A 72,089-nucleotide genomic window follows, 5' to 3' on the forward strand; every position below is an offset into this window, starting at 1 on the left:
TGTGGACTCTGCCTGATGGCTTTATTTATAAAGTCGGGTGTATGCTTTTTCTCTAGAAGAACACTCATTGCGCTCATGATGCCATGCCCAAGAATCATCAACATTCCGAGGGTTGAGTGGGATATTGAGAACAACATGTGCGTCCGGTGCCTGCAGAAGTGCAGATGTCCCCAAACTAGATCAGCGTTCTGGTCTTTTTGACGCCCCATCCATGAATTCTTCAACTAACTTCAGAGGGATGGCCGACCGTGGGTGCAGCGTTCTTAGCATCTCTATTATCCCTTTGGCAGCCAATTGTCCTCCCAGACAGTGGGGTAGCCAGGCCCCAGGCAAGAGGGGCCATGGCCTAGGCGTATGGCTGAAATCCTTCTCTGACTGTAGCAGTATAACTACTATAGCATAGGTTGTTAGAGCAACTCCAGTAGATATTGTAAAAGTTCATACTGTAAAAGGTTTTTTGAGTAAGGGGCGGGTTCCGACAGAATAGATACTGTAAAACCTGTACGCAAAAAATATTTCTCCTTCCATTTCTCATACAAATTTGCATGTCAACTCGATATGATCTACTCTCTCTCTCTGTTCCTCTTTATAGTGTGCCTTTGTGTGTAGCGCTTATACGAAAACATGAGCTGGCGCTCTCATTTGGACAAAAATTGCCCCTCCCCATGCTCGGTCTGTCACGCATGTGGGTGCCTGTTACTGTGCTCCCGTGAACCAGCCGAGGGCTATTTTCGCCCAAAGCAGCCTCGCGGCGCTTATGCGCAGTACATTTCGGAATCTAAGCCAAAAAACTCTACACACTAGCATATGGAATGGAGGGAGTATACTTTAACACCAATATGGATCAAACTTATTAAATTTTAACATCACATCATACAAAACTAATCCAAATTATAATAACAAATCAAATTCAAAGAAACAAGAGGGGAAAATATGGTCTCAAATTCAAATAATTGTACAAATCAAGCATGAATAAAATGAGGAACCATGATCAAATCAAAGGAGACTATCTCCCAAATAATTCCCACTGATCCCAATGAGATCTTCATGAAGTTGGGTATGCGAAGCCCGGTCTTCACTCTTCTGATATGTCTCAAGAAAAGCTTGAATCCGGTCCTGGTTCCTGCAAGATTTCACACGGCTACCAACATTGTCATACTCAAATGACAAGTTCACGTCCTCTCATTATGGGCGATCATGTTTTGGAGAATCACACAAGCAATCATGATGTTAGTGAGAGATTCTTACCTGAAAAATGAGCAGGACCTCGAACAATAGAAAACCAAGCTTCCAACACACCAAAAGCTCTCTCAATGTCCTTCTGGCAAGCTTCTTGACAAGCAGCAAATCAACATTGCTTCTTACCTTGAGGTTTTGTGATTATCTTAACAAATGGTAACCATGAAGGATAGATACTGGCAGCTATGATAATACCCCATGTCATATGCATGGCCATCGCTCCGGACCATGGAGTGTTGCTCCTGCTAGGAAACAGCAAGAACAAAGAATGGTGACCATGGGGACACGTCTAAAAGATAGGAGAACATTGAAACCACCCCTCGACAAAGTTGAGGACGCAACAAGCTCGACGATGCATGCCATTTGCAATCAAGAGAGACCGAGGCCGCACAACGACACCCTCAATAGGGCTAAGGTGCCAGATGGACTAGGGTTTTCGCCCAGAGCCCTGGCACCATTAAGGGACCCACTACAACGTCCCCAAGAGGGAAGCAACACCCACATGTGCCGCACTTGTCGACGCTAGAGCACAGAGCCTTCTCTCAGACTCACACAAGTACCACTAACTACTCAAAGTTGCCGACCCACCCTTGAAGGTGGTGTTGCGACCACCTGTGCAAGATCTTCAGACCTTGACCAGGGGCCTCCACTGCTGAAGCCATGATGATACTAGAGTCACCCACCTCCCCTCCACTTGCTACCCACATAGCCAAGAGGAGACACCACCACCACTGCCATGTTGCCCGTCGCAGAGCCAACCGTGCAGACACACCCCCTCAAGACCGCTGCCCCGACATCCAAGACAGACCCTCCACCACCACCGGAGTTACAAGATGTCTGAGAACTAGGCACCATTAAACGAACAACGATAGAGTGGAACCGTCGTTGGTCAGGCCGGTCATCCTCGATGTCGGCTTAGTCGAGAAGTCCACCTAGGTTGGGTGCAGATCATTGGGGCCAGTTGGCATCATCGTTGGGGCAGCCCTCGAAGATGGGTCGCCGTAGGGGTCGACCTCCACGAGCCAAAATCGGTCCAGCCCACAAGGTCCGTGACAGCCTAACCCTAGATTTGCCACACCACCGGCCCCGAGAACTCTGCACGCCCCCACGCCGTCGCTAGCCATAGCCTTGCCCGAGCACCCATGATTCGAGTCGTCGAGGAGAGTCGCTGCGCGTTGCCCGTCTCCCGCGAATGCCAACACACTAGATCAAAGCCATATAGTCGCTAAAGGGAACGTCGTATATCCGGTGTCGACCCTAGCACGAGCACGCCATAGCTCGACTTTGAAGCGCCACCGTGAGGAACCTCGCAGTCCGCTGCCGCCATCGAGCCCAACCACACCGCCGCATGCCACCCCGTATACTCGTCCGATCACCGCCAACCATCGCCATGAACCGCCTGCACCAAATCCGTCAAGCAAGACCACTCAACCATCGCGCCGCCACCAGTCTGCCCCACCGCCGTTCCGTTGCCAGCATGCACACCGTCGGGCCGACATGTCGCATCGCGCCGCCAAGCCCCACGCTAGCTCGGCGCTCCCGCCCTGACGCGGGGTTCACTTCAAGGAAAATACCTTGGAGCTCTCCTAGGCTTCTATTCCTATGAAGCACTAGTTGTATATATGCCCGTGCGTTGCCACGGCTTAAAAAAACATTGTAATCCACAACATTGCACATGCGGCTTATGAGTGTGTTGCCAGAAATATCATCTTCTACTCCCTCCGTTCCAAATTATTCGTCACAGAAGTGGATGTATCTAGAACTAAAATACATCTAGATACATCCATTTCTATGACGAGTAATTCGGAACGGAGGGAGTACTTAATAATATAACACAATCCATGTGACTCATATTCAAATCACCATGATTCAACTTGATAAGTCTACCTTCATACTATTGCTTTGTGCTCCACAATGAAGACAAACAAAGGGCCTTTTTTCCACCCAACTTTGACATATATCTTCTCCATCCAGCTTGGATAAAAAATATTACTCTATCCTAATTTACATGGCATGCGTGCATTTCAAAATTCAACTTTTCCCATCAAATTCATCAGCTGAACATGGATTATGTTACAAAAAGTCACCAAATTCGTATTCAAGAAAAGTTTCCAATGGTATAATTGTATGCCAGATAGCTCATATATTACTGAATAAATTAGTAGCCAGAGCATCACACTAAATGTTTTTTTTTCAAAATTCAAATTTGTGAAAACATGTTCTCTTCCTTCTTGCATCCCGTCTCAGCTTTGCTAAGAGTTTCGGTGTTGTAATTGCCATGCGATAAAAGCCTCGCTTCAATATGAGGAACCTTAAACTTTTGGTTTTCTCTCTATGTATAAGAAGGCAACAATTAATCTATATATGATTAGTACTTAAGCATGAATCCCCATCTTATGAAGGAAAAAATCATAGTACATTCACATATCTGATCCGGAATACAAGGATGCTTACGATCAACTCCCATGGCTAAATGTAATATGGATTAATAAAAACTTGGAAAAGGACTAAAAAAACATGTTATATGCTCCTCCACTAAGAGCGATAGAGTGCATGGAGGACAAAATTGCAAAGACATGATAATATCATTCGTTGACACAAAAACACATACAAGGAAGCAACAACAAAAAGGATAATTTATGACTTTCACCCAGGCACAGATTCTTCATAATATTTGCAGCACCTCAATAATGAAAATTTAGGGGGTAGAATAGAAGTTGAAGGCATGATCACAACCTGAAATAGATGACACAATAATCGATAAAAATATTCAATTTGAGGTTCAACACTTCAATGATGCACTAACTAAATAAATGTTGCTAGAAGCAGACCATACCTCCAGGTAAAGATGAATGTTCTGGTACTTGGATTCAAGAAGATGCATACTTAAACTGGAAGCACTTCCAAAACTTCCTTCGGTGTCTTCTTTCTATCATTATGTAGCATGAGTCTCTACTATATTAGCCCAACAGAACTGCTGAAGTTGGCTACATAACATGCACATAAATCAGAAAACGAATAAGTATTATTAGGAGATGAGCAATATGTCCTAAAAAGAAAAGATATATAGCTCCTTTGTAGACGTCTCTTTTTCCTTCACTCTAAAATAGCTGCACACCATATTTGAAGAATGTAATACTCCCTCTGATTCAAGGTAATTGATGCAGCTGCTATACAATGTCATATATACATTGTATATATGTTGAGTCAATTAATTCAGATCAGATGGAGCATGAGTTTATATCTAAACAAATAAGGAAACTTCATGTCAGATTGCTTCATTCTAAATTAAAGGTAGAAGCATATTTCCCTAAGATGAACACACAACTCTCAAGCAAGTACATAGTTTTCTCTATTAAATTGTATTTATTTGCTAATGTATTTTGGTTTCTGTAATATTGTTGCTTTGTGGTCTCTTCCTCTACAAATTTTCTCTCCTAATTGTTGGTCCCGTTGTGCTGATGTCAACATTTTATCTTGTTCAGACCTAGCTAATATTGAAAGGTAATGAAGGTATAGTACATGAGAAGCCAAACGTGTTCCCCGGAGAAGTAACGTGCATGAGTTTGGATTAACACAACGGACAACAAGGAGAAGCAGCTACAACAAACAAAACACAAATTGAAAGCATGCAGGATGCTTTATACAAAACAAGTCACATAACCTGAACTCGACTCCAATCTCTGACCACGGCTGAAGGTGTGCGCTTAAATTTTTAGAAGTGATGAAACCTGAGCTCACTGAAGGAGGTACGGCAAGGCCGGATGGGCCATGGCCCGCCCAGGACTGAAGCAAAAAACATTTTATATGAAGCTCGGCTCACAACAATGCATTGATTTTCAGTTTGATAACACAGTATGTAGTATCTGGCCCGTCCAACTTTTTTATGGTAGCTCCGCCACTGCCTGAGCTCTTGAAGGGCCAAACCATTGGGCTCGATACTGGCCTGAACCTTTTGCGTGTTAGACATGACTATGTGAAGATTATGCACATTACCTATCCACTTAATCCACAACACAGTCCGACAGCAATCAAACTATTCTCTTTTTATCTACTAATGTATACAACAATCTTTTTCAGGTTCAGGCATCAACCTAGTGGAAGCTTTTCCAGGTTCAGACAAATTCGCAAGATAATATTGAAGAAGAAAATACGACAAGTGGTTGCACGATAAGGATTTGTAACATGGCCCCCAATGCTGGTTTAAACATGTGGTCCACCGACCTCTGGACTGAACAAAGGAACATAGTGCTTCCAACACTATGGAGCTAGTTTGTACTAAAATAATACGGCGTTGATGAAACATTGGTGAGGGTACAAAAGCATGTAGGACGAAAAACTATTTTGGAAAAGGCATGACCAGAAAAGTAGGAACCACAAGACTGTGTGGGAAAGATTCTTCTGAATTTACATGTTTTTATCACGCGCTGACCTGCAACTCTATGTCGTAAGCTTGTGCCAATTTTATTTTCCAGCTGATGATCCAAAAATTGTGTCCTGGTTTGGAGAAATCCTGGAAAATATTTGTGTTAGATCCAAAAAAGAGGATTACTCTGTGACAAGCACTACATCAATTTATCACTCAGAAGGTAAAATCACTGGAATATGTGCTCTTTCAACTTTAAAATATCGATCATTTAAAATAAGGATAGGATGATAATTAAGTTAATTAACAATCAGACAATGCATAGAACACGTTAAGAAAACATAAGTTTCAGATAATAATAAAGATTGAAGAAATAATGGGCTTTAGATTAGAGTATCAGTGAGAAATTTACCGCAGACTTGTGTATGTCAATGTTGCATTCAACTTCCTTCTATTAACTTGCACTGGAGCTTGAACCAGAGTTCCTGGGAGTAAGAGATGTGAAAAGAAATATTTTTTAGAGGTTAATAACTGGACCAATAATAATTTGGAAAAGAAAAATTAATCAAACTTCAATAGCAGGACTATTAATCCATACGTGGACTGCAGCTACCAATGTGCTACCTGTGTAGTTATATGACGACATGAAAAAGTGCTCTTGTAAGACGACATGAAAACTCAAGGATCCAAATGAAACCAATGTGCTACCTGTGTAGCTATATGAGCAGGTGGGTATTTCGCTGCAGCAGCATTGTTCTTGAAAGCCAATGGTCGGCACCTTGTTATATGAACTAAAAGTTGCAAATGTATGAAATCAAGGACTGGGAGTTCCAAGGAGAAGAAACATTTGTAAAATCGTATCATCCTAAATGCAGTCAATTTTCGGATGTATTTTCCTTTTCTTAAATGGCTTACTAAACAGAGATAACAACCATCTTAAATGTGACAAATCTTAGTATGAAGCTTGACACTATTAATGCAGATAGGATTTCTATGCTTACCCTGACGCAGAACTCATAGGGATTGGAACAGTGCAGCGACGTGCTCACGATGTTGGATGGGTCGTCGGCCTGCGACTCCTGGGCATCGGGGCCGCCTAGCCCAACCTCCACCGCCTCGTCGTGCAGCGGGTAAGCAACGGATCCATCGGCCACTACGCTGCACTACTGAAACCCGTACGTGAACAAGGGAGTGTGGGAGCACAACCTACTGGGAGAAGATGGGTAGAGCGATGGTAGGGAGATAAGGTTACCTATGCTGTCGTCCGTTGCCACTGCCACCGCGCCATCCTGCTGGTTGCCCTCCCCCGCGTCCAGCACCTCCTGGAGTGGGTGAAGAATAAATGAGATGGCAAGCGGCTCCAAGCTAGATCGAGGTTGTCATATGCGGGGAAGGTCGCTGGAGGTCACCGTAGACGGGAAGGTCGATTGGATGATGATGACGACGTCGGAATGACATGGTCAAGGAGGAGCTGCCGCTGATGGCCCTGATGAGAGGGCAATTGGATTCAGGCCATGTACCTCTAGATGGAGGGTGGAGGCGGGGCAGGGGTTGACGGCTAGAAAGCTAGAGCCCGTGGGTCTGAGGAGAGAAGGAGACGCCAGTCGTCTCTCGCCTTGCCGAGTCCAACGGCGACGGAGGAGGTCGACGGTGGCGATTCCCGTACGAGAGGAAGGGGATCGGGAGCGAGGGATTCGGGGAGGGGTGGGACGTGCGTACGTGGGCTTTCTTTTCCTTTATTTCTATCGTGCGGTGAGGGGTGGGTATCAATTCCGATTTTTTTCCTGTCATGCGGGGATGCTGCGGGCGTGGTGCATCGCGAGATGGTTGTGGTAGAAAAGGGGTGGGGATGAGGTCGAACCATCACGACGTTCGATTCTGCTTTAATCTACTAAAATATATACCATTATAAAAGAAAGAGAGGAGCAGATCCAAACAATGAGATCCATCCATCTACAAGATCTAATGGCTCTTAATGCTTTAATGTTTAACACTACAAGCCATGGAATTATGCCCCCACTAATCGTACCTGCCCCTTCGTACAGAAAACTGCTCCGCACGCTGCACCATAACCTCCACCCGCTCCTCCTGTAAACGAAACAATGCCACGACCGCGGCCCGCTCCTCCATTCCACCCCGCTCCAATCGCCCACCATTGCCCACTCCACTCGGCCTCTGCAGTCGCTGCCGCACAACTGGGCCTCCATTGCCGCTGAAAGAACATGCGGTGCCCCCATGTTTAGTTTTGATAATTGATGACAATCTCTATGGACTAATGGTTGCCTTGAGTTATATTTGAAGGTTTTGTCCATAGGCTTTTCTTGGAGTACATGTGTTGGTTTCAAGGAGAGTTTTGTGTCAACCAAGGTGCTATTCAAGGAATTACCTAAAGAGTGGTCTTGTGAGAGGTTGATCAAGACTAAGTCAAAGAGTGAATCAAGTTGATCAACCCACAAAGCGTAGAAGATGTACCGAGAGGGATCAAGTGATCCCATGGTATGATAAGCATTGTCAATTACGCTTTGTGTACTAACACATGGTCTTCATGAGGGTTCTTTGTGGGGTTAGGTTGCGGTGTGCAAGTTCAAGTGGAGCATCACGAAGAGATCAAATGCTTGAAGCTTGCCATCCTTTGTGGTGACAATGGACTTGTGAAGATGTGCGGAAGAGTGGCTCACCCATAGTGGAGTATGGGGGAGCAATCAACTAGTCTTCATCGAGTTAACACAATCAAGAAAGGTTGTGGTGTGCAAGTTCAAGTGGAGCATCACGAAGAGATCAAATGCTTGAAGCTTGCTGTCCTTTGTGGTGACAATGGACTTGTGAAGATGTGCGGAAGAGTGGCTCACCCATAGTGGAGTATGGGGAGCAATCAATTAGTCTTCATCGAGTCAACACAATCAAGAAAGGTGGTCCAACTTGAGGGAGTCAAGATCGTCATCATCTAGCTCAAGTAGACCATGTGCAAGGCAAAGGTTTGCCCTTGATAGGTTTTCTATTTTACCGGTCTCATGATGGTAGTTGGGAGACCGGGTTATAGGATCGATTGCCGTACTATCAAGAGGGGGCTCTCGATGAGTAGCTTGATCGTATCGTTCGTTGAGAGCTCAAACCATTGCATCCTTGCATCATCTTTCTTGGTTCTTGTTTGGTTCTCTTTGTGAGTCTTAGAGCCTATGGTCATCTTGATGACAAGCTCGAGTTCATCGAAAACGAAGTTCACATGCATCTTCTATGATGTTTTCGACGTTGGAGGTTATGCTCGTTCTTCTCTATTGGAGGTCTCACTCCTCCATTTGTTAGGCATACCTCCCCTGCCTCTTCTTACTATAACCAGTCGCTGTTTTGATACTACTCGTCGTCTTGTTTCCAACAAGCTTGAGTTTTCTCAATTCGGAGCTCATATGCGGAAGTTATGGCAGTTTTTGTTTTCTTGAGTATGGTTTTTGTGTGGTCCTAGCGGTAGTACCGCGAGCCCAAGCGGTAGTACCGCTTGGAGCTCTCAGCCGTAGTACCGCTGCAGCGCCGCTCTTCTACTGCCTCGATTTTGGGTCCTGCTCTTTTCGTGTCGGGTTTAGCAGTAGTTGCGCGGCAGTAAGGCACGGTAGTACCGCCTAAGCGGTAGTACCGCTCCGGTCGGGCGGTAGTACCGTTTCTGCTTCACTGCTGCCATACTCTGCTCTGCCTGACTCTTTTGGTACCGTGTTCTGCTCCTCCAGCGGTAGTACCGCTGGGGTGAGTGGTAGTACTGCTTATATGCGGTACTACTGCCCCAAGGTTCATGTTTTGTTGCTCCTTTTCCCTGTTTCTTCCGCCTGAGCGGTAGTACTGCTCGTGTGCAGGCTGAGCACATAACGGTTGGATTTTCCCCCTGAAGGAAATATGCCCTAGAGGCAATAATAAAGTTATTATTTATTTCCTTATATCATGATAAATGTTTATTATTCATGCTAGAATTGTATTAACCGGAAATATAATACATGTGTGAATACATAGACAAACAGAGTGTCACTAGTATGCCTCTACTTGACTAGCTCGTTAATCGAAGATGGTTATGTTTCCTAACCATGAACAAAAGAGTTGTTATTTGATTAACGGGATCACATCATTAGAAGAATAATGTGATTGACATGACCCATTTCATTAGCTTAGCACCCGATCGTTTAGTATGTTGCTATTGCTTTCTTCATGACTTATACATGTTCCTATGACTATGAGATTATGCAACTCCTGTTTGCCGGAGGAACACTTTGTGTGCTACCAAACGTCACAACGTAACTGGGTGATTATAAAGGAGCTCTACAGGTGTCTCCAAAGGTACATGTTGGGTTGGCGTATTTCGAGATTAGGATTTGTCACTCAGTTTGTCGGAGAGGTATCTCTGGGCCCTCTCGGTAATGCACATCACATAAGCCTTGCAAGCATTGCAACTAATGAGTTAGTTGCGAGATGATGTATTACGAAACGAGTAAAGAGACTTGCCGGTAACGAGATTGAACTAGGTATTGAGATACCAACGATCGAATCTCGGGCAAGTAACATACCGATGACAAAGGGAACAACGTATGTTGTTATGCGGTTTGACCGATAAAAATCTTCGTAGAATATGTAGGAGCCAATATGAGCATCCAGGTTCCGCTATTGGTTATTGACCAGAGACGTGTCTCGGTCATGTCTACATTGTTCTCGAACCCGTAGGGTCCGCACGCTTAAGGTTTCGATGACAGTTATATTATGAGTTTATGAGTTTTGATGTACCGAAGGAGTTCGGAGTCCCGGATGAGATCGGGGACATGACAAGGAGTCTCAAAATGGTCGAGACGTAAAGATCGATATATTGGACGACTATATTCGGACATCGAAAAGGTTCCGAGTGGTTCGGATATTTTTTCGGAGTACCAGGGAGTTACGGGAATACGGGAGAAGAAGTATATGGGCCTTATTGGGCTTTAGGGGAGAGGGAGAGGCAGGCCGCGCGCCCCCCCAAGGCCTAGTCCGAATTGGACTAGGGGGAGGGGCTGCGCCCCCTCCTTCCTTCTCTTCCCTCTTCCCCTTCCTTGTCTCCTACTCCTACTACATGGAAGGACTCCTAGTTGGACTAGGAAAGGGGGAATCCTACTCCCGGTGGGAGTTGGACTCCCCTAGGGCGCGCCATAGAGAGGGCCGGCCCTCCCCTCCTCCATTCCTTTATATACGGGGGCAGGGGCATCCCATAGACACACAAGTTGATCTTCGTGATCGTTCTCTTAGCCGTGTGCGGTGCCCCCCTCCACCATAATCCTCGATAATATTGTAGCGGTGCTTAGGCGAATCCCTGCGACGGTAGTACATTAAGATCGTCACCACGCCGTGAAGACGTACGACTACATCAACCGCGTTGTGCTAACGCTTCTGCTGTCGGTCTACAAGGGTACGTAGATCACACTCTCCCCTCTCGTTGCTATGCATCACCATGATCTTGCGTATGCATAGGAATTTTTTTGAAATTACTACGTTCCCCAACAGTGGTATCAGAGCCAGGTTTTATGTGTTGATGTTATGCACGAGTAGAACACAAGTGAGTTGTGGGCGATATAAGTCATACTGCTTACCAGCATGTCATACTTTGGTTCGGCGGTATTGTTGGATGAAGCGGCCCGGACCGACATTACGCGTACGCTTACGCGAGACTGGTTCTACCGACGTGCTTTGCACACAGGTGGCTGGCGGGTGTCAGTTTCTTCAACTTTAGTTGAACCGAGTGTGGCTACGACCGGTCCTTGCGAAGGTTAAAACAACACCAACTTGACAAACTATCGTTGTGGTTTTTGATGCGTAGGTAAGATTGGTTCTTACTTAAGCCCGTAGCAGCCACGTAAAACTTGCAACAACAAAGTAGAGGACGTCTAACTTGTTTTTGCAGGGCATGTTGTGATGTGATATGGTCAAGACGTGATGAGATATAAGTTGTTGTATGAGATGATCATGTTTTGTTGAAGTTATCGGCAACTGGCAAAAGCCTTATGGTTATCTCTCTATTGCATAAGATGCAAGCGTCAAATAATTGCTTTACTTTATCGCTATGCGATAGCAATAGTTGTAAGAGCAATTGTTGGTGAGACAACCATGTGACGACACATTGATATAGATCAAGATGATGGAGATCATGGTGTCATGCTGGTGACGATAGAGATCATGATAGTACTTTGGAGATGAAGATCAAAGGCGCAAGATGATGATGGCCATATCATGTCACATATTTTGATTGCATATGATATTTATCTTTTTATACATCTTATTTTGCTTAGTTTGACGGTAGCATTTTAAGATGATCTCTCACTAATTATCAAGAAGTGTTCTCCCTGAGTATGCACCGTTGCGAAAGTTCTTCGTGCTGAGACACGACGTGATGATCGGGTGTGATAGGCTCTACGTTCAAATACAACGGGTGCAAAACAGTTGCACACGCGAAATACTCAGGTTATACTTGACGAGCCAAGCATATACAGATATGGCCTCGGAACACGGAGACCGAAAGGTCGAGCGTGAATCATATAGTAGATATGATCAACATAATGATGTTCACCATTGAAACTACTCCATCTCACGTGATGATCGGACATGGTTTAGTTGATTTGGATCACGTGATCACTTAGAAGATTAGAGGGATGTCTTTCTAAGTGGGAGTTCTTAAAGTAATATAATTAATTGAACTTTAAATTTATCATGAACTTAGTCCTGGTAGTATTTTGCAAATTATGTTGTAGATCAATAGCTCGCGTTGTTGCTTCCCTGTGTTTATTTTGATATGTTCCTAGAGAAAAATGTTAGTAGCAATGATGCGGATTGGATCCGTGATCTGAGGTTTATCCTCATTGCTGCACAGAAGAATTATTTTCTTGATGCACCGCTAGGTGATAGACCTATTGCAGGAGCAGATGCAGACGTTATGAACGTTTGGCTAGCTCAATATGATGACTACTTGATAGTTTAGTGTACCATGCTTAACGGCTTAGAATCGGGACTTCAAAGACGTTTTGAATGTCATGGACCATATGAGATGTTTCAGGAGTTGAAGTTAAAATTTCAAGCAAATACCCGAGTTGAGAGATATGAAGTCTCCAACAAGTTCTATAGCTAAAAGATGGAGGAGAATCGCTCAACTAGTGAGCATGTGCTCAGATTGTCTGGGTACTACAATCGCTTGAATCAAGTGGGAGTTAATCTTCCAGATAAGATAGTGATTGACAGAATTCTCTAGTCACCATCACCAAGTTAGTAGAACTTCATGATGAACTATAATATGCAAGGGATAACGGAAACAACTCCCAAGATCTTCGTGATGTTGAAATTGACGAAGGTAGAAAGCAAGAAGGAGCATCAAGTGTTGATGGTTAACAAGACCACTAATTTCAAGAAAAAGGGCAAAGGGAAGAAGAAGGGGAACTTCAAAAAGAACAGCAAGCAAGTTGCTACTCAAGAGAAGAAACCCAAACCTGGACCTAAGCCTGAAACTGAGTGCTTCTACTACAAGCAGACTGGTCACTGGAAGCGGAACTGCCCCAAGTATTTGGCGGATAAGAAGGATGGCAAGGTGAACAAAGGTATATGTGATATACATGTTATTGACGTGTACCTTACTAATGCTCGCAATAGCACCTGGGTATTTGATACTGGTTCTGTTGCTAATATTTGCAACTCGAAACAGGGACTACGGATTAAGCGAAGATTGGCTAAGGACGAGGTGACGATGCGCGTGGGAAATGGTTCCAAAGTCGATGTGATCGCAGTCGGCACGCTACCTCTACATCTACCTTCGGGATTAGTATTAGACCTAAATAATTGTTATTTGGTGCCAGCGTTAAGCATGAACATTATATCTGGATCTTGTTTGATGCGAGACAGTTATTCATTTAAATCAGAGAATAATGGTTGTTCTATTTATATGAGTAATATCTTTTATGGTCATGCACCCTTAAAGAATGGTCTATTCTTATTAAATCTCGATAGTAGTGACACACATATTCATAATGTGGAAGCCAAAAGATGCAGAGTTGATAATGATAGTGCAATTTATTTGTGGCACTACCGTTTGGGTCATATCGGTGTAAAGCGCATGAAGAAACTCCATACTGATGGGCTTTTGAAACCACTTGATTATGAATCACTTGGTACTTGCGAACCGTGCCTTATGGGTAAGATGACAAAAACACCGTTCTCCGGTACTATGGAGAGAGCAACAGATTTGTTGGAAATCATACATATAGATGTATGTTGTCCGATGAATGTGGAAGCTCATGGCGGATATCGTTATTTTCTCACCTTCACAGATGACTTAAGCAGATATGGGTATATCTACTTAATGAAACATAAGTCTGAAACGCTTGAAAAGTTCAAAGAATTTCAGAGTGAAGTTGAAAATCATCGTAACAAGAAAATAAAATTCCTACAATCTGATCATGGAGGAGAATATTGGAGTTACGAGTTTGGTGTACATTTGAAACAATGTGGAATAGTTCTGCAACTCACGCCACCCGGAACACCACAGCGTAATGGTGTGTCCGAACATCGTAATCGTACTTTACTAGATATGGTGCGATCTATGATGTCTCTTACTGATTTACCGCTATCGTTTTAGGGATATGCTCTAGAGACGGGCGCATTCACGTTAAATAGGGCACCATCAAAATCCGTTGAGACGACGTCTTATGAACTGTGGTTTGGTAAGAAACCAAAGTTGTCGTTTCTTAAAGTTTGAGGTTACAATGCTTATGTGAAAAAGTTTCAACCTGATAAGCTCAAACCCAAATCGGAGAAGTGCGTCTTTATAGGATACCCAAAAGAAAATGTTGGGTACACCTTCTATCACAGATCCAAAGGCAAGATATTCGTTGCTTTGAATGGATCATTTCTAAAGAAGGAATTTCTCTCGAAAGAAGTGAGTGGGAGGAAAGTAGAACTTGATGAGGTAACTATACCTGCTCCCTTATCGGAAAGTAATTCATCACAGAAATCTGTTCCTGTGACTACTAGACCGATTAGTGAGGAAGCTAATGATGATGATCATGTAACTTCAGATCAAGTTACTACCGAACCTCGTAGGTAAAATCAGAGTGAGATCCGCACCAGAGTGGTACGGTAATTCAGTTCTGGAGGTCATGTTACTTGACCATGACGAGCCTACGAACTATGAGGAAGCGATGATGAGCCCAGATTCCGGGAAATGGCTTGAGGCCATGAAATCTGAGATGAGATCCATGTATGAGAACAAAGTATGAACTTTGATTGACTTGCCCAATGATCGGCGAACCATTGAGATTAAATGGATCTTCAAGAGGAAGACGGACGCTGATAGTAGTGTTACTATCTACAAAGCTAGAATTGTCGCAAAAAGGTTTTCGACAAGTTCAAGGTGTTGACTACGATGAGAGTTTTCTCACTTGTATCTATGCTTAAGTCTGTCTGAATCATGTTAGTAATTGCCGCATTTTATGAAATCCGGCAAATGGATAAACAAAACTGCATTCCTTAATGGATTTATTAAAGAAGAGTTATATATGATACAATCAGAAGGTTTTGTCAATCCTAAAGGTGCTAACAAAATGTGCAAGCTCTAACGATCCATCTATGGACTGGTGCAAGCATCTCGGAGTTGGAATATGCGCTTTGATGAGATGATCAAAGCATATAGTTTTATACAGACTTGCGATGAAGCCTGTATTTACAAGAAAGTGAGTGGGAGCACTACAACATTTCTGATAAGTATATGTGAATGACATATTGTTGATCGGAAATAATGTAGAATTATTCTGCAAAGCATAAAGGAGTATTTTGAAAGAAGTTTTTCAAAGAAAGACCTCGGTGAAGCTGCTTACATATTAAGCATCAAGATCTATAGAGATAGATCAAGACGCTTGATAAGTTTTTTTCCAATGAGTACATACCTTGACAATATTTTGAAGTAGTTCAAAAATTGGAACGGTCAAAGAAAGAGTTCTTGGCTGTGTTGCAAGGTGTGAAATTGAGTAAGACTCAAAGCCCGACCACGGCAGAAGATAGAAAGAGAATGAGAGTCATTCCCTATGCCTCAGCCATAGGTTCTATAAAGTATACCATGCTGTGTACCAGATCTATTATGGGGGAGGGGCAGAATTGAGGCATCGGCGGTAGAGAAAACCAGGGATGGCCGGACCAGAGGGCCTAGCCGCCGACATGGAACACACAAGGAAGAAGCGATACGAAGATTGCGTGCGCATTAGGTTTCGGGTGAGGGCAGATACGGGAACAACAACGGCGAGGCCGGAGACGATGAACGCCCATGCGATCTGGAGAGACGGCTGCAGCCATCCCGACGGCGACGGCGGCAATCCGGACGGCGGCGATCTGAGGCGACAAGACGTTGGCGGCGATTCCAACGGCGACGGCAGCGATCCGAATGACGGCGAAGGCAGCGATCCGGGGCGGTGACGGCGGCGATCCGGAGGACGCTGGGCTGGTCGACAAGCTTCCGTGTGGCGGCAGCGCAGGAACCCTAGCGCGTGCGAGGGTACCGAGGAGAGGATGCTTGCGCAAGGAAAGGGAGGGGAGTGGTTTGTGTGTGCGGTGGTTTTTTTTGGCTGCATGAGTGGGCAGGGGCAGCAGAGACGAAAAAACCGACGAAAAAAAATTGTGGAGCAGGGGGGAAGCGCTGGGACGTGGGAGGTGGTCGGAGGGGCGTGTGCGGGACTCAATCGCGGGGTTTTCCTTATTTTTTCGCGACTGAGGGGATGGTGGGAGGAAGTACCAAAGAAGTATCAAAAAAGATCAGATGAGGTGGGACGAAAATAAAACTCAGAACGCGACCTACCAACTGAGGCATTAGGAACAGAGATAAGACATTAGGAATAGAGATGTGCTAGATTTTTTTTTCCAAACAAAATGCGCTACGGCATCGGTGCACTAGATACATCGCCGACCAAGTCCGTCTCCGGTAGGTGGTGGAAATCCACTGGTTAGCAAATTCACATCATCACCCATTCACCCGCCAAAAAAAAGAACCATGTTATGGTCTCGTGGACCATGACCGGTCTCGCTGGCCCAGGAACGGCCCAGCCACCCGCGCGCCGTGCTTCGGCGGCCGCCGCGACCGTGGCACGTGGGGGCGACCACAGCCCAACAACCAGAGGCTGACCGACTCGAGAGACGACGTGTTTCTTTCGCCGGTGACTTGAGAAAAGCATGTGTTATCCTCTTCCCCATGAAAGAAGCCACGTGTTATTAATTACAGAGTAGGTAACTTCAACTTTCTTTTATGGAACTTCTCTTTAACTGTAGGAGGAGTATATATCAAAGGTTTGCCAACGCCAACCTGAATGCCAACGCCAAAGGTGGACCGTTGTCGCCGGGCCGTGAAAATGTGACTTTGACGAATGGAACACACACGCACACAAGTTCTAGAACGTCAAGCAGCCTACTACTCTCCATCCGCAAAAACAACTCCACAATGAGCGAAATAAAGCGGAGTAAATGTAAATGTAGATGTCAAAAAGAAAAGGAAAAACGCAAAGTAGATGTAAATTGCACTTCAAACCATAGATAGATAGATAGATCTAAAAGTACATATTGTACAACAAAATACAGACGCTCAACCGCAAAAAGGAAAAAAAAACAAATACGCATGCTGTTGTTTCTTCATGTAGCTGCACGACACGGACAAAGCGCTGGCGCCGGTCCCGCCGTTCCTAAATATAAGTTGTTTTAGAGATTGCAATATGCACTACATACAAAGTAAGATGAGTAAATCTACACTCTTAAACATGTCTATATACATTCAAATACACTTCGTATTGAAATATCTAAAAAGACTTATATTTAAAAACGAAGGAAGTATATGCTTTTCTGAGTTTTCGTAGGGTTTGTGTCCTGCTCAGGAAGATGAGGCGGTGACGGCTCTCTGAAGATGGAACAAGGTTCTTCGTTCTCCCCGCCTAGTCCTCGTCCCGGTTTGTATGGCGGACGTGTGGAGATTTGTATGGCGGATCTCACAGGATTCGGTCGGCGTTTGTCTTTGATGAATCCACGTGGATCCGGTCTTTGTTCGTATGTGTTTGTGTAGTCGTCGTTAGGTGACCTACGGATTTGGACATATTTTATTATTTCTGGTACTCGTTGTACTATCATGATTGTTGAAGAATAGATTGAAAGCTTTCCCACACACAAAAAAATACGCATGATACATCTAAAAATACGTATTGTAAAGTGAAATAATTCATCCAAAAATGTATTCACAAAAAGAAAATGCATTTAGAAATTAGATTCAGAAGTATGTCGATAGGTGAACAGCACAGAAAAAACAAACAAAGAATGGTGTGCATGATTTTTAATTTTTGATCAAAATGATCATGTTCTTTTTTGGCGAGAAGACTTCTCATCTATTCATCGATTATCAAGATAGTACAAGGAACATTAGAAATAAGATTTACATCCAGATTCATAGACAACCTAATGACGACTACAAACACTAAAACAAGCCGAAGACGCTAAAACATCTCTTAAAAATGAACAAGAGCTTTATTACTCAATTGTGTAAGAACAAACACAGATAAATTCCACGCGACACATTCTAACTTTCCCATAAGAAAGTCCCTTGAAGACAGGGGCGGAGCCAAGGGGGACGAGCAGGGGCCTGCCCCCCCCCCCCCCCCCCCCCCCCCCCCCAATGATCGACAATTTTAATAGCAGCGATGAGTAATTACCAACGAGATTAGATCAATATATGTACTCGGCCTCCCCTATACTCGAATCCTACCTCCGCCACTGCTTGAAGATCCAATGGTAAACATGCATGCGTCTTTTGGGTCACATATGTATGGGTTCACACTTCATAAACAGGTACAAAAACTTTGAAAATTTTCAAAGTTTTGGAAGTCAGGTCCAACCAAGTTCAACGAAATTTCCTTTCCAAACAGGTCCAAAAAGAAGGATAAAAGAACGGCGAGACCCGCTGACCGGTTGGTCCCACCGTCCAGGCCCAGCCGAAGTATATAGCTCGCGAGACAGTGGTGGAGGGGGTGGAGTCCGAAACACCAAATAAATCCCCACCTGTCGCCGCGGCCGGCCACCGCGATTCACCGCCGCCGTCCGCCGGAGATCGGACGGCTGCCCCTGCCCCGACGCCGTCCCTCGCGAGCCAGTGCCGCCGCCTCGTCCTCATCGCCGTCGCCGCCTTCCTCTTCTTCCACCCCTAGCTTCTCCAGAGGCGGCCGAGTCGCCGAGTCGCCATGGAGGCCTACAAGGTCTGGGTGCGGAAGAACCGGGACCTCGTCCGCTCCCTCGAGTCCCTCGCCAACGTAACCTCGCACCCCCCCCCCCCCCCCCCCCCCCCCGGCCCCCCCCCCCCCCCCCCCCTACCCCCGAGGAGCTCCTTCTCCTCCTTGTTCCGTTACGCGCGTCGCCTCCCGCGGTCTACGGGAGCTCCCGATCCCTAATCCGCGCGGGCCCCGTCGATTTGGGGTTTCAATCGTGTGATTTGGTGGATTCCTCGGGGCTCCTCGCCTGGGGTTTTGCGCGAATTCTTCTTCGGTAGACCACAGAAGGGGGTTAATTTCCCATTACTATTTTACGAATTTCCATGTTGGTTCTGCTCTGCTGCCATGTACTCCCTTCGTCCCAAAATAAGTGTCTTGACCTTAGTACAACTTATTTTGGGATGGAGGGAGTAATTTGGTTAGGATCATGAATTGCGGTAGCGATTTCTTAGCAGGATAGGTTGTCAATGGAACGAGTAGCTAGAAAGGCGATTTCTGCTTATGTTTGCTTCATTCTAGGAAACAAAAATGCTTATTTTTGCTTGAACGACTTGCAGGGGGTGACATGGATACTTCCTGAGCGCTTCGCTAACTCCGAGATTGCCCCGGAAGCAGGTACTGCTTCAATAGGAGTAACATTTAGTCACGTTTTTTTTTGTCTGAATCTTCTGTCATCGGTTGATATGTTTACTGTCTCTTGGTGTTTGTCCTTCGAGAAGTACCTAGTTGAAGTCTCATGGTGTTATATTTGCAAATGCGAGTGTTGAAATGTCTACTTTGTGTTAATCAGATAAAAAGATTAGGGTGTGCAGATAACAGTTAACGTAGTTAAGTCTGACCGGTGTCCCTTTATTCTTGTTGCATTAAACACGTATGCTGAATTCATGTGTGGATAGATGAAACCATGAGCCGTTTATAGTTCAGGAAAAGAATGTCATCATTATTTGTTTGGGGGGTTGAAATAATCTGTTTGCTGCACTTTGTACACTTTCTAGTTGAAAACTGTTAAATGTAGATACTAGATTAGCTTTTTGAGGTATCCCATTAAATATTATTCATCACTGCCCGCTCTTAATTTTTTTTGCACAATTAATATGCAACTGCCATAGGTGGCAATAGAGCCAAGTGATTAGGCCCAACTTAGAATTCTCCTTCCCTTTTCTGTCAGCACTTGCATGTCACTGTTGGCTATTTTTTTTTAAACTATTGTGCCATACTTGATAGGGTATATTATTAGAAGATACCCATATATATCCAATATTGTTGAATGTAATACACCTATGTTTTTGCTCATAACTCGAGATGACTGTCCTTGGCCGTATAAATCTTCCTATCAGTCAACCTTCTAAGTCGCGTTTGGCATTCAGTGGATTATCATAATCCCGTTTGCCCCACCAGCCTTTTCCTATTTTAGTGTTTGCTTGACCCGCTTTTTCCTACTTGTGTGGCTAATTTTCTGCAGCAGATTATAATATAAGCACAGCACAGCACAGTTCAACAACCACAAACTGAACCTAAAATGGTCTCATTATTTGTCGCTCATATTATGTAGTGAAACATGTATTTGCATCTGTGTAATGCCGAAGCACATTTTCTTGCCATTACCGAGTCTGGGATACTTACCTTTCAATTTTGTTTCTAATTTGGAAAAAAGGAAATAAATAAGCTTAGTTTGTTAGGTTGATAAAATCATTGCAAAGAAATTTATCCTACGAAGCAAATCATTTTGCTCTTTATATAAACATCTACTCCCTCTGTAAACTAATATAAGATCGTTTAGATCACTAAAGTAGTTATCTAAACGATCTTATATTAGTTTACAGAGGGAGTATATGCTAAGGTAGTAAGATGTATATTCTTGTTGTTCAAGAAGCTGTTTTGCGTGGTAAGAACTTGATTATCTGACATTAAGGTGGCATTGCTTCTTCTGAACAGTATATGCACTTCTGGGCATTGTAAGTTCTGTCAACCAGCATATAATTGAGACACCAACTGATGGTCACTCACTGGCCTCCAAGGAACAATCTATCCCATGGGCTCTTGTTGTATCCATACTCAAGGATGTGGAAGCAGTTGTTGAAGTTGCCGCCCAGCACTTTGTTGGAGATGATCGCAAATGGGGCTTCCTTGCTGTTACAGAAGCAGTGAAGTAAGATGATCGATTATGCATTGTTTTTCCTTGCTTGCATATCTGATATTGCCATGCATTTCTGGCTTTGTCTGGATGACTGATAACTGCTGTGCAACATTTCAGAGCATGTGTCAGGTTAGCCGCTTTCAGGGAGAATGGCTACAGGATGCTCCTACAAGGAGGGGAGGTGGAAAACGAAGAGGAGGATGTTCTTGAAGACAATCAGGGAGTCAAGACTAATGGAGTGCCAGTAATCTATCCGGTCAATGGACATTCCCAAAATGGCCATTGGATCACGTCTGATGGTCCGGATGGAAAACCTGGAATTATATCTAAGAGTCTGGAGGGAAGAGCAGTAGCTGCTTTAAACAGGTTTGGTCAGAATGCAAAGATGTTGTCAGATCCCACTTGGATGAGCAGGCTCCAACCTTCTCCTGTTCCTCCTGGTAACTTGTTTTTACTAAAACACTATTATGGTTCTCCATTGAGACATTTACCTATCATTTTTCTCAAGTGTTGTTAGTTTACTTATCAGATTGTATGTCCTTGTGCTCAGCAGTGATGGAGATTGAGAAGCCAACTTTCGCAACCATTTGGTCTTCTAAAGGTGTTTCTGGGCGCTTATTCATGTTAGGGGAGGCCGTCCACATATTCAGACCACTTGTATACGTCCTCTTGATTAGAAAGTTTGGCATCAAATCTTGGACCCCGTGGTTGGTCTCACTAGCTGTGGAGCTCGCAAGCCTTGGCATTCATTCGCATGCAACAGATCTGAATCATAGAACTGGGAAAGTTCATCAGCTCTCGTCTGCTGAGAGGGATGAGGTGCGATGATTTCAGTTCTTTATTGTGTTATAGTTTGTTGGTTATGTTCTCTGGGTTGCTGACTTGGCTATTCTTCCGTGGTTCAATTCCATCAGTTGAAAAGGCGAAAAATGATGTGGGCACTTTATGTCATGAGAGATCCATTCTTTGCCAGCTACACCAGGTAATGAGCATTACACACTAACACGGTACTGTCTCAGCTCTTGATTTTACCCTTCCTATATGCCCTTGCTTACCCTCGAGTCCTAACAGGCGTCATCTTGAGAAGGCTGAGAAAGCACTTAGTCCGGTGCCGCTTATCGGTTTCATCACAGGTGTGTGAACTTTCCCCATATCTACGATGCATCTCGTTCCCACAAAAACTTGCAGGGGAAGCATTTTGCAATATTCTTGACACGCTCGATTTATTGCAGGTAAACTCGTGGAACTATTGGAGGGAGCTCAGTCGCGGTATACATATACATCAGGGTCGTAGAGGAGGATTGGGATAGATTTGCCTGCTTCTGCTGGAGAGCTTCCTTGCTGATCTGCCATACTGGACTTTTGCTGGTTCCTGGATTTTGCTTTCAGTAGATGAGGATTTGAGCGAAACCCTGTCTTTGCTTTGCCATTTCGTAGCCAGATCTGGCATCGCTGTCTCGAGACCTTGGCTGATACGTTGCAGCCACATAACCTCACCCCTGGTGGCAGCTGGGAATGTAATTATACAGTACATCGGTCTAATGTCATGAATAGGCACGCAGCAATACCATCGTATTTACCAGAAATGAAAATCATAATAAGTTCGTTCCTTGAACTGTGAAGTTTCCGAATGCGACGTGATCTGGCATTTCTCTATCTATGCTATGCTACTATATTGTCAGTCTTTGATCATTGATTTTTATCCCCTCTAGAATACTCATATATTGAGAGAAGTAAAAGGGAAAGACCCCTCGTTTGCTCATTGATCACTACTGGAGATAACTGAATCTTCCTTCTGTTGGTGATGCATCTTGATAATGTGCTGTGTATCTCAACTTGATTTGTGTTCGGATTTAGCATGGATCATCCTTTGGCTGGAGATGTCCATGAAGCATTTCAGAGTCAAGCAACATGAATCATTAAATCTCTCATATTGTCATTGTAACACTTGTCTCAAACTGTTGAATCAGATAAGCAAATATGTACAGACATAATGACAAGATGAAAATGCAGTACTATACTTGCAACATGCATCTATCTCATTCTATTCTATGCACTGTTAATGTACAACATGATCAAGCTTGACAAGCATGAGCAAGATAGTGTTACAAGCGTGCAATAGTTCTGTTCAGGCTCAGCTCAACCCCACCCGCAGAACGAGCATTTTTCGCGTTATTGCGAGATTCACGAACATCAGCTTGTGAGCTTATGTAGGATAGGGACTGCAACCACGATACGAGCACAGGCTTCCGTACAACATCATCGGATTCCGCAACATGGGCGTGCATGTCATCGAGGAGCACATCCTGGCCTTCCTTTGGCAACGAGGTGACAAATTCCGCCAGCTCCTTGAGCAGATAAGAGAATGACTGCAGAAACAGGAGAAAAGAGTGTTGAGGGAATAAAATCTGCAGAGTCTCTACAGGTAGCAGTGCTGCATGCGTAGTAGGAAAATCATGGAATAATGTGATTTGGGCTATAAAACATCAATCTCCAATGGTCCAAGACTCATCTTTATAGCAACCAAGTCAGTGCATGAAAATACTCGACAGGGTTTCAAAGCTAATGATGATTGCAATGTCTCTGCTATTGGGAAAAAAGTTCCTTGTGTCCTCGCGGATTGATCAGCCATATTCTGAATGTCATAAAGGAGATAAGCACCACCAACCCGTATTTCAGAGGAGTTACTGCTCTACACACCATCAGAAAGTAATACCATTGTGATCTTAGCTTACCTGAATATCGGCAAGGAAGATGAGCCGCAGCAACAAGTCCAATATTTTCTTACAGGGCTCTGTGCTTTCTTCCCATGACCTCCATAATGATCTGTCCTGTATCATTGCAGTACTGCAAAGATCTTTAGCTTTCACAACAAGGCTATGGATACAAAAAAGAATGGCAGGGCTCTTTGCAGGAAGGTGCCGAACAAGTGCAGCAACTCCTGACGCTAATCCATCAAATGGAGTTACCCCAGGATAAGCCTATTATATGAGATAAGTAGAGAAATTAGTCAGTCGCCTAGTTAGGAACAAAATATATATGAAAAGGGTTTTGAATGAACTACCTCCAAAGATCTCCTAATATAATCAAAGGCAAGTTGCTCTTTCAAAGCCACTCGATCATCCTGATCAGTATCATTGCCAGATGACAGGAATGATACCATCACCGAGTGTACTGCACGTGTTATTTTTTCATTCGAGTGTTGTATGTATCTAACAAATTGCATTAAGGATGGCAATTTTGTATATCAAAATCAAGATAATCCAATGAGAAAAACAAAGAGAGAATTCCTTATTTGACACTAGATAAAAATGTACCTCCCTATTTGGCCCTGAAAAAAATATCCCTATTTGACGCTCGGACTACCCCCCCTCTCTCAATCCTAACCCCTAGCCTGTATGGCGGCAGCGGCAGATGTCTATTTATTTTTTCCTAATGTGATACTACCGTCAATTATTATGGTTACTAAAGATATTAAGGGCCCGTTTGGGACTGCTCCGCTCTAAAAAACAAGCCAAACGGGGTAACTCCATGATGTCCTGCTCTGAAAAAAACTAGAATCTGGGGATCAACTCCCTATTTTTTGTGAAGCTCATCAGGGGGTGCTTCAAAAACTCTAATTCAAAAGGTCCTCGTGGAGTTGGGGAAAATTAACCACCACTGTCACCAGTAAGTGGATACGCCTTTGTTTTATTTCCCCACGTCACCCAGCCAAATAGACCTTACCCACCAAATTTTCTCATTCTTGAAGCTGGAAGCCAAACAGGATAAACTGCTCTTTGGTGAAGCTGCCACTCCTAGGTGAATTTGCTCCAAAGTGGATTTGTGGAGTGGAGCAGTCCCAAAGAGGCCCTTAAGTGAGAATTGAAAAGAAAGTTTTACCCCAGGAAGAAATTTAGACCGAATGCCAAATAAGGATGATTTTTTTCAGGGCCAAATAGGGAAGCACATTTTTATGATTTTATCTAGTGTTAAATAAGGAATTCTATCAAAAATAAATAGTAAGACAAATAGTAGTGGTGTCTATAAAGGATACAAAAATATGACCGGAGATAATTTATCCCGAATTAGATGAGTTGGAATGAGGTTAATACAAGTAGGCATAACCCGCAGATAAAACAATATGCGTGACGTCTGGACCTCATCCGTGTAACAGATATATCTTGTTCCGGTTAGTAAATCTACAATATACCAAAGTTCCATTTTAATCAACAGTTGCAAGCACATCCAAGCAAACACATGAGAAGTTTTAATCATAATGGCACAAGGAGATTAGGAGAGTGGCATTAAAATAACCTGGTTTGGTTGTCAATTCAGCACATGAAGGCATTGACTCAACGAATAAAGCACTGGCTGCCGCATTATCCTGATTGACAACAACAGCACGCCGGATTGCTTCAGTGTACTCAGGAAGACGCAAACGTCTCAGATGTTCCACACAAGAGAATTCCACCAAGATCCTAACAGCAACCTCTGGCTGGAACCCCCCTGAGGAGTTTGCATCCAACCTGTGTTTCGCAACCTCTGCCGCAAAGCTTACAATCATAAAAAATGCCGCCTCAGCGATCTTATCAATCTCAGCAAGCAAACCATTCCGTTTCGCCTGGTGCAGCAACACTGCTGCACGAAGATGATGATACAACTCTTGCGCATATTCACATACACGAGTTTCCACATAATCTTTAGTCTTCTCATCAGCAAATGAATACTGATTGCACAGAACCCCAGTCACTGGCCCTGCTTCTTTGAAAAGGACACTATCCTGGTGCTGCATGACCTGATTCTTTGCAAGCTCAGCTGAATTTTCATCTGGACTCTTAACTGAGATCCTAAGCAGGCGCGGAAGAGGAAGGAGCTCCTCCAGCAGTGCCATAAGAACACACCGTAACACTGAATCATTAGATGCTACCGGCCCACACTGTGTCAAACCTAATGCAACACACTGAAGAAGGACATGGCGCTGATCATCGTCAGGCCTCCCTTCTACAGCTGCCCTCCGAGCTGCAAAACGAATGGTCCGTTCAGGAGCCTCCTTCAACCTTGGAGCAAAGTCCAACCGATGTCTCACCGAAGCAACCCTCAATGCCCGTAGTCCACCGCAAGCCGCCATCACCGCCGGAAACAGCACATAACCCTCACTCTCACACTTCTCCGGCGAAATTACCTCGAACAGAACCTGAACCTTGCGCATCCTCCTCGACTCGACGAACCCCGACACCAGCCAATCCACCAGCTTAAGCACCCTGACAGCAACACCTACATCCCCGATCCTGCCGCAAATCCTAACCAGGGACACAAGGATCCTCCCAAAGTGCAGCTCATCTGCACATGCCAGGGCATGGCCAATCCCAGCAAGCGCAAGGTGGTCAATACCATCGCTGGTCTCACTGGTCTGCTCCATATTCTCTAGAATGCGACTCACAGCCACAACGGGGTCGTCGCCGCCGTGGTCACTCCCGAGATTCCCCGTGCTGGGGCTCCCTGAGCTGCCATTGCTGGTGGAATTCTTGGAGGTCTTGGCGGTGGCGAGCGCGCCCAGGAGGAGGAGCCGAGGGGCGAGGGGGAGGGAGGCAAAGGGGAGCGAATAGTTGGGGAGGAGACGCGGGCAGGTGGCGAGCAGCGGGGAGACGAGGCGGGGGTGGAGCGGGAGGAGCGGCAGGAGCAGCTCGAGGTGCGCGGAGCTGAGACGGAGCGAGCGGCGGTGGAGGTGGAGGGTCTCGAGGGCGGCGAGGGCGGCCGCGGGGGAGGGAGCGGCGCTGCGGAGGTGCGACCACGCGGAGAGGATGGCGGCGGGGGTGGGAGGCGGGGGCGCCGGCGCGGGGGGCGCGAAGGTGGCGGACTCGAGGAGGTCGGCGAGGGGCGTGCCGGCGGGGGCCGGCGGCGGGAGACTGGCCGGCGGCGACATGGCCGGGGTTCGGATTGGAATCGGAACTGACGCGACGATGACGACGCCGCCGCTCCTCAGACTTGAGAGGACTCCAGAGAAAGGCAACGGAGCGGCTAGCGCCTAGCAGACGGGCGTATTCTGACCAAACAAATGCGCCCGCTTGCATTTCATATCTTCGTGTATAAATTTCGGCCAAATTTTGAACTCCATATCTGGATAATTTTTATTTCGAAATTTTCATATTTGGATTAGAAAATAAAACTTAGCGGTGGCAGATTTTATTGATCATGTTTGGTGCCACAGCTCACAAAACTTGGCTATCTTTAGGTTGCATGGATTTTATTGGATTTGGCACATTCGGGTTATTGGATTTGAAATTACAAAAAAATAAAGACGCCGATAACTGCCACACGTGTGGGCGTTAAGCAATCTGCCCATACGTTCTGTGTGGTGCCTAAGAGGACTAGCCCATACGTTTGTGTGTGTGGGCAAAAGAATTAGCGCCCACGCGCCTCTTTTTTTCGCTCCCGGTCCCTCTTACACGCGTGCGTGTGGGCGAAATAAATAACGCCCACACGCCCGGTACGTTAGGCCTCGTACCTCATGCTCCCGCACGCCCCACGTGACACTTTACCGCGCGCCTCGCAGTTGCCATGGGCCGGACCCTCGTCCATGTTCGTTTAAGTGCAGTTGCCATGTCGCTGAACTACGGTTGCCATGTCGGACAACTACAGTTGCCATGTTTGCTCAACTGCAGTTGCCATCTCAAGTCAAAGTTCCAGATTGCCATTTTTTGGACAACTACAGCTGTTGCCATGTGTGGCCTGGTCTACTGCAGTTGTCATGATTTCAAAATTTTAGAAGTTGCCACCTACTAACACTAGGCAGTTGCCATGTAGCGCTACAAAAAAAGGCATGGCAAAAAACATGTTCGGGTAAAAGAGAGAGTTGTCATGTGCGTGCAGTTGCCATTTAAAAAAGAAAAGAGTTGCCATCTGCTTACGTGCACGCTAGGGCAGTTTGCCATGTACCATGCAAAACATATGGCAACTGACATGTTCGGGTAAAAAAAAGAGTTGCCATCTGCTTGCAATCATACTAGGGCAGTTGCCATGTACACTGCAAAACGCATGGCAACTGGCAGCTTGGGTGTGGGAAAGGAGGCGGGTGTGTGGGCGAGATGGCAAACGCCCACACACCAGCCCTTGCGCGTGATTGAAAAACTGGTGTGTGGGCGAACTGCTAAACGCCCACACACCGGCCCCTCGCGAGTTGTTCTATGTATTGGCGACCTCTCTCACACACCACACACGCGAGTTGTCTTATGTGGCATACAAAATCAGCTAATTCGTGCCAAGATTCGTGCAGAAGTTACTGGACGATGATGGAGACGTGTGGACAAGTTGGCTAACGCCCACACGTGTAGACGTTTACATTTTCGAAAAATAATCCAAAATCCCTGACAGGAAAAAGAATCTATATGATTGGTGATTGATGTAAAAACCCTGGTTGCATGGGTCAATGACTAGGGCGGGGCCCCGCCCCGATCCGTGTTCCTCGTAATGTGGTGCCTATCCAACAATATTCCCCCGTGCCTGCCTTCTTTTCGCTCGTAAAAGTCCAAAAACTAATTTAAAACACCTGGTCCTTCATCCCCTTTCATTACCAGAGATCAAGGAAATAGAAACTGGCCGTTCAACACCTTTCCCTCCCTGCAAATATCGAATTGGGCACCTAAGAGAATCCAAAAACTTCAAAAGTGTAAGTCTCGTAAGTCACTATAGGTGCATTAATCTCGCTTAAAAGAAGTGTAAATCATGTAAGCCACTATAGGTGCATTAAGATAACTTTGGCCGGAAGTTACAAATTTGTCCAAACTTCCAAATGGCTTCGGTGCAATTTTCTCTTTTATAGTTAGTCAACCATGGCCAACACATTTTATGTCTGGTATCTTTAAATTGGAGTTATTTGTTGATGGTGGTGAGTTCAGTCCCCACTCCACCCCAATATTCCTCGCCCATCTAGAACCCACCAGACTCCTTCAATTTGAACAGAAAAAAATAATCATATTCTTGCCATGGTGCTCCCATGCAGTTACATTGATTATCTTATTGCAGTGTTGGACGTGTATTGGTTGTTACAGTCGAATATTAATGAATCATTTTTGTGGTTCCATAGCAACACAGGGATGTTATGCTAGTTATAACAAAACGACTGCTCATGCAATTTTTCCTGTATTTTTGGGATCTTTTTTGCCCTTGCACTCCTGTCAAGTCTGTTTACCTTATTCTATTCATTTGATTCATAGAGATTCTATAGAATAGTTTGATTTTTTGCGACAAGTGTTTTTGGTTTGTTGCCAGATTTTTTTCCTTAGCCGTATAACTTATTTGTTGCATACTCGGCAAAAACTTGCCCCCAAGGTGTAACATTTGCCCGGACTAAATTGTTGAATGAAGCTCAACCAGACATGCTGTGTTTTCACTTTCCAGGCAATGAAAGAGTTCAACTAAATACAGAGGATTAAGTTGTGTGACCAATAATTTGGTAGGACTGATTTGTTGAATGGAGTTCAACCTTGTATGGTTGTCCTGAAGATACTGGGAGAATGAACCGGGCATGGCTCAGCACGAATAGAATGGTAACCTGGTAAATTGTGCTGCAAATATATCATCTATAACTCAAAGTTCATTTACGCTAATGACAAGCTCCCATATTATTGGTTGTACTGTCAGGGAAGCAAATCATGCAGTGGAATCAAGCGTAGAGATTGATGCCCCAGAACTTGGCCGGCTGGTTGGTGCGGTAGTTGCGATCGAGGGCCTTGATCTTCTCCATGTCCTCGATGGAGATGTCGAAGTCGAAGACGGCAAAGTTCTCCACCAGCCTCTCTACCTTGGAGGTCTTGGGGATGACCACCGTGTTCCTCTGGAGGCCCCACCGGAGGACCAGCTGCGCCGGTGTCTTGCCGTATTTCTCAGCCAGGGACTGCAAGCACCGATACAGCAAACTGAGGTTGAGAAACTATCACAAAACCAGGCTTGCGGAGGTGTTCTTTTTCTAAATGCTGGAATGGAATGTGATGTCACATTGTCACGATTTGTGATACTGACCTTGATGACAGGATCGTCGAGGCATGAGACCGAGCCGAACCATTCGGTATTGGCAGTGGAGCCGCCCAGGGGTGTGTGTGCGGTGACAGAGATTCCATGCTTCTGGCAGAACTTCACAAGAGAGTCGCGCTGGAAGTAAGGGTGTGTCTCGATTTGGTTCACCGCGGGCTTTATCTTAGCGTAGGCCAAGCAGTCTCTGGTGAGGAATATGTCGTAGTTGCTGCATGAGTAATTCAAGGGTTAGATTTGAGACATAGAAATTCTCCTCCAGCATGAGAAGTAGCCATGAAATCTCGAATCGTGACGGAAATGCGACACAACATAATGGAACTACGGAGATGCAGGGATTTATTACAGTTCGATTCTGGTTAGTCTGAATAAGCACAGCTCAAGTAGTGAAGTTCAAAATTGGAACTTGGGAGTGCTACAACCAGAGCAGTCTAGATTCTGACACTATTGTAGAGATTGTTAACTTGCAGCTAGTTAGAGATCACACAATGTCATAGAGAGCATGAAGAATTATCATTCTAACGGTAATGCACAAGTTTACAGCTCGAATGGTTCAGGGGATGCAGTTACTATTTGTTACTAAGGGTGATGAGTGCAAGCATAACAAGATTCGCTTTGCAAATTACAAACATTGAAACGCATCCATCCTTGTTCTGTGCACCCGGTGGGTGCCATTCTGCTACTCATTTGGATAGTGCAGTACTGCTAACTCAAGGGTCTTTGCTTGGATAATATGCAAGGTATAACTCAAATGGAAGCTATTTAAATCTTTAAATATGTTAGACTGCATAAATTTGAAAGTGACCTAGAGGCAATAGCATACTGTACAATTGTACAATGGAAGTAAGAAGCCAAGAACAACTAAGCACAAATTTACATAGTATACAATCAACAAAGTCAATTGATAACAATTCAGGTTCAGCAGGACTTGAAAGGATTGCAGAATAAGATCTCACACTCTTTATTTAGAAAGAAAAGATGGAGATAAACTCTGGGCAACAAGGCCAGCAACTATTTGCACAGCAACCAGTAAGCCAATAAATGGAAATATCCAGAAGGACTAAATCATTCTAAATACACAGCAGCCAAGAGATATAGATCAAACAAATTATGTACTAATAAATTAATGGAACAAGCTGAACAGTTGTAATTCTAAGTAAACTGAACTGTGGCCATGACTAGGATAAATGGGGACAACATCAACTAACTGACCCAAGTGACGCATCATAATATCTACACAGGTTAAATGAGTCGAGACCAAATGCCTCAATAATTCAAATAGAGTTATAGACCAAGGAAAGACCACATAACCAATGGTTATATGATGTACTTTACCTAATTCCGATGCTACGAACAAGTCCCATGGAAACAAGATCTTCCATTGCATGCCACGTTGTCTCCAATGTGATAGTGGTATCGATATCAAGCACACCATCATCACCAAGAGCACTGCCAGTTGTGCCAACTCCTGTACACAATTAAAATGAAGATACTCAATTATGTTAGATTGAATGGCATAAAGTGTTCTTTATCCATGTTAGGTAGGATAAAGACAAGGATCATACCAGTATGCTTAGTAGCTACAGGGAAGTGAATAAGGTAGAGATCTAGATAATCCAATCGCAGCTTCTTCAGGCTATCCTTGCAGGCTTCGACCACATGACCGTGATCTGAGTTCCACAACTAGAATCACAACAGACATGGAGCTTTGAGTAACACAATATATGTTGGAGAAAGAAGGTTGCAACATCATTTGAGTGCTTTTCTTATGTTGAGAGTGAAATGGGGTGTAAACAAAAATACTTGGTAGTGCAACCCCATAACAACTGTAAATTAGGAAATGCAATAATTGATGAATTAATCTGAAATTCAAGTGCTCATATTTGAATGTCAGTGTCGACAAACAACTGTTGATTCATTGGTGTGTGAAGCCATAAAAAGATAACCATGGTGGAAAAAAGATTGCTACAAGCCAGCCTTGCTGCTTTCTAAGTCTAGGAGATTAGTTTCACAATCTGCCAAGTTAGTCAAAACAATAGATGGTACTTAAGATTCCAGTACACTATACTCGCAATTCAGTGCATAACTACACAGCCTTTCTCCATCTGAGTCACAAGTGCACCTTCAAGCGTTTTCAGCATTTTTTAACCAGTACTAAATAGGTTTGTCATCAGAAAGACCTGATATACCGACAAGGTGTCGCCTAGCGCTATCTGATGAAGCACATTTTCTCCAATTGCTAGATCAACCATATGATTTCACTATGTCTTTGTTTTGAATGCCACATCCAGCCATACACCATCATAGGCGGGTTTAACCATATATGTCTTGAAATTCTATGTTATCGCATACTTCTCTATACAGAACCTCATCTCATGAGCTCATAGGACACAATTGTTAATAGGCTCAGGTCCTAGCACAAAGGGGTAGTAGGCGTGTCGTATCCAACACAAAGAGAACATCGGTATATTCTTATTCCAATACCCTTTTCTGCAACCAAGCATCGAAAAATAATTGATTAATAGTAACCTTGGTTGTGATGAAAAGATCCTCTCTCTTGACAAGCCCAGTTTCGAACGCCTCTGCGAGCGCATCGCCAACTTCAGCCTCGTTTTTGTAGTCAGCTGCAGCACCAGACAGCAATCCCAGACGGTTAGCACATCATCGCAGGCGAAATCTCCCGAAAAACAAACACTGTAAATTAAGATCTAGTACTACTACTGAATAAAAGTAATGCAAAACTTCTTCAGCACTTGCAAATCTACTGCTTGAAGCCATCACGAACTCTGACACTTGGTTTTACCAATGTGGGATTCCCCAGCCACGCACGCAAGCGTCCTAGATGAGACGGTACGAGATTCATGGGGGTCGGGGATGGATGGCGCAGACAGACGTGAAGAGGGGGGGAGGGAGGGCGTACCGGCGCAGTCGAAGTGGCGGTAGCCGGCGCGGAGGGCGGAGTGGATGAGGCCGCGGACGGCGCCGGAGTCCATCCGCCAGACGCCGAGCCCCACGGCCGGCATCTCGTGGCCGCTGCTCAGCTTTGTCGCCGTCGCCGCCATCCCTCGCCGGTAGGTCGCCGGGGCTCGTCGGAGTCGGGGATGAGATAAGAAGAAGAGCGACGAGGAGGAGGAAACGCAGTACTACACTACAGTCGACTCAGCACCCCCTTCCCCTACTGCGGCATCTCCAGTCTAGGGGGGGAAGAAAGATTCCGTTGGACTCTGGCGAGTGAAGTGGTGGTGGAAAGATGAACACGTGGGTTTTACGGAGCAGTTTGTCTAATTCACGTGCTCGATGATACTCCGAATTGCTAATAAGAGCATCTCTCCCGCAGATCCGCCTTCCACTAAAATAACAGCCGTTTGTACGGCAAGATAATAACCCATATTGCGCAGAATTACGCATGATTTGTGCTTTTGACATTGCTTCTTTGGATTTGATTGCCGGGTTCTCTCAATCATATCAATGTATTGCAGAGATTACATGTTTTTTACTCGGCTTGCTAGTGGAGAATCTCCGGCTTGCAACTGCATCATCAATAGACATGACTATACCATGGGTTGTTATCTTGTCTTCAGTATTTATCCTTTATAATCAACATTTGCGGAGACCATCAGTCAGCCAAAAAGCAAGAAGCACATTTTCTTTTTGCCAAAGCAAAAGAAGCATGCCACAAGGATATTGAGAGGGCATTTGGTGCGTTGCAAGCTCAGCGTGCCATTCGAGGTCCTGATAAAAAATCTCTCTCAAATATCATGGCTGCATGTGTAATTCTGCACAACATGATTATCGAGGATAAGAGGGATTTAAACTTTCCTATGCCAATGTTGGTAGCCATGTCAAGCCTAACAAAAACCAATATCAGATCAATGTATTTCTTTAGACCTACCGACAGATTGAGGATAATGCCACCCACGCCCCAGCTTTGTGATGATCCCATTGAGCACCAGTGGCAACTGTACGGGAGATAAACTTCCATTTTATTTATGTGTGATTTGAACCATTCTATCCATTCCAGACCATTTGTATTGTTTTAATTATTCGGATTTGGACATTTGTTGTAATTGAGATTATTATTGTATTATGCGATGCTAAAACATTAATAGGTTTGATTTATATTGTTGTTGATTAAGATTATATTATGCAAAAACATGAATTTGCCTAAAACCCCAAAACTGTTTTTGCGGTACCGCTAGGGCTCTAGTGAGGCAAATCTCGTAAACCGGTTGCAGCTGCATCCGCCATACTACTTCGTCGCCTCGTAGCTTGGTCCGCAACAGCAGCCCGCCCTACCGTTACCGCTAGGGCTCTAGTGGGACAAATCTCGTACACCCATTGTAGTTGCATCCGCCATACTACTTCGTCGCCTCGTAGCTTGGTCCGCAACAGCAACCTGCCCTACCGTTAACGCTAGGGCTCTAGTGGGACAAATCTCGTAAACCCGTTGCAGCTGCATCCGCCATACTACTTCGCCGCCTTGTAGCTTGGTCCGCAACAGCAGCCCGCCCTACCGTTACCGCTAGGGCTCTAGTGGGACAAATCTCGTAAACCCGTTGCAGCTGCATCCGCCATACTACTTCGCCGCCTCGTAGCTTGGTCCGCAACAGCAGCCCGCCCTACCGTTACCGCTAGGGCTCTAGTGGGACAAATCTCGTAAACCCGTTGCAGCTGCATCCGCCATACTACTTTGCCGCCTCGTAGCTTGGTCCGCAACAGCAGCCTACCCTACTGTTACCGCTAGGGCTCTAGTGGGACAAATCTCGTAAACCCGTTGCAGCTGCATCCGCCATACTACTTCGCCGCCTCGTAGCTTGGTCCGCAACAGCAGCCCGCCCTACCGTTACCGCTAGGGCTCTAGTGGGACAAATCTCGTAAACCCGTTGCAGCTGCATCCGCCATACTACTTTGCCGCCTCGTAGCTTGGTCTGCAACAGCAGCCTGCCCCACCGTTACCGCTAGGGCTCTAGTGGGACAAATCTCGTAAACCCGTTGCAGCTGCATCCGCCATACTACTTTGCTCCCTCGTAGCTTGGTCCGCAACAGCAGCCCGCCCTACCGTTACCGCTAGGGCTCTAGTGGGACAAATCTCGTAAACCCGTTGCAGCTTCATCCGCCATACTACTTCGCCGCCTCGTAGCTTGGTCCGTAACAGTAGCCCGCCCTACCGTTACCGCTAGGGCTCTAGTGGTACAAATCTCGTAAACCCGTTGCAGCTGCATCCGCCATACTACTTCGCCCCCTCGTAGCTTGGTCCGCAACAGCAGCCCGCCCTACCGTTACCGCTAGGGCTCTAGTGGGACAAATCTCGTAAACCCGTTGCAGTTGCATCCGCCATACTACTTCGTCGCCTCGTAGCTTGGTCCGCAACAGCAGCCCGCCCTACCGTTACCTTTAGCCATCAAGTGTCATACAATGTCAACCTCAACACTATGTTTATCGCAGTTGTCGACGCTTGTCCGTTCACGGATGCCGGCTACCATACCCGGTAGTGCCTATTCTTTGTTTGCCGGAATGTGTCAACCAGGTGCTGATGAGGAGGACGTAATGATGAACATGATGCAAGGCGACGTCAGCCACCATAAAGAAGGGCAAGTGGATGACTCCCAGTTGGAGCCGAAGGACACCCACCAGACACACACCCAGATGTCGGACACCCAGCAGACAGAATCCTAGACGACGCAGACCCAACAACCAAACAATGACCAGTTGGACGGTGATCCTAAGGACATGCAGGCGCCAGCTGCGGACTAAAATAAGAAAATAGGAGAACATTTCGACTTGAAGAGGATGAATTGTTGGCTGATACTTGGTTGGCCACAAGCAGTGATCCGCTTCATGGCACTGAGCAATGGGGCACTACCTTTTGAACAAATGTGCATGTTTGGTTCCATGGACACAAGCACTATGATCCATACCGCAAGGAAGTGGCCCGTGAGCGTAACCCAAAATCGCTCACTACAACATTCGTAAGTAGTAGATATAGTTTGGCATGGTGTCATGTCATGTTTACACATCACTGGCTTTTTCTTATGTTCCTTATGAATCTTGTTGATTTTTCAACAAAGGAAATAGAACCAACCTCAATATGGTCAACAAAAGTTAAACTTCGACATAGCGTAGCTTATGGGTACATGATGTCGTGGTTTTGTCACGACAGATGTCCATATGAAAAGGACTTAGTCGTGAGGCCAACGCATCTATGTGGTAGCTTGAGAGGGGTTGAGTGGGACGAGAGACGCGAGATTTTACCCAGGTTCGGCCCCTCACGGTGGAGGTAAAAGCTTACATCCTCCTTCATTGATATTGATCATGATCACGATTACAAGGGTGCTCTATCTCGAGAGCTATTGACTTGTCTGTCTCAACCTAACTTGTCTATTGAGACGTCTAAAAAACCTTCTCCCTCTTGGGGTGCCCCGCCCCTCCTTATATAAGTTGAAGGGGCGGGTTACATGTAGAGTCCAACTCGGATTAGGACTTAACCTATTCTGACGTCTCACCATGGACTTCTCATCACGGGCTTCTCACCATGGCTTCTTAACTCCAGGCGACTCATTTTCATGGCTAAGTACTTGCCGGATTACGATCTGTCTGCCGGGTCATAACTGTCCACTACTAGGGAAAAGCCTATACACAGAATTTTACCAGTAGCACTGTACAAAATCAAGCACTGCTGCTACTTAGTAGCGGCGCGCGTAAATAAACCGCGCTACTGCTATGACTTTAGCAGTAGCGCGTACTAGCGAAAAGCGCTGCTGCTACGTTTGAACTGGGCGCACATGGCTAGCCCAACCTAGCAGTAGCGCGTATAATGGCCCAGCGCTACTGCTAATCTCCTTAGCTGCAGCGTGTATTCTAGAACGCGTTGTAGCTAACGTAGCAGTAGCGCCCTTTCTGGAACGCGCTACTGGTACTTCTGACTTAACCACGCGGTTCGTCCTTCCCCACGGCCACTTCATCCCCCAAATCAACTCCACTCTCGCCGCCGCCGTCGCCCCTCGGCCGCCGTGCGCTCTCCCCACGCCGCCCCCGACCCCAGATTCAACGCCGGCCCCGCCCCCGACCTCAACGCCGCCCGGGACGCCGCCCCCGACCCCGACCTCAACGCCGCCCCGGACGCCGCCCCCGCCCCCCCGACCTCAACGCCGCCCCGGAGCCCCGACTACGACCTCGACGCCGCCTGCCCCTCCCTCGTCGCAGGCACCCGAGGTAAGCACGCCTGCTCCTCCCTCTCCCCTACCTCTGCCTAGGGTTTCTACCTCCATCAAATTAGTTAGGGTTTCTACCACTTTCCACCCCTATAGGTTCATCAAATTAGATGGTAATTAGGGCAGTAGTTCTTAGGTACTAATTAGTTAGTAAGAACTAGGTACTAATTAGGTACTAGAATATTTTTATTTATAGTAAGTTTATTTTTAGTAAGAACTAGTTGAATTAATAGAACTAGTTAGTAAGAACTTGTTGCTATTTTTTTAGTTAAAGCAATTTTCCCGCATCGACGTGGATGATGCCTATCCCGCATCCTCGTCGTCGAGTCGGCGGAGGACGACACCTGCTTGACCAGATGGGCCATGTCCGGGACTGGGCTCCGCCGGGGTGGTACTGGGAGGCACTACCTACCGGGGGGCGCAGGTTGGTGAGGAGCCAGCCTGTCGTTGACCCGAACCTTCTTTGGTGGCGGTCGCGTGGGCCAATGACGGTCCAGAGGCTCGAGGACTCCGCGGAGGTGGTGCGTCACCGTGTCAGTGAGGAGGACGCACACGTCCATTGCTACTTGTTTGCGTTGGAGCACAGGTTCTCCAATACCTGGCAGGTTCTCCAGGGATCTCACTAGAGCTATGATCCCGTGATGGTTCCTTCTCTGTGGGTGTCCACCGCCCGCGCCGATACCCGTCGTGTGCTAGGGTTTTAGTTGTACTAGTGATGTTATATGTATGACACTATTCGGGATGTATTAGTGATAATATTCGACGATGTACGGACGCATGAGATGATTTACTTTTGCTTATTGAATGCATGCTAATTTGAGTCTTATAAGATATTTTGAAATGTATATCTTGTGTTGCTCAATATCCAAGTGGCCGGTCATGTTTGCAGGTTACACCTTCGAGTGGCCTATGTTTTGCCGGAGTGTTGATTCATTTCCGTTCCGGCAAATTTCAGGCGCTCGATATATCCTATTTTAGCAAAGGTCATGCCGGATTTTTCCGTGAATTTTGGCATGACTTTTGCCAGAATATGTAGGAAATATCGAGTGCCCCGGATTTGTGTGTTGAGTATCCTGGTAGTTGTCTTTTATCGATTTTCAATTAAGGTTTTAACTATGAACATAGGAAATGTCTGACGACAAAAAGGATTTCGGTATTTGCAAATACTGCGAAGACGAGCGCGACCTGTGCGACGGAATCTTCCTAGATGATGATAGGCGCTTCAGCATCAAGCTGGACGAGAACTTCGAAGTGGATACAGTAAGTCACAACGACAAGTCTTTTTTCGTAATTAAGCATGACATCTGCTTCATTTGCTTCAACTTATATTTTTTTTACTATTCTACTAGCGTATCCCCTGCCATGCAAGAGTTTTTGTATTGGATAAGATAGGTTTCAGTCATACTATGGAGGTAAAGAAAGTTTATTTGAAGACCGAGCATGGTTATATTTTCCACGCAAAATTATACAATTCAGACGACTACACCTATTTTGGATGCAAAACATGGCGAGAACTATGCAAGACTTATGCATTTGAGCCTGATATGGTTATCACCTTTGATATTCTTCCGGAAGATGATATTGAAGGTAATACCGACATCTGGGTCGATGTGCAGACGCCTCCAGTTACACCAAAATGTAAGTTTCTCAACCATATTTATGTCTTTGATACTGTTTATTCAAAAATAGTTGACAACTAATTTGTATTGTCAGCTTATTTCGGTGCAAGCAAACATGTCCAGCGCTTGGTAGACAGGACCTACTACTGTCCCGGGGCTGAACTAAACTGCGAGGAGCTAAGTCATTATGTTTCATGGCTTGAGGATCTTGATACCGTCAAGACAAATTTTCTTCATGGACTTAGAAATCTTAGTACTGAAACGTGCGACCAATAGTGTTCGTCATGAACTACGGTCACATCTATTTAGGAAGGATGGTAAGATTTTTACTATTTGTCCTCAGTGCATCTTTTCCATACATTATTTGTGAAGCTAAACTTCATTGCTAAGTATGTGACCATACGATGTTCTTCAACAGGGACTCCCGATGAATGTTGTGCCTTATGGGATCGAGACTAAAGGTACCATGAGTATTATTAGCTTACGACCAAGATATCCTACATGTTACTTTAGTGCATTCAAGATCAGCGATGAATGCTTAATAGTGCAAGACTGGACCAGATATGTGATGGGGGAGCGCAGACAAGTACTAGGGGGCAGCAAACAGATGTGCTACCCAAAATTAGGAGACAGGTTCATCTGCATGCTCCAACTTGATCAAGGAGGAGAGCTACACATGTTTTATGTTGTTTTACCTAAGAGAGAGCAGCAAGAGTGATTAGCTAGAAATGAGTTTGAGGATGATGATGTGCTACACTATTACTATGATGATAAATAGCTAGTGTTGGTGGTAATGATTGATGATTATTATTAGCTAGTGTTAGTGGTGATTAAATAAATATTGTTGGTGCTAATGATTATGATGATGATTAAATAGCTTGTGCTGGCAGATTAGATTCAAGTGGAGGCAACATGTGGTGCACATCGAAAGTACTACTGTCCAAACTAGATCAAGTTTGGATTAGTAGTATACTTTTGACATGCACCACATATTGCCTCCACTTGAACCTAATCCACCTTCATTTGACACACTGTTATGGACATAATGATGTAAACCTCATAACTGGTATTGTACCAATATTTGTACGATGGCGCATAAATACACTAAAAAAATAAAAAAAAATACTAGTAGCGATGGAAAGAAAACACGCTGCCAGTAGTTACATTAGCAGCAGCGTGGGAGTGAACAAGCGCTGCAGCTATTTGTCCTAGCAGTAGCGCGTGCGGCACGCGTTACTGCTAAGCAATAGCTGTAGCGCCTTATTAGTAGCGCACCTACCCGCGCTACTAGTGAGCACAAAACCAGCGCTACTGCTAGGGTTTTCCCTAGTAGTGGTCTGTCGGTTTATAACTGTCTGCCGGGTTATAACTATCTGCCGGGTTATAACTGTCCGTTGGCTTACAATCTGCCGGCTTATAACTGTCCGCCGGCTTAGAATCTGTCGGCTTCTAACTATCTGTCGGCTTACAATCTGCCGGGTCATCAATGAGTCACCAGGCTCGGGCGTTTACCAATGAAACACCAAGTCCTAGCCGGGCCATATCTCCGGTCGGGTCATATCGCGGGGTATATCCCCGACACATGAGGTAGGTGAAAAAGTCTCACATGATTTGAGAAATGTTTGGTTGTACAAAATATGTACATCCACATGTGAGTTATGCACAAGTCAATCCATGAGGTTTGTAGTGAATAATCCTTTTCCCTTGTGCACGTCACTTGATATGTACAAAATCAATGATAGAGTCCATGATCATGTACTCTATCACTGATTTTCACAATATAAAAATATCTCAAGATTTAGTAGAAAGCATAAAAAATAGATTAACATTAAAAAAATGATAAAAATGGTGGCCTTAGTATTCGAAGCCTGGACCAATGCCACAACACGCTTAAGTTCATTGCCATTCACGTTATATACATACATAATCTTTTTAGTTTTTGGATTGTATGTTTACTTTAGGAAAAAGCAAAATCACTACTCTTTCGACTGCCAGATCGACAATGGATGGCCTTTGCGTTGTCTGCCACCTTGGCTCCCTCGTCATCCTACTCGGCTGTGTTCCCACCAGACCTAGTTCATACCAGTACACACAATTCCACAGTGTAATATAAGGCACCACAACCAGCACTTCGAGGTTGATGACCCTTTATGATCTGGTTTCAGATTGTTGAAAGTCCCCTTAACTTCTCCCTAAGGAGTGACCTGGGTATCAAACCCACAGTAGGATGTGCTCTATGACAAAGATTCAAACAAGTTACCATTCTTACAAAATGTTATAGTTTCTAGCCGGTAGTTTTCTCAACCTTTTGGATGTAAATAATAATACAGAAATAGACATGGGTATGAGGACTTACACTCACAACCTTCTACTTGTGCGTGAGTGATAACCCACAAGTATAGGGGATCGCAACAATTTTTGAAGGTAGAGAATTCAACCCAAATTTATTGATTCGACACAAGGGGAGCCAAAGAATATTCTCAAGTATTAGCAGCTGAGTTGTCAATTCGACCACACCTGGAAACTTAATATCTGCAGCAAAGTGTTTAGTAGCAAAGTAATATGATAGTAATGGTAATGGTGGTAAAAGGTAACGATAGCAAAAGTAATATTTTTGGTGTTTTATAGTGATGATAACAATAGCAACGGAAAAGTAAATAAGCAAAGAACAATATATGGAAAGCTCGTAGGCAATGGATCGGTGATGGAGAATTATGCCGGATGCAGTTCATCATGTAACAGTCATAACCCAGGGTGACACAAAACTAGCTCCAGTTCATCAATGTAATGTAGGCATGTATTCCGAATATAGTCATACGTGCTTATGGAAAAGAACTTGCATGACATCTTTTGTCCTACCCTCCCGTGGCAGCGGGGTCCTATTGGAAACTAAGGGATATTAAGGCCACCTTTTAATAGAGTACCGGAACAAAGCATTAACACATAGTGAATACATGAACTCCTCAAACTACGGTCATCACCGGTAAGTATCCCGATTATTGTCATTTCGGGGTTAACGGATCATAACACATAATAGGTGACTATATAGACTTGCAAGATAGGATCAAGAACTCTCATATATTGGTGAAAACATAATATGTTCAGATCTGAAATCATGGCACTCGGGTCCTAGTGACAAGCATTAAGCATAGCAAAGTCATAGCAACATCAATCTCAGAACATAGTGGATACTGGGGATCAAACCCTAACAAAACTAACTCGATTACATGATAAATCTCATCCAACCCATCACCGTCCAGCAAGCCTATGATGGAATTACTCACGCACGGTGGCGAGCATCATGAAATTGGTGATGGAGGAAGGTTGATGATGACGATGGCGACCGATTCCCCTCTCCGGAGCCCCGAACGGACTCCAGATCAGCCCTCCCGAGAGAGTTTAGGGCTTGGTGATGTCTACTACACAACCTTCTTCTTGTAGACGTTGTTGTGCCTCCAAGTGCAGAGGTTTGTAGGACAGTAGCAAATTTCCCTCAAGTGGATGACCTAAGGTTTATCAATCCATAGGAGGCGTAGGATGAAGATGGTCTCTCTCAAGCAACCCTGCAACCAAATAACAAAGAGTCTCTTGTGTCCCCAACACACCCAATACAATGGTAAATTGTATAGGTGCACTAGTTCGGCGAAGAGATGGTGATACAAGTGGTATATGGATGGTAGATAAAGGTTTTTGTAATCTGAAAATATAAAAACAGCAAGGTAACTAATGATAAAAGTGAGCACAAACGGTGTTGCAATGCGTTGAAACAAGGCCTAGGGTTCATACTTTCACTAGTGCAAGTTCTCTAAACAATAATAACATAATTGGATCATATAACAATCCCTCAACATGCAACAAAGAGTCACTCCAAAGTCACTAATAGCGGAGAACAAACGAAGAGATTATGGTAGGGTACGAAACCACCTCAAAGTTATCCTTTTTGATCGGTCTATTCAAGAGTCCGTAGTAAAATAACATGAAGCTATTCTTTCCGTTCAATCTATCATAGAGTTCGTACTAGAATAACACCTTAAGACACAAATCAACCAAAACCCTAATGTCACCTTGATACTCCAATGTCACCTCAAGTATCCGTGGGTATGATTATATGATATGCATCAGACAATCTCAGATTCATCTATTCAAACCAACACAAAGTACTTCAAAGAGTGCCCCAAAGATTCTACCGGAGAGTCAAGACGAAAACGTGTGCCAACCCCTATGCATAGGTTCATGGGCGGAACCCGCAAGTTGATCACCAAAACATACATCAAGTGGATCACGTGATATCCCATTGCCACCACAGATAAGCACGGCAAGACATACATCAAGTGTTCTCAAATCCTTAAAGACTCAATCCGATAAGATAACTTCAAAGGGAAAACTCAATCCATTACAAGAGAGTAGAGGGGTAGAAACATCATAAGATCCAACTATAATAGCAAAGCTCGCGATCCATCAAGATCGTATCACCTCAAGAACACGAGAGAGAGATCAATCACATAGCTACTGGTACATACCCTCAGCCCCGAGGGAGAACTACTCCCTCCTCATCATGGAGAACACCGGGATGATGAAGATGGCCATCGGAGAGGGATTCCCCCCTCCGGCAGGGTGCCGGAACGGGTCTAGATTGGTTTTCGGTGGCTATGGAGGCTTCTGGCGACGGAACTCCCGATCTATTGTGCTCATCGAAGTTTTTAGGGTATATGGATATATATAGGAGGAAGAAGTACGTTGGTGGATCTCCGGGCTGTCCACGAGTCAGGGGGGCGCGCCCCCACCCTCGTGGGCAGCCCGGGACTCTTCTAGTCCATCTCCGATACTCCGTGGGCTTCTTCTGGTCCAAAAATAAGTTCCATGAAGTTTCAGGTCAATTGGACTCAGTTTGATTTTCCTTTTCCGCGATACTCTAAAACAAGGAAAAAACAGAAACTGGCACTGGGCTCTAGGTTAATAGGTTAGTCCCAAAACTCATATAAAATAGCATATAAATGCATATAAAACATCCAAGGTTGATAATATAATAGCATGGAACAATCAAAAATTATAGATACGTTGGAGACGTATGCTACCTCTTGAGCACTGCGTTGGTTTTCCCCGAAGAGGAAGGGATGATGCAGCAAAGTAGCGTAAGTATTTCCCTCAGTTTTTGAGAACCAAGGTATCAATCCAGTAGGGGGCTACGCGCGAGTCCCTCGTACCTGCACAAAACAAATAAATCCTCGCAACCAACGCAAATAGGGGTTGTCAATCCCTATGAGGCCACTTACGAGAGTGAGATCTGATAGATATGATAAAGATAATATTTTTGGTATTTTTATGATAAAGATGCAAAGTAAAATAAAGGCAAAGTAAATAGCAAAGTGGTAGGAGAACAATATGATAAAGATAGACCCGGAGGCCATAGGTTTCACTAGTGGCTTCTCTCGAGAGCATAGTATTCTACGGTGGGTGAACAAATTACTGTTGAGCAATTGACAGAATTGAGCATAATTATGAGAATATCTAGGCATGATCATGTATATAGGCATCACGTCCGAGACAAGTAGACCGACTCCTGCCTGCATCTACTACTATTACTCCACTCATCGACCGCTATCCAGCATGCATCTAGAGTATTAAGTTAAAAACAGAGTAACGCCTTAAGCAAGATGACATGATGTAGAGGGATAGACTCATGCAATATGAAGAAAACCCCATCTTGTTATCCTCGATGGCAACAATACAATACGTGCCTTGCTGCCCTTACTGTGACCGGGAAAGGACACCGCAAGATTGAACCCAAAGCTAAGCACTTCTCCCATTGCAAGAAAGATCAATCTAGTAGGCCAAAACAAACTGATAATTCGAAGAGACTTGCAAAGATAACTAATCATACATAAAAGAATTCAGAGAAGATTCAAATATTGTTCATAGATAGACTTGATCATAAACCCACAATTCATCGATCTCAACAAACACACCGCAAAATGAAGATTACATCGAATAGATCTCCATAAGAGAGGGGGAGAACATTGTATTGAGATCCAAAAAGAGAGAAGAAGACATCTAGCTACTAACTATGGACCCGTAGGTCTGAGGTGAACTACTCACACTTCATCGGAGGGGCTATGGTGTTGATGTAGAAGCCCTCTGTGATCGATGCCCCCTCCGACGGAGCTCCGGAACAGGCCCCAAGATGGGATCTCGTGGATACATAAAGTTATGGCGGTGGAATTAGGGTTTTTGCTCCTGTTCTGATCATTTGGGGGTACGTGGATATATATAGGAGGAAGAAGTACGTCGGTGGAGCAACAGGGGGGCCACGAGGGTGGGGGGCACGCCTGGTAGGGTAGGGCGCGCCCCTACCTCGTGGCCTCCTGTTACATGCCTTGGCATAGGCTCCGAGTCTCCTAGGTCTTATCTGTTGAGAAAATCACGTTCCCGAAGGTTTCATTCCGTTTGGACTCCGTTTGATATTCCTTTTCTTCGAAACCCTAAAACAGGCAAAAAACAACAATTCTGGGCTGGGCCTCCGGTTAATAAGTTAGTCCCAAAAATAATATAGAAGTGGATAATAAAGCCCAATAATGTCTAAAACAGTAGATAATATAGCATGGAGCAATAAAAAATTATAGATACGTTGGAGACGTATCAAGCATCCCCAAGCTTAATTCCTGCTTGTCCTCGAGTAGGTAAATGATAAAAACAGAATTTTTGATGCGGAGTGCTACTTTGGCATAATTTTAATGTAATTCTTCTTAATTGTGGTATGAATATTCAGATCCGAAAGATTCAAGACAAAAGTTCATATTGACATAAAAATAATAATACTTCAAGCATACTAACTAAGCAATTATGTCTTCTCAAAATAACATGGCTAAAGAAAGTTCATCCCTACAAAATCATATGGTTTAGTCATGTTTCATTTTCGTCACACAAGAATGCTCTCATCATGCACAACCACGATGACAAGCCAAGCAATTGTTTCATACTTTAGTAATCTCAAACCTATAAACTTTCACGCAATATATGAGCGCGAGCCATGGACATAGCACTATAGGTGGAATAGAATATAATGAGGGGGGTTATGTGGAGAAGACAAAAAAGGAGAAGGTCTCACATCAACGAGGCTAATCAATGGGCTATGGAGATGCCCACCGATTGATGTTAATGCAAGGAGTAGGGATTGCCATGCAACGGATGCACTAGAGCTATAAATGTATGAAAGCTCAACAAAAGAAACTAGTGGGTGTGCATCCAACTTGCTTGCTCACGAAGACCTAGGGCACTTGAGGAGGCCCATTGTTGGAATATACAAGCCAAGTTCTATAATGAAAATTCCCACTAGTATATGAAAGTGACAAAACAAGAGACTCTCTATCATGAAGATTATGGTGCTACTTTGAAGCACAAGTGTGGCAAAGGATAGTAACATTGTCCCTTCTCTCTTTTTCTCTCATTTTTATGGCCTTTCTCTTTTTTTGGGCCTTCTCTTTTTTTTATTCCTCACTTGGGACAATGCTCTAGAAAATGATGATCATCACACTTCTATTTATTTACAACTCGATACTAGAACAAAAGATGACTCTATATGAATGCCTCCGGCGGTGTACCGGGATATGCAATGAACCAAGAGTGACATGTATGAAAGAATTATGAACGGTGGCTTTGCCACAAATACTATGTCAACTACATGATCATGCTAAGCAATATGACAATGATGAATGTGTCATGATGAACGGAATGATGGAAAGTTGCATGGCAATATATCTCGGAATGGCTATGGAAATGCCATAATAGGTAGGTATGGTGGCTGTTTTGAGGAAGATATAAGGAGGTTTATGTGTGAAAGAGCGTATCATATCACGGGGTTTGGATGCACCGGCGAAGTTTGCGCCAACTCTCAATGTGAGAAAGGGCAATGCACGGCACCGAAGAGGCTAGCAAGGATGGAAGGATGAGAGTGCGTATAATCCATGGACTCAACATTAGTCATAAAGAACTCACATACTTATTGCAAAAATCTACAAGTCATCAATGTTGGGGAACGTAGCAGAAATTCAAAATTTTCTACGCATCACCAAGATCAATCTATGGAGAGACTAGCAACGAGGGGAAGGAGAGTGCATCTACATACCCTTGTAGATTGCTAAGCGGAAGCGTTCAAGTGAACGGGGTTGATGGAGTCATACTCGTCGTGATCCAAATCACCGATGATCCTAGTGCCGAACGGACGGCACCTCCGCGTTCAACACACGTACAGCCCGGTGACGTCTCCCATGCCTTGATCCAGCAAGGAGAGAGGGAGAGGTTGAGGAAGACTCCATCCAGCAGCAGCACAACGGCGTGGTGGTGATGGAGGAGCGTGGCAATCCTGCAGGGCTTCGCCAAGCACCACGGGAGAGGAGAAGGATTTAGGAGAGAGGGAGGGGCTGCACCAAAGGCATAAGGGGTGTGTCAAGAGGCCCTCCTACCCTCACTATATATATAGGGAGCCCAAGGGGGGGGTGCACCAGCCCTAGGAGATCCAATCTCCTAGGGGGCGGCGGCCAGGGGAGGTTTCCCTCCCCCCAAGGCACCTAGGAGGTGCCTTGCCTCCTTGGGACTCTTCCTTAGGGTTCCCTCTTCACCCTAGGCGCATGGGCCATAAGGTAAGTGGCGCCCCAGCCCACTTTGGGCTGGATCCCTTCCCAATTCAGCCCATGGGACCCTCCGGGATAGGTGGCCCCACCCGGTGGGCCCCCGGGACCCTTCCGGTGGTCCCGGTACAATACCGATGACCCCGAAACTTGTCCCGATGGCCGAAATAGGACTTCCTATATATTAATCTTTACCTCCGGACCATTCCGGAACTCCTCGTGACGTCCGGGATCTCATTCGGGACTCCGAACAACATTCGGTAACCACATACAAGCTTCCTTTATAACCCTAGCGTCATCGAACCTTAAGTGTGTAGACCCTACGGGTTCGGGAGACATGCAGACATGACCGAGACATTCTCCGGTCAATAACCAACAGCGGGATCTGGATACCCATGTTGGCTCCCACATGTTCCACGATGATCTTATCGGATGAACCACGATGTCAAGGACTCAATCAATCCCGTACACAATTCCCTTTGTCTATCGGTATGTTACTTGCCCGAGATTCGATCGTCGGTATCCCGATACCTTGTTCAATCTCGTTACCGGCAAGTCTCTTTACTCGTTCCGTAACACATCATCCCATGATCAACTCCTTGGTCACATTGCGCATATGATGATGTCCTACCGAGTGGGCCCAGAGATACCTCTCCGCTTACACGGAGTGACAAATCCCAGTCTCGATTCGTGCCAACCCAACAGACACTTTCGGAGATACCTGTAGTGCACCTTTATAGTCACCCAGTTACGTTGTGACGTTTGATACACCCAAAGCATTCCTACGGTATCCGGGAGTTGCACAATCTCATGGTCTAAGGAAATGATACTTGACATTAGAAAAGCTTTAGCATACGAACTACACGATCTTTGTGCTAGGCTTAGGATTGGGTCTTGTCCATCACATCATTCTCCTAATGATGTGATCCCGTTATCAACGACATCCAATGTCCATGGTCAGGAAACCGTAACCATCTATTGATCAACGAGCTAGTCAACTAGAGGCTCACTAGGGACATGGTGTTGTCTATGTATCCACACATGTATCTGAGTTTCCTATCAATACAATTATAGCATGGATAATAAACGATTATCATGAACAAGGAAATATAATAATAACTAATTTATTATTGCCTCTAGGGCATATTTCCAACAGTCTCCCACTTGCACTAGAGTCAATAATCTAGTTCACATCGCCATGTGATTAACAACTCACAGGTCTCACATCCATGTGACACATCCAAAGAGTTTTACTAGAGTCAATAATCTAGTTCACATCACCATATTAACACTCGAATGAGTTCTGGGTTTGATCATGTTGCTTGTGAGAGAGGTTTTAGTCAACGGGTCTGAACCTTTCAGATCCGTGTGTGCTTTACAAATCTCTATGTCATCTCCTAGATGTAGCTACCACGTTCTATTTGGAGCTATTCCAAATAACTGTTCTACTTGGAGTTATTCTAAATTGTTGCTCCATTATACGTATCCGGTATCTCTATCGGAGCTATCCGGATAGGTGTTAAGCTTGCATCGACGTAACCCTTTACGACGAACTCTTTTACCACCTCCATAATCGAGAAAATTCCTTAGTCCACTAGTTACTAAGGATAACTTTGACCGCTGTCTGTGATCCATTCTTGGATCACTCTTGTACCCCTTGACTGACTCATGGCAAGGCACACTTCAGGTGCGGTACACAGCATAGCATACTGTAGAGCCTATGTCTTAAGCATAGGGGACGACCTTCGTCCTTTCTCTCTATTCTGCCGTGGTCGAGCTTTAAGTCTTAACTTCATACCTTACAACTCAGGCAAGAACTCCTTCTTTGACTGATCCATCTTGAACACCTTCAAGATCATGTCAAGGTATGTGCTCATTTGAAAGTACCATTAAGCGTTTTGATCTATCCTTATAGATCTTGATGCTCAATGTTCAAGTAGCTTAATCCAGGTTTTCATTGAAAAACACTTTCCAAATATCCCTATATGCTTTCCAGAAATTCTACGTCATTTCTGATTAAAAATATGTTAACAACATATACTCATCAGAAATTCTATAGTGCTCCCACTCACTTCTTTGGAAATACAAGTTTCTCATAAACTTTGTATACACCCAAAATCTTTGATCATCTCATCAAAGCATACATTCCAACTCCGAGATGCTTACTCCAGTCCTTAGAAGGATTGCTGGAGCTTTGCATACTTATTAGCATCTTTCAGGATTGACAAAACCTTCCGGTTGTATCACATACAACCTTTCCTCAAGAAAATCGTCGAGGAAACAATGTTTTGACATCCTATCTGCAAGATTTCATAAATAATGCAGTAATCGCTAATATAATTCCAACAGACTCTTAGCATCGCTACGAGTGAGAAAGTCTCATCGTAGTCAACTCCTTGAACTTGTCGGAAAACATCTTAACGACAAGTCGAGCTTTCTTAATGGTGATACTTACCATCATTGTCCGTCTTCCTTTTAAATCCATCTGTACTCAACAGCCTTACGACCATCAAGTAGTTCTTCCAAAGTCTACACTTTGTTTTCATACATGGATCCTCTCTCGGATTTTATGGCCTCGAGCCATTTATCGGAATCCGGGCCCACCATCGCTTCTCCATAGCTCGTAGGTTCATTGTTGTCTAGCAACATGACTTCCAAGACAGGGTTACGTACCACTCTGAAGTAGTACGCATCCTTGTCATCCTACGATGTTTGGTAGTGACTTGATCTGAAGTCTCATGATCAATATCATAAGCTTCCACTTCAATTGGTGTAGGTGCCACAGGAACAACTCTTTGTGCCCTGCTATACACTAGTTGAAGTACGGTTCAATAACCTCATCAAGTCTCCACCATCCTCCCACTCAATTCTTTCGAGAGAAACTTTTCCTCGAGAAAGGACCCGATTCTAGAAACAATCCCTTATTGCTTTCGGATCTGAGACAGGAGGTATACCCAACTGTTTTGGGTGTCCTATGAAGATGCATTTATCCGCTTTGGGTTCGAGCTTATCAGCCTGAAACTTTTTCACATAAGCGTCGCAGCCCCAAACTTTTAAGAAATGACAGCTTAGGTTTCTCTAAACCATAGTTCATACGGTGTCATCTCATCGGAATTACGTGGTGCCCCTATTTAAAGTGAATGTGGTTGTCTCTAATGCCTAACCCATAAACTATTGTGGTAATTCGATAAGAGACATCATGGTATGCATCATATCCAATAGGGTGCAGTTATGATGTTCAGGCACACCATCACACTATGGTGTTCCAGGCTGTATTAGTTGTGAAATAGTTTCCACAATGTCTTAATTCTGTGCCAAACTCGTAATTCAGATATTTATCTCTATGATCATATCATAGATATTTTATCCTCTTGTCACGACGATCTTTCAACTTCACCCTGAAATTACTTGAACCTTTTCAATAATTCAGACTCGTGATTCATCAAGTAAATATACTCAACATCTACTCAAATCATCTGTGAAGTAAGAACATAACGATATCCACTACACGCCTCAGCACTCATTGGACTGCACACATCAAAATGTATTACTTCCAACAAGTTGCTTTCTAGTTCCATTTTACTGAAAACGAGCCTTTCAGTCATCTTGCCCATGTGGTATGATTTGCATGTCTCAAGTGATTCAAAATCAAGTGAGTCCGAACGGTCCATTTGCATGGAGTTTCTTCATGCATATACACCAATAGACATGGTTCGCATGTCTCAAACTTTTCAAAAACGAGTGAGCCCAAAGATCCATCAACATGGAGCTTCTTCATGCGTTTTATACCGATATGACTTACGTGGCAGTGCCACAAGTAGGTGGTACTATCATTACTATCTTTTGGCATGAACATGTGTATCACTACGATCGAGATTCAATAAACCATTCATTTCAGGTGTAAGACCAATTGAAGGTATTATTCAAATAAACAGAGTAACCATTATTCTCCTTAAATGAATAACCGTATCGCGATAGACATAATCCAATCATGTCTATGCTCAACGCAAACACCAAACTCGATGGTAGAGGGAGCGTGCGATGCTTTGATCATATCAACACTGGAAACACTTCCAACACATATCGTCAGCTCACCTTTAGCTAGTCTCCGTTTATTCCGTAGCTTTTATTTCGAGTTACTTAACACTTTAGCAACCGAACCGGTATCTAATACCCTGGTGGCTACTAAGGAGTACTAGTAAAGTAACACATCAACACAATGTATATCCAATATACTTTCTAATCGACCTTGCCAGCCTTCTAATCTACAAGTATCTAGGGTAATTCTGGCTCCAGTGGCTGTTCCCTTTATTACAGAAGCACTTAGTCTCGGGTTTGGGTTCAACCTTGGGTTTCTTCACTAGAGCAGCAGCTGAATTGCCGTTTTATGAAGTATCCCTTCGTGCCCTTGCCCTTCTTGAAACTAGTGGTTTCACCAACCATCAACAATTGATGCTCCTTCTTGATTTCTACTTTTGTGGTGTCAAACATCACGAAACATCAAGGATCATCATACATGTCCCGATATATTATAGTTCATCACGAAGCTCTAGCAGCTTGGTGGTAATGACTTCGGAGAAACATCACTATCTCATCTGGAAGATCAACTCCCACTCGATTCAAATGATTGTTGTACTCAGACAATCTGAGCACAAGCTCAACAATTGAGCTTTTCTCCTTAGTTTGTAGGCTAAGAAAATCGTCGGAGGTCTTATACCTCTTGACGTGGGCACGAGCCTGAAATCCCAATTTCAAGCCTCGAAACATCTCATATGTTTTGCGACATTTCAAAACCGTCTTTGGTGCCTCAATTCTAAACCGTTTAACTGAACTATCATGTAGTTATCAAAATGTGTATGTCAGATGTTCGCAACATCCATAGACAACGTTCGAGGTTCAGCACACTGAGCGATGCATTAAGGACATAAGCCTTCTATGAAGCAATGAGGACAATTGGTTAAGACCTAGTCCGCATAATTACTACTATCAACTTTCAACTAAATTTTTTCTAGGAACATATCTAAACAGTAGAACTAAAGGCGAGCTACGACATAATTTGCAAAATCCTTTTGACTATGTTCAGGATAATTAAGTTCATCTTATGAACTCCCACTTAGATAGACATCCCTCTAGTCATCTAAGTGATTACATGATCCGAGTCAACTAGGCCGTGTCCGATCATCACGTGAGACGGACTAGTTCAACGTGTGAACATCTTCATGTTGATCGTATCTTCACCATACGACTCATGCTCGACCTTTCGGTCCTTCTGTGTTCCGAGGCCATGTCTGTACATGCTAGGCTCGATCAAGTTAACCCTAAGTGTTTTGCATGTGTAAAACTGTCTTACACCCGTTGTATGTGAACATAAGGATCTATCACACCCGATCATCATGGCGTGCTTCGAAACGACGAATTGTAGCAACGGTGCACAGTTAGGGGAGAACACTTCTTGAAAATTAAGTGAGGGATCATCTTATTTACTACCGTCGTTCTAAGCAAATAAGATGTATAAACATGATAAACATCACATGCAATCAAATAATAGTGACATGATATGGCCAATATCATATAGCTCCTTTGATCTCCATCTTGGGGCTCCATGATCATCTATTACAAGAACATGATCAACTCTCATACATCACATATATCATTCATCACATCCTTTTGGCCATATCACATCACATAGCATACCCTGCAAAAACAAGTTAGACGTCCTCTAATTGTTGTTTGCATGTTTTACGTGGCTGCTATGGGTTTCTAGCAAGAACGTTTCTTACCTACGCAAAACCACAACGTGATATGCCAATTGCTATTTACCCTTCATAAGGACCCTTTTCATCGAATCCGATCCGACTAAAGTGGGAGAGACAGACACGCCTAGCCACCTTATGCAACTAGTGCATGTTTGTCGGTGGAACCGGTCTCACGTAAGATACGTGTAAGGTTGGTCCGGGCCGCTTCATCCCACGATGCCGCCGAATCAAGATAAGACTAGTAACGGCAAGCATATTGAACAAAATCAACGCCCACAACTACTTTGTGTTCTACTCGTGCATAGAAACAGCATAGACCTAGCTCATGATGCCACTGTTGGGGAACGTAGCAGAAATTCAAAATTTTCTACGCATCACCAAGATCAATCTATGGAGAGACTAGCAACGAGGGGAAGGAGAGTGCATCTACATACCCTTGTAGATCGCTAAGCGGAAGCGTTCAAGTGAACGGGGTTGATGGAGTCGTACTCGTCGTGATCCAAATCACCGATGATCCTAGTGCCGAACGGACGGCACCTCCGCGTTCAACACACGTACAGCCCGGTGACGTCTCCCATGCCTTGATCCAGCAAGGAGAGAGGGAGAGGTTGAGGAAGACTCCATCCAGCAGCAGCACAACGGCGTGGTGGTGATGGAGGAGCGTGGCAATCCTGCAGGGCTTCGCCAAGCACCAGAAGAGGAGAAGAACTTGGGAGAGAGGGAGGGGCTGCACCAAAGGCAAAAAGGTGTGTTTGAGAGGCCCTCCTACCCCACTATATATAGGGATCCCAAGGGGGGGTGCGCCAGCCCCTAGGAGATCCAATCTCCAAGGGGCGGCGGCCAGGGGAGGAGTCCTTCCCCCCCAAGGCACCTAGGAGGTGCCTTCCCTCCTTGGGACTCTTCCTTAGGGTTCCCCTTCACCCTAGGCGCATGGGCCATAAGGGAAGTGGCGCCCCAGCCCACTTTGGGCTGGATCCCTTCCCACTTCAGCCCATGGGACCCTCGGGATAGGTGGCCCCACCCGGTGGGCCCCCGGGACCCTTCCGGTGGTCCCGGTACAATACCGATGACCCCGAAACTTGTCCCGATGGCCGAAATAGGACTTCCTATATATAAATCTTTACCTCCGGACCATTCCGGAACTCCTCGTGACGTCCGGGATCTCATCCGGGACTCCGAACAACATTCGGTAACCACATACAACTTCCTTTATAACCCTAGCGTCATCGAACCTTAAGTGTGTAGACCCTACGGGTTCGGGGACATGCAGACATGACCGAGTTCTCCGGTCAATAACCAACAGCGGGATCTGGATACCCATGTTGGCTCCCACATGTTCCACGATGATCTCATCGGATGAACCACGATGTCAAGGATCAATCAATCCCGTATACAATTCCCTTTGTCTTCGGTATGTTACTTGCCCGAGATTCGATCGTCGGTATTCGATACACCTTGTTCAATCTCGTTACCGGCAAGTCTCTTTACTCGTTCCGTAACACATCATCCCATGATCAACTCCTTGGTCACATTGCGCATATGATGATGTCCTACCGAGTGGGCCCAGAGATACCTCTCCGCTTTACACGGAGTGACAAATCCCAGTCTCGATTCGTGCCAACCCAACAGACACTTTCGGAGATACCTGTAGTGCACCTTTATAGTCACCCAGTTACGTTGTGACGTTTGTACACCCAAAGCATTCCTACGGTATCCGGGAGTGTGCACAATCTCATGGTCTAAGGAAATGATACTTGACATTAGAAAAGCTTTAGCATACGAACTACACGATCTTTGTGCTAGGCTTAGGATTGGGTCTTGTCCATCACATCATTCTCCTAATGATGTGATCCCGTTATCAACGACATCCAATGTCCATGGTCAGGAAACCGTAACCATCTATTGATCAACGAGCTAGTCAACTAGAGGCTCACTAGGGACATGGTGTTGTCTATGTATCCACACATGTATCTGAGTTTCCTATCAATACAATTATAGCATGGATAATAAACGATTATCATGAACAAGGAAATATAATAATAACTAATTTATTATTGCCTCTAGGGCATATTTCCAACAATCAAAAACCTCGGTACTACGCGCATGCTCCTAGGGGGATAGATTGGTAGGAAAAGACCATCGCTTGTCCCCAACCGCCACTCATAAGGAAGACAATCAAATAACACCTCATGTTTCAAATTTGTTGCATAACGTTTACCATACGTGCATGCTACGGGACTTGCAAACCTCAACACAAGTATTTCTCAATTTCACAACTACTCAACTAGCATGACTTTGATATTATTACCTCCATATCTCTAAACAATTATCAAGCATCAAACTTCTCTTAGTATTCAAAACACTCTTAAGAAAATTTTACTAATCTTGAATACCTAGCATATTAGGATTTTAAGCAAATTACCATGCTATTAAGACTCTCAAAATAATCTAAGTGAAGCATGAGAGATCAATAGTTTCTATAAAACAAACCCACCACCGTGCTCTAAAAGATATAAGTGAAGTACTAGAGCAAAACTATATAACTCAAAAGATATAAGCGAAGCACATAGAGTATTCTAACAAATTCCAAAACATGTATGGCTCTCTCAAAAGATGTGTACAGCAAGGATGATTGTGATAAACTAACAAGCAAATACTCAAATAATACAAGACGCTCCAAGCAAAACACATATCATGTGGTAAATAAAAATATAGCTCCAAGTAAAGTTACCGATAGAAGTAGACGAAAGAGGGGATGCCTTCCGGGGCATCCCCAAGCTTTGGCTTTTAGGTGTCCTTAGATTATCTTGGGGGTGCCATGGGCATCCCCAAGCTTAGGCTCTTGCCACTCCTTGTTCCATAATCCATCAAATCTTTACCCAAAACTTGAAAACTTCACAACACAAAACTTAAAGTAGAAAATCTCGTGAGCTCCGTTAGCGAAAGAAAACAAAAGACCACTTCAAGGTACTGTAATGAACTCATTCTTTATTTATATTGGTGTTATAACTACTGTATTCCAACTTATCTATGGTTTATAAACTATTTCACTAGCCATAGATTCATCAAAATAAGCAAACAACACACGAAAAACAGAATCTGTCAAAAACAGAACAGTCTGTAGTAATCTGTAGCTAGCGCAAGATCTGGAACCCTAAAAATTCTAAAATAAATTGCTGGACGTGAGGAATTTATCTATTAATCATATGAAAAAATAATTAACTAAATAGCACTCTCCAAATAAAAATTAAAGCAGTTCTCGTGAGCGCTAAAGTTTCTGGTTTTTACAGCAAGTTCAACAAGACTTTCCCCAAGTCTTCCCAACGGTTCTACTTGGCACAAACACTAATTAAACACAAAAAACACAACCAAAACAGAGGCTAGATAATTTATTTATTACTAAACAGGAGTAAAAAGCAAGGAATAAAAATAAAATTGGGTTGCCTCCCAACAAGCGCTATCGTTTAACGCCCCTAGCTAGGCATAATAAGCAAGAATAAATCTAGGTATTGCCATCTTTGGTAGACAATCTATAAGTGGCTCTCATAATAGATTCATAAGGTAATCTAATTTTATTTCTAGGAAAGTGTTCCATTCCTTTCCTTAATGGAAATTGGAATATAATATTTCCTTCCTTCATATCAATAATTGCACCAATCGTTCTAAGGAAAGGTCTACCAAGAATAATAGGACATGAAGGATTGCAATCTATGTCAAGAACAATAAAATCTACGGGCACATAATTCCTATTTGCAACAATAAGAACATCATTAATTCTTCCCATAGGTTTCTTAATAGTGGAATCCGCAAGGTGCAAGTTTAGAGAGCAATCATCAAAATCACGAAAACCTAACAAATCACACAAAGTCTTTGGAATCGTGGAAACACTAGCACCCAAATCACATAAAGCATAGCATTCATGATCTTTAATTTTAATTTTAATAGTTGGTTCCCACTCATCATAAAGTTTTCTAGGGATAGAAACTTCCAATTCAAGTTTTTCTTCATAAGATTGCATCAAGGCATCAACGATATGTTTAGTAAACGCTTTATTTTGACTATAAGCATGAGGAGAATTTAGCACGGATTGCAACAAGGAAATACAATCAATCAAAGATCAATTTTCATAGTTAAATTCCTTGAAATCCATAATAGTGGGTTTAGCAACATCTAGGGTTTTAATTTCTTCAATCCCGCTTTTATCAAATTTAGCATCAAGATCAACAAATTCCGAATTCTTAGAACGCCTTCTAGGTAAAGGTCGATCATATTCAGTCCCATCATTATCAAGATTCATATTGCAAAACAAAGATTTAATAGGGGACACATCAATAACTTTTAGATCTTCATCATTATTTTCATAGCAATCCGGTTTAGCGGCCATCTTATTAACTAAGGTGGCTTGCTTATCCGAAATTTCAGCAATTAGTTTCTCAAGGTGAGCAATTTGGGATCTTAAACCATCGAATTCTTTAGACATATCATCAAACTCTTTATTCATAAAACTCATAAAACTTTTTTGTTCTTTAAGCTCGTTTCTGAAGAAACTATCATGTTCAAATTGCAAAACCATAAATCTCCTGACATTGCTTTCGATCTCTTCTAGCCTTTTAAGGTGGAGATCATAAAATTTAGGTAGAGCCATCGTGACAAGCAAGCAAACTAACACACAAGCAAACAAAAAGCAAGCAGGAAAAAAGAGGCAAATAGAGAAAGAGAGGGAGGATAGAGAGAGAGAGGGCAAATAAAACGGCAAGGGTGAAGTGGGGGAGAGGAAAACAAGAGGCAAATGGCAAATAATGTAATGCGGAAGATAAGGGTATGTGATGGGTACTTGGTATGTTGACTTTTGCGAAGACCTTCCCGGCAACGGCGCCAGAAATCCTTCTTGCTACCTCTTGAGCACTGATTGGTTTTCCCCAAAGAGGAAGGGATGATGCAGCAAAGTAGTGTAAGTATTTCCCTCAGTTTTTGAGAACCAAGGTATCAATCCAGTAGGAGGCTACGCGCGAGTCCCTCGTACATGCACAAAACAAATAAATCCACGCAACCAACGCAAATAGGGGTTGTCAATCCCTATGAGGCCACTTACAAGAGTGAGATCTGATAGATATGATAAAGATAATATTTTTGGTATTTTTATGATAAATATGCAAAGTAAAATAAAGGCAAAGTAAATAGCAAAGTAGCAGGAGAACAATATGATAAAGATAGACCCGGAGGCCATAGGTTTCACTAGTGGCTTCTCTCGAGAGCATAGTATTCTACGGTGGGTGAACAAATTACTGTTGAGCAATTGACAGAATTGAGCATAATTATGAGAATATCTAGGCATGATCATGTATATAGGCATCACGTCCGAAACAAGTAGACTGACTCCTGCCTGCATCTACTACTATTACTCCACTCATCGACCGCTATCCAGCATGCATCTAGAGTATTAAGTTAAAAATAGAGTAACGCCTTAAGCAAGATGACATGATGTAGAGGGATAGACTCATGCAATATGAAGAAAACCCCATCTTGTTATCCTCGATGGCAACAATACAATACGTGCCTTGCTGCCCTTACTGTCACCGGGAAAGGACACCGCAAGATTGAACCCAAAGCTAAGCACTTCTCCCATTGCAAGAAAGATCAATCTAGTAGGCCAAACCAAACTGATAATTCGAAGAGACTTGCAAAGATAACCAATCATACATAAAAGAATTCAGAGAAGATTCAAATATTGTTCATAGATAGACTTGATCATAAACCCACAATTCATCGATCTCAACAAACACACCGCAAAAAGAAGATTACATCGAATAGATCTCCACAAGAGAGGGGGAGAACATTGTATTGAGATCCAAAAAGAGAGAAGAAGCCATCTAGCTACTAACTATGGACCTGTAGGTCTGAAGTGAACTACTCACACTTCATCGGAGGGGCTATGGTGTTGATGTAGAAGCCCTGCGTGATCGATGCCCCCTCCGGCGGAGCTCCAGAACAGGCCCCAAGTTGGGTTCTCGTGGATACAGAAAGTTACGACGGTGGAATTAGGGTTTTGGCTCCTATTCTGATCGTTTGGGGGTACGTGGATATATATAGGAGGAAGAAGTACGTCGGTGGAGCAACAGGGGGCCCACGAGGGTGGGGGGCACGCCTGGTAGGGTAGGGCGCGCCCCTACCTCGTGGCCTCCTGTTACATGCCTTGGCGTAGGCTCCAAGTCTCCCGGGTCTTATCTGTTGAGAAAATCACGTTCCCGAAGGTTTCATTCCGTTTGGACTCCGTTTGATATTCCTTTTCTTCAAAACCCTAAAACAGGCAAAAAACAACAATTCTGGGCTGGGCCTCCGGTTAATAGGTTAGTCCCAAAAATAATATAAAAGTGGATAATAAAGCCCAATAATGTCTAAAACAGTAGATAATATAGCATGGAGCAATAAAAAATTATAGATACGTTGGAGACGTATCAACGTATCACTTGGCGGCGGCTCCGTATCGTAAAACGTGATGAATCCTTCTCCTTGGTTTTTTTCTCCCCGAAAGTGAATATATGGAGTCAGGGTTGAGGTCAGTGGAGCGTTAGGGGGCCCACGAGGCAGGGGGGCGCGCCTAGGGGGGTAGGGCACACCCCCACCCTCGTGGACAGGTGGAGGCCCCCCTGACGTGGATCTTCCTTCCAGTATTTTTATATATTCCAAAATAATTCTCCATGGATTTTCAGGTCATTCCGAGAACTTCTATTTCTGCACAAAAATAACACCATGGCAATTCTGCTGAAAACAACGTCAGTCCGGGTTAGCTCCATTCAAATCATGCAAGTTAGAGTCCAAAACAAGGGCAAAAGTGTTTGGAAAAGTAGATACGACGGAGACGTATCAGTGAGATATCATCTTCGTATTAAGCATGGTCTTAGTAGACACATGTTACAATGTGCTCATAATATGATGAAGTGTGGGATGTGTCCAAAGTATGTCATGACCTGGCACGAGCTGCATTGAGAGTCAATTATTCACTTGATGGCCCTTACCGTCATGCGGGGTTATCTCAGTTATTAAGGATTTCTCTAGACAAGAGCATTGTGCGTTTAATGGCTACAACTCATATATCCCCAAGGAATTGCTTCCGCTATTGTACTAATCCTTCTGTCACTGGTTTTTGAAATAACATTCCTGCGTCCTCTCTTCTTACCTCCTCCTTGATTAATATATGGCATCCTGGATACCTTTGAGAACTTGGAACGAGAAGAAGAGAAAAGACAACTCCGCGGCGAACACAAAAAAACATCAATTGTGCAAATTCATCCAGCGATCAAGTGCAAAAGTACATAGGGTTTTGAGGCCTTACCTCAAACCTTTGCAAATGAGTTGTTGGTGTATCAAACGGTCCTCGCCTTCCAGTGTCGGGATCATCTCATACCCCGCCATCTTCCATGGGAGCACCTCCTTCTGCGGCAGGAAGCCATCCACGACGAGTCCTTCCAGATGTGAATCATGAGTCATGGACGGAAACCACTTTCCCATGTTGTTTCTCGTTTTCCTCTTCTTCGCGTTTTCGAAGGCGCTCGATTTCCTCTTCTTCCGCTCCTTGCTGGCGATTGTCCTAGGGCAGCTCTTGCCTTGGCCCCGACCGCGGTTTCTCTCGCCTCGCACCATCAGAGGCTCAGGGTGGGTCGGATGAGGAGAGGACAGGTGGGAGCTTGCGAGCAGAAAGCTTGCAGCAATGGTGGTTTCTTTGCAAGGGAGGAAGAAGGGTGAGCGAGATCTAAGGGATGAATAGGAGCAGTGGGAAAATGTGCCCCCTCTTTTCTCTTTATATTTCTATGGGGCGCCCAAACAACATGCTTGACATGCAAACATGTGTTCCATTTTCTCTATGGTGTTTCGCACTACGCGAGATGTGGGCACGGGGATCCGGGGGTCATCATCATGACACATCGGTCAAAGCGGAACCGATTAGTTTTCTCCCTATGTTTATGACAGTAGTGATGGAACATGACCAACGCGCGCAGCTGTGACACCTCTACTGACTTAGAGGCGAGGACGGTTATGAAACTTGTAAACCCTAGCTCTTGTCTCCATTTATAAGGCTAGGCTAGGGTAGGTCAAAGGCCATCAAACTCATAGTCAATACCTTAGTAGCTGATACGTCTCAAACGTACCTATTTTTTTTTATTATTTCATGCTATTATATTATCACTTTTATATGCTTTTTATAGCATATTATATTATCTTTCTGGACTAACCTATTAATTTAGTGCCTAGTGCTAGTTCCTTTTTTCTGCATGTGTTTTGTTTCGCAGGAAGTTAATATCTAGGAAAGTCAAAATACATTGCCAATTTAACACACTTTTTTTTTCAGGAAACAAAGGACTCACGAAGCTTTGGAAAGGTACAAGAGGAGCCATAGGGGGCCAATACGTCTAGGTGGCGCACCCCAAGCCTTGGAAGCACCACCAGGGCATGTGGGGCCCACCTGCATCACCTTTTAATAATTCCACCACCATAAAATCCTATAAATACTGAAACCTTCTGTCATATTTGTAGAAGAATTTTTTTGTGGACGCAAGTTCCTAGTTCGTGAAGATCCAATCTGGAGGCCTATTCCGGAGCTCTATCGGAGGGGGAATCCATTGTCGGAGGCTTCTTCATCAACCTTGCTACCTCCATGATAATGTGTGATTAGTTCCATTAGGACCTTAGGGTCCATAGTAGTAGATAGATGATTCTCTCTCTCTCTCTCTCTCTCTCTTGGATCTTCAATACCATGCTGCCGTGAGCCGCCTCACATGATCGGGATCAATTTGATGTAATCAGTAGTGTGTTTGTTAAGATATGATGAATTGTTTCTTTATAATCATATTGTTCATTGAAATCAATTGAATCTTTTGAGCTTTTCTTGTTGTATAATTAAATAGCTTTGCATGTTCTCTGTCAGGACCCCGATTCCAAGTCACATTGATCTAGCCGGTAACACCTCATATCACTTTGCGGCCTCACGCACGGTACTCCCACGGGTGTCGCCTTACCATGGCCCGGGACCGTATGCGCCTTTTGGCTCACGTATATGATAGTGTCGCTAGCATCCATATGATAGAGAACCCGAGCCGACATGGCTAGTCATGAACCCAAAGCGGCACCAACCTATGGGGACAGGCATACATGAATCACATCGAGCATGTCGGTCAGCAGCGTGTGAATCCGGGCTATAGCACTGGGCTAACAGGACTCCAGGAACCCGGGCTGTAGCAGGCTAGGCAGGACTCCGGATGTCACCGCGTGACATTTCCCCGAAGGGACAGACACAGGAACGAAGTGAAACACATGCCGGCCAATCAAGTGTCCTGAGCTGTAGTGCTGGGCTAGCAGGACTCCGGTGAACCGGGCTGTAGCGGACTACTATGGCTCATGGAAGCACTAGACTACATTTCCCCATAAGAGAGGCTGCCAAGGATAAACAACTAGGTTGTCGGATCCCACACATACCAAGCATTTCACTCATACACACAATATGCTCGATATGTGTAAATACAACATGGCATCACAACATAACTCTACGACTCAAGTATTTATTCATTAGGCTCCGAGGAGCGAGATATTACAAACATGGGTCTTGAGGGAGTCCTGGATTAGGGGGTGTCCGGATGACCGGACTATACCTTCAGCCGGACTCCTGGACTATGAAGATACAAGATTGAAGACTTCGTCCCGTGTCCGAGAGGGACTTTCCTTGGCGTGGAAGGCAAGCTTGGCGATACGGATATACAGATCTCCTACCATTGTAACCGACTCTATGTAACCCTAACCCTATCCGGTGTCTATATAAACCGGAGGGTTTTAGTCCATAGGACAACACACACATCAACAATCATACCATAGGCTAGCTTCTAGGGTTTAGCCTCTTCGATCTCGTGGTAGATCTACTCTTGTACTACCCATATCATCAATATTAATCAAGCAGGACGTAGGGTTTTACCTCCATCGAGAGGGCCCGAACCTGGGTAAAACTTCGTGTCCCTTGTCTCCTGTTACCATCCGGCCTAGACGCACAGTTCGGGACCCCCTACCCGAGATCCGCCGGTTTTGACACCGACATTGGTGCTTTCATTGAGAGTTCCTCTGTGTCATCGCCGTCAGGCTCGATGGCTCCTACGATCATCGACGGCGATGCAGTCCAGGGTGAGACCTCCCTCCCCGGACAGATCTTCGTCTTCGGCGGCTTTGCACTGCGGGCCAATTCGCTTGGCCGTCTGGAGCAGATCGAAAGCTACGCCCCTGGCCGTCAGGTCAAATTTGGAAGTTTTAACTACACGGCTGACATCCGCGGGGACTTGATCTTCGACGGATTTGAGCTACTGCCGAGCGTGCCGCACTGTCACGACGAGCATGATCTAGCTCTGCTGCCGAACAGTGCCCTGGAGGCCGCACCCGCATCGGCTCCGACCCTTAATTCGGAGCCAACTGCGCCGATCGAGGATGGGCGGTTGGACGCCACCTCGGGGGCTGCGACCCCAACGACGATTGAGCCAAGCACCAGCCCCGTACTCTGCGAGACTTGTGACTCCAAGGAGCCGGACTCCTCTCTGGACTCCGAACCCTCCGCGCCCCTGCCAATCGAATCCGATTGGGCGCCGATCATGGAGTTCACTGCCGCGGACATCTTTTAGCACTCGCCTTTCGACGATATCCTGAAGTCACTGAAGTCTCTCTCTTTATCAGGAGAGCCCTGGCCGGACTACGGTCAGCAAGGTTGGGGTACGGACGATGAAGAAATTCAAAGCCCACCCACCACCCACTTTGTAGCCACTGTCGACGACTTAACCGACATGCTCGACTTTGACTCCGAAGACATCGATGGTATGGGCGCCGATGAAGGAGATGATGAAGAACCAGCGCCTACTAGGCCCTGGAAAGCCACCTCAGCGTATGACATATACATGGTGGACACCCCAAAAGAGGGAGATGGCGATGGAACAGCGGAGGATGACCCCTCCAAGAAACAGCCTAAGCGCCGGCGTCAACGGCGCCGCTCAAAATCCCACCAAAACAAACACGGTGATTCCAGCACGGGAGATAATAATACTCCGGAAAGCACCGAAGAAAACCCCCTCCAGCAAGATTTAGAACAGGAGGATGGAGAAACCAACCCTCATGAGAGAGCGGCAGACAGAGAGGTCGAGGACGATAATTATATGCCTCCCTCCGAAGACGAGGCAAGCCTCGACGACGACGAATTCGTCGTGCCAGAGGATCCCGTCGAGCAAAAGCGTTTTCAACGCAGGCTTATGGCCACGTCAAGAAGCCTCAAGAAAAAACAGCAACATCTTAGAGCTGATCAAGATTTGCTAGTCGACAGATGGACTGAAGTCCTTGCGGCCGAAGAGCATAAACTCGAACGCCCCTCCAAGAGCTACCCAAAGCGCAGGTTGCTACCCCGATTAGAGGAGGAAGCACTTGATGCGGCCGACTGGCCACCTCGTGGTCGCGACAGAGAGGCCTCTCGGCCCTCCACTCAAGCCGCACCCCGTACCAAGGCACGGGAATATGCGCCGGACTTACGAGACATGTTGGAGGAAAAGTCAAGGCAAACAAGATCGATCTACGGATCGCGTGGGTGCCCCACGGCTCGAGACGGTAACCGTCACGCCGGCCACAAATTCGGCGGGGCTGAACACAGTAGACAAGGCTCATTGGAGCTACGTCACGATATAGCCCAGTACAGAGGCGCCGCACACCCACTCTGCTTTACAGACAAAATAATGGATCATCAAATCTCCGAGGGTTTCAAACCCGTAAACATCGAATCATATGATGGCACAACAGATCCTGCGGTATGGATCGAGGATTATCTCCTTCATATCCACATGGCCCGCGGCGATGATTTCCACGCCATCAAATACCTCCCACTCAAGCTTAAAGGACCAGCTCGGCATTGGCTTAACAGCTTGCCAACAGGATCGATCAGTTGTTGGGAGGACCTAGAAGCCGCATTCCTCGACAATTTCCAGGGCACTTATGTGCGACCCCCAGACGCCGATGACCTAAGTCACGTAATTCAGCAGCCAGAGGAATCGGCCAGGCAATTCTGGACACGGTTCCTAACAAAGAAAAATCAAATAGTCGACTGTCCGAACGCTGAGGCCCTAGCAGCCTTCAAACACAATATCCGTGACGAGTGGCTGGCCCGGCACCTTGGACAGGAAAAGCCGAAATCTATGGCAGCACTCACGACACTCATGACCCGCTTTTGCGCGGGAGAAGACAGCTGGCTTGCTCGTAGCAACAATATGACCAAGAACCTTGGTAATTCGGACACTAGGGACAATAGTGGCAGGTCACGTCGCAGCAAGCAGAAGCGCCGCATGAATGGCGACAATGCTGAGGATACGGCAGTTAATGCCGGATTCAGAGGCTCTAAATCCGGTCAGTGGAAAAAGCCATTCAAAAGGAATCCTAGGGGCCCGTCCAGTTTGGACCGAATACTCGACCGCTCGTGCCAGATACATGGCACCCCCGAAAAGCCAGCCAATCACACCAACAGGGATTGTTGGGTGTTCAAGCAGGCAGGCAAGTTAAACGCCGAAAATGAAGACAAGGGGCTGCATAGCGATGACGACGAGGAGCCCCGGCCGCCGAACAACAGTGGACAGAAGGGTTTTCCCCCACAAGTGCAGACGGTGAACATGATATACGCAACCCACGTCCCCAAAAGGGAGCGAAAGCGCGCGTTAAGGGACGTATACGCGGTAGAGCCAGTCGCCCCAAAGTTCAACCCATGGTCCTCCTGCCCGATCACCTTTGATCGAAGGGACCATCCCACTAGCATCCGTCATGGCGGATTCGCCGCATTGGTCCTAGACCCAATTATTGACGGATTTCATCTCACTAGAGTCCTCATGGACGGCGGCAGCAGCCTGAACCTGCTTTACCAGGATACAGTGCGGAAAATGGGCATAGATCCCTCCAGGATTAAGCCCACCAAAACGACCTTTAAAGGCGTAATACCAGGTGTAGAGGCCAACTGTACAGGCTCAGTCACACTTGAAGTGGTCTTCGGATCTCCAGATAATTTCTGAAGCGAGGAGTTAATCTTCGACATAGTCCCGTTTCGCAGTGGCTATCACGCACTGCTCGGGCGAACCGCATTCGCTAAGTTCAATGCGGTACCGCATTACGCATACCTTAAGCTCAAGATGCCATGCCCTCGAGGAGTAATTACGGTCAATGGAAACACCGAACGCTCCCTCCGAACGGAGGAGCACACGGCGGCCCTTGCAGCGGAAGTTCAAAGCAGCCTCTCCAGGCAGTTCTCCAGTCCGGCCACTAAACGACCGGACACTGTCAAGCACGCCCGGAGTAACCTACAACAAGACCACCTGGCATGATCCGAGCTAGCGTAGCAATGCGGCCCCAACCCCAACCCTCGTAAAAAAGGCGACGCCAGTACTTCGCGTACATAACTATGCTCTAGAGATACCATGGGCACAGGGGGAGGGGCACCATCACGGCACGCCCAAAACACGACTTAAACCGTGCCAGGGGCTGCCAATTTTTTAATTTTCTCTTACTTTCAGGACTCCATCCTTCGGAAGGCCTGTTCGGCAGTTCAATTGCCGCACAAACGATGTAAGAACTAGGGAAGCAGACAAGCCACGCCGCAGTACGGAACTCCCAGGTGGTCTCTATCACGAGCAGTATACCTGTTCCGCATAATATTCCGCAGCTTGCCCCTGGAACGGACATGTTAACTAGTCCAACCTTCCACTTATCGCATTATTTGTATCGTTCTGCTTTAGTCGCAGACCTTTTTAATAAAAATGCATAGCTTTCGTCTATTTTTGCATTACCTTCTTTCTTTATATATGTTCCTTAACGACATGTTGCACCCGTACACGTTGGTACGGCCAAAATATGCCAGGGGCTTTAGTACCCCTAAATATGGTGTGAGAAGTCCGAACACTTTAACAAGTGCGGCACCCCGAACTTATAGCACTATATGCATCGGCTCCGAATCATGTCTTGGGTCAATAGTTGGGTTTGCCCGGCTCCTATGTTTTGGTGCCTTACATTCCGCTATATCGGCTAAGGTAGCACTAGGAGAACCACTGCGATTGTGCCCCAATTGAGCTGGGTCGAGCACCTCAGTGGAGAAAGCTAAAACTGACTGTCATGATGAAGCGGGAGCTGGTCGCTGTTCGGGAGATTTTTTCGAGTCCCTAAAGACTTATGCCGCTTAGGGCGAGGAGCCGGCTCTGTCCGGCCAAGGCGTGGATAGCGCCCCGAACTCGGTCTTCTGAATACTAGGGGCTTTGCCGAAATTTAAAATTATAGAATTCTATGGCTAAGTGAGAGTGTTCACGCATTATAGTCCGATTGCCTTGTTCGTTGGGCTGAGCGCCTCCCTCGAAGGACCCAAACAAGGGAAAAAGAGCGCTCAGGTTTATCCCCGAACACCCCAGCACTAGCGGCACGGGGGCAGAAGCCGACGACTCGCCATCTCTCAGAATTGATAAACAGCCGCACAGAAGGTAATATTTTAAATTCCAACAGCATTGCTTAGCGCATTAAACAAGTTTTCAGTGCACAGGACAAAACGAGCAAGTTTCACTAAAAAATTACATCCCTAGAACATTCATCCGCCACAAGGCGGGCACCCTTCAGCACATCCTTTTAGTAATTCTCGGGCTCGCGATGCTCTTTCCCCGACGGTGGCCCGTCCTTCACAAGCTTCTCAACATCCAGCTTGCCCCAGTGCACCTTAGCACGGGCAAGGGCCCTACGGGCACCCTCAATTCAGACGGAGCGCTTGATGACCTCGAGCCTGGGACAGGCCTCCACCAGCCGCCGCACCAGCCCGAAATAGCTCCCAGGCAGAGCCCCTCCAGGCCATAGCCGAACAATGAGGCCCTTCATGGCCTGTTCGGCCGCCTTGTGGAGCTCGACCAGTTGCTTCAGCTGGTCGCTCAGGGGCACGGGGTGTCTGGCCTCAGCATACTGAGACTAGAACACTTTCTCCATCGAGCTGCCCTCCTCGGCTCGATAGAATGCGGCGGCATCGGACACACTCCGGGGAAGATTTGCGAACGCTCCTGGAGAGCTCCAGATTCGGGTAAGTAACAAGTAACTCACGTTTATGTGTTTGCTTTGCATAAAGAATGCCTTACCCGCCGCTATCTTCTTCACCTCATCCAACTCCTGGAGGGTCTTCCGGGATTCGGCCTTGGCAGACTTGGCATTTTCAATAGCCACCGCGAGCTCGGACGCTCGCGTCTTTGAGTCAAGATCCAAACTCTCATGTTTTTCCATGAGAGCCTGGAGCTCTTGCTGTTGGAAATATGCCCTAGAGGCAATAATAAATTGGTTATTATTATATTTCCTTGTTCATGATAATCGTTTATTATCCATGCTAGAATTGTATTGATAGGAAACTCAGATACATGTGTGGATACATAGACAACACCATGTCCCTAGTAAGCCTCTAGTTGACTAGCTCGTTGATCAATAGATGGTTACAGTTTCCTGACCATGGACATTGGATGTCGTTGATAACGGGATCACATCATTAGGAGAATGATGTGATGGACAAGGCCCAATCCTAAGCCTAGCACAAGATCGTGTAGTTCGTTTGCTAAAGCTTTTCTAATGTCAAGTATCATTTCCTTAGACCATGAGATTGTGCAACTCCCGGATACCATAGGAATGCTTTGGGTGTACCAAACGTCACAACGTAACTGGGTGGCTATAAAGGTTCACTACAGGTATCTCCGAAAGTGTCTGTTGGGTTGGCACGAATCGAGACTGGGATTTGTCACTCCGTGTAAACGGAGAGGTATCGCTGGGCCCACTCGGTAGGACATCATCATAATGTGCACAATGTGATCAAGGAGTTGATCACGGGATGATGTGTTATGGAACGAGTAAAGAGACTTACCGGTAACGAGATTGAACAAGGTATCGGGGTACCGACGATCGAATCTCGGGCAAGTAACATACCGATAGACAAAGGGAATTGTATACGGGATTGATTGAATCCTTGACATCGTGGTTCATCCGATGATATCATCGCGGAGCATGTGGGAGCCAACATGGGTATCCAGATCCCGCTGTTCGTTATTGACCGGAGAGTTGTCTCGGTCATATCTGCATGACTCCCGAACCCGTAGGGTCTACACACTTAAGGTTCGATGACGCTAGGGTTATAGGGAATAGATGTACGTGGTTACCGAATGTTGTTCGGAGTCCCGGATGAGATCCCGGACGTCACGAGGAGTTCCAAAATGGTCCGGAGGTAAAGATTTATATATGGGAAGTCATCATACGGTCACCGGAATAATTCGGGGGTTATCGGTATTGTACTGGGACCACCGGAGGGGTTCCGGGGGTCCACCTGCCCCGGAGGGCCCTATGGGCTGTGTGTGGAGAGGGACCAGCCCCTTAGTGGGCTGGGCGCCTCCCCCCTAGGGCCCATGCGCCTAGGGTTTGGGGGAACCCTAAAGGGGGGGGCCCCCCTTGCCTTGGGGGGCAAGGCAACCCCCCTTGGCCGCCGCCCCCTCCTCAGATTGGATCTGAGGGGGCCGGCCCCCCTCTCTCTTGCCCCTATATATATGTGGGGATTGGGAGGGCAGCCGCACCCAAGTTCTGGCGTAGCCCTCCCACTCTCCCAAGTCCTCCTCTTCTCCTACGGTGCTTGGCGAAGCCCTGCAGGATTACCACGCTCCTCCTTCACCACCATGCCGTCGTGCTGCTGCTGGATGGAGTCTTCCCCAACCTCTCCTTCTCCCCTTGCTGGATCAAGGCATAGGAGACGTCACCGGGCTGTACGTGTGTTGAACGCGGAGGTGCCGTCCGTTCGGCACTAGGATCATCGGTGATTTGGATCACGATGAGTACGAGTCCATCAACCCCATTCACTTGAACGCTTCCGCTTAGCGATCTACAAGGGTATGTAGATGCACCCCCCTTCCCCTCGTTGCTATATTACTCCATAGATTGATCTTGGTGATGCGTAGAAAATTTTAAATTTCTGCTACGATCCCCAACAGTGGCATCATGAGCTAGGTCTATGCGTAGTTTCTATGCACGAGTAGAACACAAGTTGTTGTGGGCGTCGATTTTGTCAATTTGCTTGCCGTTACTAGTCTTATCTTGATTCGGCGGCATCGTGGGATGAAGCGGCCCGGACCGACCTTACACGTACTCTTACATGAGACTGGTTCCACCGACTGACATGCACTAGTTGCATAAGGTGGCTAGCGGGTGTCTGTCTCTCCCACTTTAGTCGGATCGGATTCGATGAAAAGGGTCCTTATGAAGGGTAAATAGAAATTGGCATATCACGTTGTGGTTTTCGCATAGGTAAGAAACGTTCTTGCTAGAAACCTATAGCAGCCACGTAAAAACTTGCAACAACAATTAGAGGACGTCTAACTTGTTTTTGCAGCATATGCCTTGTGACGTGATATGGCCAAAAGGATGTGATGAATGATATATGTGATGTATGAGATTGATCATGTTCTTGTAATAGGAATCACGACTTGCATATCGATGAGTATGACAACCGGCAGGAGCCATAGGAGTTGTCTTAATTTATTTATGACCTGCGTGTCAACATAAACGTCATGTAATTACTTTACTTTATTGCTAAAGCGTTAGCCATAGTAGTAGAAGTAATAGATGACGAGACAACTTCAAGAAGACACGATGATGGAGATCATGATGATGGAGATCATGGTGTCATGCCGGTGACAACGATGATCATGGAGCCCCGAAGATGGAGATCAAAAGGAGCAAAATGATATTGGCCATATCATCTCACTGTTTGATTGCATGTGATGTTTATCATGTTTTACATCTTATTTGCTTAGAATGACGGTAGCTTAAATAAGATGATCCCTCGCAATAATTTCAAGAAAGTGTCCCCCCTAACTGTGCACCGTTGCGAAGGTTCGTTGTTTTGAAGCACCACGTGATGATCGGGTGTGATAGATTCTAACATTCGAATACAACGGGTGTAAGCCAGATTTACACACGCAATACACTTAGGTTGACTTGACGAGCCTAGCATGTACATACATGGCCTCGGAACATGGAAGACGGAAAGGTCGAACATGAGTCGTATAGAAGATACGATCAACATGAGATGATCACCGTTGATGACTAGTCCGTCTCACGTGATGATCGGACACGGCCTAGTCGATTCGGATCATGTTTCACTTAGATGACTAGAGGGATGTCTATCTGAGTGGGAGTTCATTAAATAATTTGATTAGATGAACTCAATTATCATGAACATAGTCTAAATTGTCTTCGCAAATATGTTGTAGATAAATAGCTCACGTTGTAGCTCCCTGTTTCAATACGTTCCTAGAGAAAGACCAAGTTGAAAGATATTGTAAGCAATGATGCGGACTGGGTCCATAGTCCGAGGAGTGTCCTCACTGCTACACAGAAGGCTTACGTCTTTGATGCACCGCTCGATGTGCAAACCCCTACAACGTCGTCTGTGGATGTTATGAACACCTGACAGACACATCCTGATGACTACTTGATAGTTTAGTGCACCATACTTTACGGCTTAGAATCGGGATTCCAATGACGTTTTGAACGCCAAAGAACATATGAGATGTTCCAAGAGCTGAAATTGGGATTTCAGGCTCATGCCCGTGTTGAGAGGTGTGAGACCTCTGACAAGTTCTTTTGCCAACAAGATGGAGGAGAATAGCTCAGCTAGTGAGCAGGTGCTCAGAATGTCTGGGTGCTACAATCACTTAAATCAAGTGGGAGTTAAACTTCCAGATAAGATAGTGATTGATAGAGTTCTCTAGCCACTATCACTAAGCTACTAGATCTTCGTGATGAACTATGACATGCAAGGGATG

At 45.2% G+C, this 72,089-nt stretch overlaps 3 protein-coding genes across 4 annotated transcripts; 1 reads left to right on the forward strand and 2 right to left on the reverse strand.

The window, feature by feature from the left end:
• The first annotated feature begins 18,623 nt into the window (after positions 1 to 18,623).
• Positions 18,624 to 22,622, forward strand: LOC125515543 (peroxisome biogenesis protein 16). Of its 2 annotated transcripts, none has more exons than XM_048681038.1 (8): positions 18,624 to 18,912; positions 19,428 to 19,485; positions 20,806 to 21,019; positions 21,125 to 21,447; positions 21,558 to 21,826; positions 21,922 to 21,989; positions 22,079 to 22,140; positions 22,240 to 22,622. In XM_048681038.1, exons 1-8 carry the CDS (start codon positions 18,844 to 18,846, stop codon positions 22,299 to 22,301), a joined length of 1,125 nt encoding a protein of 374 aa, XP_048536995.1. In that variant the 5' UTR covers positions 18,624 to 18,843; the 3' UTR covers positions 22,302 to 22,622. The 2 variants fall into 2 exon arrangements, with proteins under 2 accessions (XP_048536995.1, XP_048536996.1); XM_048681039.1 differs by having other exon boundaries at positions 21,561 to 21,826.
• Positions 22,623 to 22,919: 297 nt separating this feature from the next.
• LOC125515542 lies at positions 22,920 to 27,030 on the reverse strand. Its single transcript, XM_048681037.1, has 5 exons — positions 25,304 to 27,030; positions 25,044 to 25,188; positions 24,072 to 24,219; positions 23,743 to 23,988; positions 22,920 to 23,376 (listed from the first exon to the last, which is right to left on the reverse strand). The coding sequence occupies exons 1-5, from the start codon at positions 26,910 to 26,912 to the stop codon at positions 23,113 to 23,115; spliced, it is 2,412 nt and encodes an 803-aa protein (XP_048536994.1). The 5' UTR covers positions 26,913 to 27,030; the 3' UTR covers positions 22,920 to 23,112.
• Positions 27,031 to 29,348: 2,318 nt separating this feature from the next.
• Positions 29,349 to 33,239, reverse strand: LOC125517622 (NADP-dependent D-sorbitol-6-phosphate dehydrogenase-like). The gene is made up of 6 exons (XM_048682831.1): positions 32,937 to 33,239; positions 32,546 to 32,640; positions 31,582 to 31,699; positions 31,352 to 31,484; positions 30,008 to 30,227; positions 29,349 to 29,882 (listed from the first exon to the last, which is right to left on the reverse strand). Exons 1-6 carry the CDS (start codon positions 33,076 to 33,078, stop codon positions 29,652 to 29,654), a joined length of 939 nt encoding a protein of 312 aa, XP_048538788.1. The 5' UTR covers positions 33,079 to 33,239; the 3' UTR covers positions 29,349 to 29,651.
• Positions 33,240 to 72,089: the final 38,850 nt, after the last annotated feature.

The sequence above is a fragment of the Triticum urartu genome, chromosome 6 (genome assembly GCF_003073215.2).
Source record: "Triticum urartu cultivar G1812 chromosome 6, Tu2.1, whole genome shotgun sequence".
Taxonomy (NCBI): domain Eukaryota; kingdom Viridiplantae; phylum Streptophyta; class Magnoliopsida; order Poales; family Poaceae; genus Triticum; species Triticum urartu.

What these genes read in the sequence shown, in the direction of transcription:
- LOC125515543 (XM_048681038.1), top strand. Translation starts at nt 18,844, where the DNA reads ATGGAGGCCTACAAGGTCTGGGTGCGGAAGAACCGGGACCTCGTCCGC. An exon ending in CCCTCGAGTCCCTCGCCAAC is followed by an intron (nt 18,913 to 19,427) that starts GTAACCTCGCAC and finishes AACGACTTGCAG; the next exon opens with GGGGTGACATGGATACTTCC. An exon ending in ACCTTCTCCTGTTCCTCCTG is followed by an intron (nt 21,448 to 21,557) that starts GTAACTTGTTTT and finishes CCTTGTGCTCAG; the next exon opens with CAGTGATGGAGATTGAGAAG.
- LOC125515542 (XM_048681037.1), bottom strand. Translation starts at nt 26,912, where the DNA reads ATGTCGCCGCCGGCCAGTCTCCCGCCGCCGGCCCCCGCCGGCACGCCC. An exon ending in ATATTAGGAGATCTTTGGAG is followed by an intron (nt 23,989 to 24,071) that starts GTAGTTCATTCA and finishes CTCATATAATAG; the next exon opens with GCTTATCCTGGGGTAACTCC. An exon ending in TCTTCCTTGCCGATATTCAG is followed by an intron (nt 23,377 to 23,742) that starts GTAAGCTAAGAT and finishes CTGTTTCTGCAG; the next exon opens with TCATTCTCTTATCTGCTCAA.
- LOC125517622 (XM_048682831.1), bottom strand. Translation starts at nt 33,078, where the DNA reads ATGGCGGCGACGGCGACAAAGCTGAGCAGCGGCCACGAGATGCCGGCC. An exon ending in TGTAGCTACTAAGCATACTG is followed by an intron (nt 31,485 to 31,581) that starts GTATGATCCTTG and finishes AATTGTGTACAG; the next exon opens with GAGTTGGCACAACTGGCAGT. An exon ending in GTTCGTAGCATCGGAATTAG is followed by an intron (nt 30,228 to 31,351) that starts GTAAAGTACATC and finishes TTACTCATGCAG; the next exon opens with CAACTACGACATATTCCTCA.